At 37.7% G+C, this 72,089-nt stretch overlaps 1 protein-coding gene across 1 annotated transcript; it reads left to right on the top strand.

Moving 5' to 3' along the window:
• The first annotated feature begins 54,766 nt into the window (after positions 1-54,766).
• On the top strand, positions 54,767-56,667 carry LOC149783282 (5-hydroxytryptamine receptor 1A-like). Its single transcript, XM_089931512.1, has one exon. The coding sequence runs from the start codon at positions 55,032-55,034 to the stop codon at positions 56,343-56,345; it is 1,314 nt and encodes a 437-aa protein (XP_089787638.1). The 5' UTR covers positions 54,767-55,031; the 3' UTR covers positions 56,346-56,667.
• Positions 56,668-72,089: the final 15,422 nt, after the last annotated feature.

Here is a 72,089-nt window from a genome sequence, read left to right as displayed (position 1 = left end):
TGGTTATTTAGAGGACGATACTATATAGTCACTGGAAAGATCATCCATTTCTGCTTTAAGATCGGCAGAATCAATTTTTTAATATTGTTGTAGTCATAAAATCAATTGCGCCTAAGTTTTTGCTTCAAATTATTTAATTTCTGAATAATTTCTCTGAAAATACGAAGTGCTCGTAAAATAGGCTTGGACAGAGACATTCACTGTGAATTCCAGAGAAAGAGGTACTTTTTGAATTTTACAAAGCTTCTTTTATATTACTTATTTTAAGAGCATAGAAACAATATATGTCAATATGTTCGAACGTAATCATATCAATAAATCAATCAATAAATAAATTAATCAAATTTTCTGTCTCTGTGTCTAACTATCAAGCTATATATGCATATATCCATGCCTGCATGCATGATTCCATGCGTCCATCAATAAATCCATCCGTCCCTCCGTCTTTTCCATCCATCTATCTATCTTTGTTTTATGATCGATGTCACTGCGTGAATAAAACGGGATTCAGGTAATACTGTTAAACCGATAATATCAAATAGCTGAATTTCCTTGGGTTTTTGCTGGTATTGACTGTACGGTTTACATATTATCTGCTATATTATGCCTAAGATATGGGGGCTATATGCATTTTTCATGGGCTCACGAAGGCAATCTGGCTGGGATTGAACCCCAAATACACAATCGACATTCAAAACACCAACCTGCCTCGACTGCCACATCAGTAATTGAAAAGCCATTTGCTATATTTTCAGCGAATACTTTTGAATATTGACAGTTAATCTTTCGTGATATTCAATACGTATCGAGAGCCCAATGGGTGCCGCCTTCACATAATATGCGTCAGTGTTGTTTTCCATAGGATACAGCAAACATATTTTGATTAATTGGCATCGTCATAGTCTTGATTGAACGAATGTGTTCGATGCTTTGCTGCTAATACTTGCGCTTACGATTATTCTCTTGGACTTTTTAAAAGCACAAAGTAATGCTCATTTAGACCGAATATGCAATGCACGTTACTTTGTTCAAATACATTTTGAGTAAGGTAAAAAAAATAACCACGTAAAACAACCTTGTCACAAGGTTTTGTCCTCCAAGCTAAACGAAGCGTGAATTACAAAGTTCAACAACTATCGGATCGTAATTTCTGGCCATGCAAATATCAAAGTGGTCGTGGTACTGAATATCAGGCAAATGCAGCAACCAGCCTGTTGATTTCCTTCGGTATTAGAAATGTCTGGGAAGATCGTTATAACATTTCAGCCATGCTTAACGTTTTAGAATGTTCAAAACAGTCGAGGCCCTTAGGCAGTCGAAATATTTCCTCCCCCCCCCCCCCCCCGCAAAGTATCTCCTAATACGTTTTATCAATATTATTTGAATCCTTTGTCGCGGGGCCCTTTAAAGGCGTGGGGTCTATATGCCAGTACCTACTCTGCCTATTTGGTAATCCGGCACTGGTGATCAAACTAACACATGAAATCTTCAAACCGTCGTTTGTGAACACGTGTGTTATTTGGATTTGCAATGCAGTTTTAACAATTGGTCAGTAATATTGCTACTATATCTGCAGCATCGCAGTCTATGGTATTGTCCCGCACTGGGGCGTCATGCCGCAGACATGTTGCATGATATTCACCCCAGTCACATTATCCTGACACCACACCGACAAGTCCTAACACCTACCTCCTAATGCTGAGCGTTTAGCCAGGAAGCTGTTAGTACCGTTTTTTTTATAGGTCTTGGTATGGCTCAGTCGGGGTTTGAACCTGCGAATTCCCTCATCCTAGACGGAAACTCTAAACGCCAGGCCACCGGAGCGGTTACGACATTAATAATTTCAGTAGATGATACAAAAAAGCCATTCAGGTTTAGGGAAGATTTTGGGAAAACATTGAAATATAAGGTCATGCTATATCAATCCGGCATCTTTCTATAAACATCAGAGTATGACCAAAATAAATTAGAGAATCACAAAATAAAACAAAAAACTGTTATAGCATTATCCTTTATAGTGACTTTAACTACCTTGCTATTGACTATGCAACTTAAACTGAGCTATGTATATTTAATAGTATTTACTAGTTCTTTCAACATGATGACAGGTTACGTGACCTTGCCCTAAATCAAGTTTATTGTGTAGCTGACCAGTGACTTTTATTTGGAAAACAACATATTACAAAGTTAATGTTTCTCTAGGAGTGTGTGTTAAGCGTTAGGATCATTATGCACCAGTACTTATCATTAATCATATAGCACATTGTGTGATTTAATTCACATTAATATCAGCTATGTTTGAAATTGTTACGTTTGTCTTCTAGGGAAATAAATTAATTGTTAAATTGTACAAAATGTGTTGGTTTTTGTTTAGTTATGCTACCTAGTTAAGTCATTGCAACTGTCAAGTCTTGCTATTTACTTTGAAACTTTATTTTTCAAGTCTTGCTACTGACGATGAAACTTCAACACTCAATATTGCTGTTGATTATGGAATTTTACATATCAGGTCTGACTAACGACTATGTAACTTTAACTGTCAAAGTTTTTTCCCAAGACAGAGAATTTCCACACAAATAAAAGAGCAGATTTCAAAGGATATGGCGTTACAGAGTTTTGTAACCAACCTATTCATTAACATATCTTCGTTACTTTACGTTTGGTAAATACAAATAATGTTTCCTTTACCACCACCACCACCTCTCTCTCTCTCTCTCTCTCTCTCTCTCTCGTAGATTGGCTGTTCTTCCCGGCTTTACCGGGTTCTTTCCTCCAACATTAATACTGGCAGCTATGCATAGTCTATCGTGTCCTGAAAAATGGCGTTAAACCCAACAATAACAATAACTCTCTGTGTCTCTTTATTTCTTTTGACTGAAGTTTCAGTTTATACTCCACCCATTCTGGAAAGTCTAAAGCGTCCCCAAACACAGGGTAACGAACATTTATCGATGTAATATCGACAGCACGAAACTTAAATGTCGCACGACAAGAATGTCATAATGCATCATTGATGTCATTGAATGGTTTCCCTGTTTTACACTCCTCGAAACTATTCTTATAGAAGATTACGTAATCACAATGCGTTAAATTTAACTTTTGTCTTTGAAATAATTGTATGTTTTGATCTTTGCTGGTCTAACTCTAAGGACAGAAAAATACAAAGTTAGGCTTATTCTGTGAGGTACAGTCTAAAGTGATATATTTTCCTCGGCATGAATCAGTAATAGTCTTTATAAATAATGTTCATACTAATAATACCTAAGTATAAGTAAATATAGAATATTTTTGTATTATCCATGTACACAGAATAATTACCAAGCATATACTAGTAGTTGATTATTTGTTGAATATAGATGTGCACGACTATCGTACAGTTATGAAGTGAGCCATTTTAGACGTGATTTGAAACTATCAGACGAAAGAAGTTCCAGGTAACATCGATATATTCTCGAATGTAGCTTTTGTCATTTATAACTGCAATTAGTATATTAAATCGATTGATATAATTTGTCACTAAAAGTAACATAAAATTTGCTTTTAGCATTTCAGAATAGTTCCAAAAGTAAAAAGCACGGAAGTCATTTAATCGAACCCATCGCTGATGTGATTCTATCGGGCTGTATTTTGAACTCTCCAGGGAATATTGAACATCAATCATGTGGGACATTGGACTTTATTTCTTACAAAGTTGCTTGAAGCTATTGTTTCCAGTTTTCAATGCATATGCCGAAATCATTGGTAGATTTAATACCGACGCGAATATTGCATGACAGTTACCACAGGTCATATATATCCTAGGAAAATATATCTCGACAAACTAAAGACTCCATAACAAGGATCAATATTTCCAACGAAATGGAAACACAAGAGACATTCGGAAATGCAATATTCAAATGTAAATATAAAAAATGACATAACTTTGCATTGTATAAAAACGCCAATACGGAATGCCAAGTGTGAGAGATTATCCTAAAAAATTGACTTATCGTTCCTATGATAATCGACATGAGAACACGTTACACATCGTCCCTGTTGGTCAGTAAGACTTCGACGCCCCAAAAATAAATACCAGGTCGAGGTCTTACATAGTAGGATTACGGTTTTATGGGGGAAAATATAAATATGTAATAATGAGACCATGTTAAATCCAAAGAAGTTAACATTACACCTTGAAAATTCGTTTTTCAAAATACCATGCACATATATGTTTTTTTATACTAGTAGCGCCACTTTCGTTTGTGTATTGCTCCACACCTGGATCATGCAACACTTAAAGATGAGTTTGAGGATTATTGAAAGCTGCCTGATGAGTGTGTGCCTGTATTAACATACCATCGCCAGAAAACGAGCTTTTGAAATTACTGACTGGATATTATCAGCCAAACAATTAGTATTGGGGGCATCCGCTTCCCAGTATGTGTCTTTACATGCCTTGTTAACTTGTAGTTACTTGTAAACAATTTACAACACATATAACATGTATATTATTTCTTTCCGGAATGTTCTTCATTTGCCGAGTCAAGGCAGAATTCGTGTTATGCGATACTTAGTTCACACCTGTATGGGTTATCGGAAGTGTGTTTTCTTAAATATGTGGACAAATTAAAGCTCTGGCCAAACAATTCGCCACACACTTCACATATGAATAGTTTGTCACCACTATGTATCTTCATAAGCCATATCGGGGCCCGGAATGGCCGAGTGGTCTAAAGCTCTCTCCGCTACGGATCACTGCCATCTCACCTCACTCTGCGTGGGTTCGAGTCTATGATTCGACCAATGTGGGTATGTGAGAAAGCTTGCCAGTATGTTCTCGTGGGTCGGTGATTCTTCCCGGGGTTTTCCCGTGTTCTTCCTCCACCATTAATACTGGCCGCCATACATATCATATCGTGTGCTGAAAATGGCGTTAAACCCCACAACAACAAAAACAATCATAAGCAATATCAAATTACACTTAACGTTAAAAAGACTATAACATATTCCATATTTGTATGGTTTTCACCAGTGTGTATCGTCATGTGGATGGTACAATAAATTATCTGGCAAAATAATTTCCCAAATACATTACACTTAATGGGCTTGCGAACTATATGTTTACTCATCGGTTTTTCCATTTTTGAGGATCTTAATTAGTGTAATGGTATTCACATCTGTATCGTTTATACATTGGTGTGAATTTCCAAAGTCAAGGTAAAATGCTGCCGGGCATTTCTGTGCACCTACGGTTTCCGTCTTCAATACTGAAGTAAAACGCATACCGAATTCGACCAATCGACAAAAATAAAATAAACCAACAATTACCATTTAAAAAGAGGCAATTGTCACCAGAATATTCTGCTCAAAATAACATTAATTTTGGACACAGGGGATACCCTCCCCGTGTTTTCCTGACTCGTGATATCGACGTCTTGTTGATGGAAGAAAAATTTTTAAAGAAGTTAGAAACAGACTATATGCCTGGAATGTCTTGAGAATTTACTTTCTAGCGGCAAGTTGACACGTTGGGTAGCAAACGATTTTGTACGTGTTGTATAATTTCTTGAAAAAATTAAAACTTTGACTAAAATGCAATATTGGTTTAAGGTACATATTTCCATCTTTCATGTAATATATTTTATGTATTTATTTGTATGATTCTAAAAGATGCATAGTAGATCAGATTTTCTGGGTCACAGGCACAAGAATTTCATGGATTCGGTCTACATGTTACCATTTTTCATGTGCATTTCGAATCTAAATGTTGGATATTTTGTACACATTACAAATACAACTTTCTTAAATAAATTACAAACACTCTTTATTGATACAAAATGGATTTCTGAACCAAAATAATACGTGATCCAATGTTTACGGAAATGACGTAATGTTGCGCAGAGTTACCCGACGGGCAGAATTGGCCGACATCTTGATACAGCTGCCATGAACTTTAATTGCTGACGACTACGAGCATGGACACAGATTACATGATATGTAACGGCCTACTGGTATTAGCATGGCCGCCGTGTATATCATTTACCTATAGTTATATTCATTCGACTGCGGCATAATAGATCTCATTATTATGACTAACATAATCGATCTCATTTTTGTAACTAATTACCATTTATTCTATATTTGCAGGTGAAACTTGCATAGTGTTATAATCCGATAGAAATATAAAACTCCAATATTGTCACCCATTCGATGAACTGTTTCCGTTATTCACTTAAATAAAATGTCACACTGAGGCTAGGAAATTATCATATTCCTTACAGTGGAGCAAATAAAACTAGTAGCAAAGATAAAACAATGACTGTAGTTAAAATCTACAACCAAAGTAGAGATATGCTTTTCATGAAGTTTGGATAATAATAACGTTGTTAAGCCTACATCATGCACGTTATATTGGCATCTTTAACATAACCTTTATTTGTCCACCATGAGACATATCATCAGATCCTCGCGGTTATTGGTTATCCAAATAATGCTAGCTATGCCATATAAGGCTATTCAACAATAGGTTAGTCAGTGTATACCATATTTACCACGATCTGTTAACGTTTCAAAATAAGGGAGTAATGTCATAATATGGCACGCGCAAAAAAAAAGAACAACTTTGGCTGATGATCTAAATGAACATATCGAAAAGAAGGTTAAACACATTTTATACGTATTTATACAATGATAATAAGTGCTCCTGGATTTAACTAAGACGACTTTTTAAATTCTTTTAGTATGTATGAGGAACAGGTTCAAAAGGTTTGATAGCAGGCTGAAAAGGAACCGGATGTGAATCACAGCCGGCTGCTCCGATGATATTTATAGGTTTATGCTAGTACACCGTTCACGAAATGGGAGTACTTATATTAGAAGTAGTATTCACTCTGAACAAGCACATTTTATTTATTCTTGGTGCTGACACGACTTGGCTAGTTAAAGTGTACTCATATTTTAAAGTAGCAGATTTCCATGGTAATGGGAACTGTTTACGGTTAATGTTGTGCGGTGTGCATAGTAAATCTGAGTATGATGATTCGTCCTTATCTCAAGATAACAAAGCATACACTAATACAAAGCATACACTAATACAAAGCATACACTAATATAAAGCATACACTAATACAAAGCATACACTAATACAAAGCATACACTAATACAAAGCATACACTAATAATTGAAACAAACAACAAACTCTGACTTGAATTCGATCCTTGACCTTTTGCCTGACAGGTCAACACATTGCTACTCAACTATAGTGATTGATACGTTGGAAGATGGCATTTCGTTGCATATTATTTACTGTTAAAGTAAAATTTAATTATCAAATACTTTCCTCTTGGCAAAACCACTAATTCAGGAACTAGAACTAAAAGTGTATGCAAAAGATATTATAATTGTTATTTACCTAATTATAGGACAGACATGGGTTGACTATTAACGACAGCCGTGCCAATAGTCAGAAAAAACTTAGTACACATCTGCCGAGCCAACATATACTATGGAAAAGTTTGGTTTTGTTAGGTTTTGTTTTAAGTTAAACCTGTATTGGTATTGATGACTGCATATTATTTTAGCGAAGTTTACATCATTAGAAATATTTCGCCCCGTGGTTAGTATTTTAAGTTGTGTGCATAGTTCGGCCTTGTGGATAGTTTTTCAAACGTTGGTACACGACGGCCATATGAGTATACAATTTCTTTGTAAGTACCCACGTTGCTTCATTGTTACGATGAATTTTACTTAGCTCCAATTACATTTAAAACGGACATCAGATTGACACAGCCAAAACATCAGAATAAACAAAAACGTGTTTGCAACAATTCGCTATAGTATTCGCACGCCCTATGGATTGTTATCACCCACGTCCTGAATTTAGAAACGGAAAAAAGTCAAGGATATTTGCAAACAAATGCACGAAATTTAGTCAATTTATACTTTCTAATCTGATTGCCACCAGTGGGTCCCAAAAACTATCAGCTTATCGGTGGTTCACAATAAACGTAGGTTCTAGTTGTAAAGACACTGACAGGTAGCATACTGTATTTTTCAGGTTTCTAGAGCAGTCAATTTTCATTTAAGCTGTAACATCTGCATCCGGTATTTGAAATGTCATCTTGTAATATTTCCACAAAACCTTTAACAAATGAAAGCACGCACTCATTGTATACATGTTTTTAAATAGATGTAACTCCAATATTTATCGCAAAATCGAGATTATCAAAGACGGTGAACAACGTTGCATATTTAGCTTGAAACAGACTTACTCATGCAAATATGGCGACCATGTTACCAAACAAACTGGTGTGTGATTAGAAACACCAACAACCTGACAGTGCCTGGTACTAACTTTCGACAATCATGTTAGAGATTATAAACTGATGAATGAAATGACTTGATTTGTTCATTTTTTAATTTTGGATGCAATCTGTTTTAAGAACGGTAGCGAGGTACAACAAACAGGAGAGTGTGTATATAATATAGTCTTAAATATGTTCGCCAAAAGTTGGCATGTAGCAAAGGCGATTATTTAGCTTCGATGGTGGGAGGTAAAGGATGGCTCTTTATTTTCATTCACCTGCTAACCTAATACCCACACCCTCTGTAATTATGATATAATGAAGCCATTCACTTTTCGGATTTCATGAGATAGGCAAATATTATGCTGGAAGAAAATTGTTAGTTCTTATTATATACCGGTAGTCCAAATATTTCGGCTGTGAGGTGGCAGCAAACAAGTAGGCAAGAGGTCTGTGTCACAGAAGCGCCTTCGCTGTTTCCAGCTTAGCCAAGCCCCTTAGAAATCTATCGCATTGTAAGCATTCGCAGAGCTATGTTTGTAACTATCTAACTGTAAAGAATTTTTTTTTGTCTAAAAACTGAAGATTACTTTTCCATCCGTCCCAATGAAAAAGTGGCTACCCAAAAATATAGAACAACGGCTTAGACTTACACAGTCTTATTTAAATAAAATTAAGTCTCATGTTCCACCAGATAAAACAGCTATCTTTATTACTGATTTATGGTGATCCATTTTAACGATATTTAAATGATAGTGCCAAGCTAAAGATGAAACTCGTTTGAGAATGTCTATCAATGACGAAATCTCATGCGTGGATTGTGGTTTCTACACCTGCAAAATTAAATTCTTTCAAATCTTGAACAGACGTTAGCACGTCTAAGAATCCAATGATATTTTTGACATAACTGATTGAAATGCCACATCACATCGCCCAGCTTTCACCTAAAAGCGGCAGATACGGAAGCTATGTTTAATCTTTGGATGAATATCGTGGTACCAAGACATGTATATTTCAAAATAAGGAAAGACCGAATCCAAAGGCGTTTAGCCCGTGCCATCGCAATGGCTGGAAATCAGGCAAGGAAGAACGATAAAGCAGAGGGGTGAAGATCATGGAAATACGTTAGAACGAAGAAAAAAAAAAACAGATCGAACAACAACAATGAAGTAAAACTCCTTATTGAAAGGCACGAAAAATAATCAGCATGTGTCATTGTAACTCGATATACGTTAAAGTGTAGTTAATGTCGTTTCTAGAGTTTTTTTTAGTTTCAAGGGTAGGATTTCCGAGACGAAAAATATATACATTTATCATCACCAACTCATGCTGAGACAAATGTATCCAACGATTGAACAATTTGAAGCAAAACAATTATTGTGGAGGGATTGGTATTGGGTGTTTCGCTCTCAAATCTTGCATTCCTGAAAATAAAGAAGTTTTAATTGCTCTGCTTTAAACGAATATTTGCACAAGCAAAATCTCATGAGACAGATCCCAAACCTGAAAAATGTCTGTAAATTAATACGTTTTTTCCACCTGTGGTCAACTTTTCCAAGCGAAAATCCAAAAGGCATGCGTTTCAGAATGATTTCAGTATTAGCTTTAAAGGTACGACACTGGATTCCTGGAAGTGTTAATAGATCAGAACGAGAATAAATAGAAAAGTGAAGATTGTATCCTTTTAATAATCACAAGAGACTGGACATGACATCCCTAATTTTTATGTGGCTCATCACCTTGCGACAAATGCATTCAAATACCTTTAGTTTGTCAATGTCTAATTTGGGGAGTGTTTCTACGAGGTCTAGAAAAATAGTTCCTGGACCCACAGATCTTGGTGATCGCTTATTGTGGACATTATACCTCATAGATGACCCTTTAAGGGAAGAGAACTTCCAGTTTTACCAGAAATGGCATCGATACGCTAGAGGCATCGTTCACACATTCCCAGGTTGCAACGTACAATTTCTTTTGAAATATTATGTAGAACAAGACACCGAGTTTCCAACAGTGACCATGATCGGAACTAGAATCATTTACAAAGAAAGGTGTAATCGAACAGCTTAATGATTATACGAGCTATTTGGCTATGTACTCAAAAAGAATGTCTAAAATGTTTGGAATTACAGAAATGGCCGAAAGCCTTTTTGCTCACTTTTGCATTTCCGAAGCTACTCAATAGGCCGTGTTCCTCCAATCGCCTGATGTTCGCCACTACAAGACCAGCGGTATGTCAATAAAACAAAGAGAAGCTTTCAATGTGTAGTAAGAAAGTTATCATTCAGGTCTGTTTGAATTTAGAGAAGACATGCTGAAAGAACGATCAGACGTGGAAATTTGACCACGGTGCTATGGAAAATTTTGATAATTATTTATGGATCACGAAGATATCTATCCATTGAAGAAAGCTTATACCATTGCGTATGGAGTAGTCTAGCGAGAAAGGTTCGTACCCAAAATAAAACTACCGATCATACCATATTAGTCTCACTCTCTGCAGTCTGTACTCAGCCAAAGAATTTTAGCTGGTATCATGACCTGTACGAAACTGAAGGCACGTGAATGCATCATTCTTGGAAACTAGGAGACAAGAAAAATGGGCCTTTTGCACGAAGAGTTGGAATTTGAAAACAACAACATAGATGGACTTTGAGTTTCAACAATGTTTATTTCATAGCTGCCGAACGTGTTTTTCCTTAACGACACCTGAAACCTATTTTCTCAGAATTTACCATGAAAGATTTGCAAGACCAAGGATATCACCTACCCAAGAGCTACTAATTGATTGAAATGTGATACGTTTGAAAACAGGCTAAAAGTTTAATTAACATCGAAGATTACAACATGGTGGATTAGAACCTATAATTTCTTGCGACAGTTTGTACGGAGAACAAACGAAGGCTACACGTTTATTGAACTATGTGAACAAATCACCGATATTTTGTACCATCCTGATTTATCTCATCATCGCCACGGAATACTGATGTTCTTTAATACGGTAATACCATACGCGTACAGTATAGTAATTGTTCGGTTATTTCTCACGTATAATTTATTAACTTTGAGAGTGGTTTTTACTAAATGAATCTTTATGATGTAAACCATACTGTAATACTGTGAAATCTATCTTATGTAGAACACACCTGAGACATAAGTAAGTCCGGTGTTATGAAATATCAAACTAAATTCCACTGTATCTACATCCAATATGTGAGTAATTACACTGATTATGAAAAATGAATATAAATCAAGAAGGCCATTAATCGATGATAGTACTCTGTACTTGCACAATTAAATCATAACCCCATGAGAAAACGCAAACTCTTAGGCAAACATTTCGCACTGTCTTTGAAAGCACTGGCACTTATTATTAGATGCATAACATGATAAAGTTTAATTTCGTGCTATGAATATTTGGTTTATGTACCTTTTAGAATAAAATATATCATGACATAGTTCAATTTCTGACCGCTATATTAATTAACCAAAATGCATGAGCATTATATTGGATGTATTCCAACAAGTTAATTGTGCCCTAGTTTGTGCTATAGATCTTATAATTAATTTGAGAAAATTGGATATACTACTCCTGAACGAGAAAGAAATTAAATGAGCTACATTTTAATTGAGTTCCTCATATTTCTGGTAAAAGTGCTTAGGTGGTCAGTCTACTTAAATGATTCGGAGTGTTAGACGTTCAATATGGCAGATGATTTGTTTCACGTTTTTCTTTTTTTTTTTTTTGTTAAAAAGAAACCCAATTCTTCTGATTTTCTAATAAAATAAGAACTTTCAGCTCCAGGCAATGAGCCGAAATTGTAAACTGTGGTGGACAACAATATTAGATTTCAAGGGACATAACTTTTCGGTATAATTTGTGCTTTTAGCGGATAAGTTTAATAAATGAAACGCATATACATTAATTGCTTATAATAGCACTGTCTGCACATGACAAACACGGGTATCCACGAAAGCTTTGCTGTTTTGAAGCTACGTCATCTGCAAGAAAGAAGCCAAGATTCACGGTAAAGGCTGACAAATATTATGAAGCAAACATTGCTGATTAATGAATTTGTTAAAAAGCCAAAATGAATTGCTGTTGTTTCTCACTGATAGCAATTAAGCCAATTATTTATTGAATTGTATTTAATGGAATAATCTCTGGGGTTCTGAGCAATCTTTACCCAACTGACTTTCGGATTTCTTCAAACCATATTAGAGATGATGATTTGCCTTCTCTTCGCATTCGCATGTACACACTGTCAATGATCTACAACTATGGGGCGGAGGCCATTTTTTGTACAAATTTAATGCCGCAATCAGCGACCTATTATTTAAAAAAAACATATAATATCAAATACACAGGTGAAGTTAAAAAGGTCCATATTTGTGGATACCTATATTAAAACAAAGCATACTAATACACTTGATCAGAGAAGTCAATGGCAGTTTAAAGCAGAAGAAGTTCATGCACCCTAAATTAAAACTTTATACCTGCAATTTTCATGTCCGAAGGTTATTTTTGACACCATGTGATACCCACAGTGCAAATACAAGCCCTTTTCCTAGAAGCCAATTCTGCACAACAGTGTGTACGAAACAGGTTGATGCAACTGAAAATAGTTGTCATCCAAGTCGTTCTTGAGATATTCTACTTACCCCAAACCAATGTGTTTACTGCTATTGGAGGCTAGCTCTTCTCCCTAGCCGACCATAGGTATTTCACTATCAACATACTGCAGAGTATCTATGGATCCAAAGGTGTACATACCTGACATCAATGTCAAGAAAAACACAGGCCTAAAACAGCTAGTTCACAAACATATCCATATATTTGAATAGTAAACAATAATAGCTGAAACGTCACACCATAGCCTTCAGTTAAGCAATTTGTCAGGGGTCAATTTTCGAAACTGGACCCTGTCAACTATATACTACTTGTGGACATTATAAGATGTATTTCTAGACGCTTACATTCCAGCCTAGATCATTCAGCGTCTTATACACAATCGAGCCGACATGACCCACGGAACTATTGGCCTCTAATAAATGAAAAATACACAACAATTTACTCTAATTCTTGGACGTACACATTGATTTGCTCTAATTTTGGGAAGCGCACGTTGATTGGCTCTAGTTATTGGAAGTACACATTGATTGGCTCTAATTCTTGGAACTACACCTTAATTGGCTCTAATACTTTAAAGGACACATTGATTGACCCAGCTGGCTATTTGAAAGAGCCCGCCACATTCGAGGTTTAACTGGACATTTTGTTCACGGAAATGAAATAACGTTTTTTTCTTACTCAACTGAGATACAAATTTGAGTTAGATAACACATGTATTTTCACCAATGTCCAAAGGAATTTCAGCTAAATCTTTTTCGCTTGAGTGGAAACTGTTCTCACTTGAGAATTAATTTTTTCGCCTAACTGAAATTCCTTTCCAATTAAATTGGAAGTTCATGTCAATTTTCCTTCAATATTATTTCATAGATATTAGTAATAGCTACAGAAACTTTTTAATGAAATTATGAAAACATCACGTTCTTAAAAAATGTATAGCAGAGCCTTGAAACTTAAGCGTATGAAACCTGTGTCCGGTGTAGCCATACTGAAAAGAAATATAAATGACAAGAATTCATCACAGGATCTCTAAATTATCACCCTGTTGATATAGTTACACTACATTGCTATACACTTTACAGTTAAAAATGTTGTTCGAGAGAAACGTTTCAATAAAATCGAACATTTTCAGACATTGCAAACTTAGTCGTGTTGGCTCTTTTTAGATCAGCAGTGACTTTTATGTAAATGGGGATTCAAATTTGTAACCATTTCGGACTCGAACTAAAACAACATGAAGATTATGTGATAACGGAAACATTCATTCGAAAGCAGATCAGTCATGACCTAGACTTATGGTTGATTCAAAAATGGTCCCACTTTATATCCATATGAATCGGTCTGGTGGTGGGGTGTCTTGATAACATATTCGCCGTGAATTATTTATGACATGTCCTTTTCATCCAAAACTAATATGGCTTATTGGCTAGCATTACAATTAGAATCAATCAGCATTGTTGGATACATTGGAGTCATTCAAAATAGATACATATAAAGCACTTATATGTACTATAGAGAAAATAATCTATTTTTAAAAAGAAATAATATATGTGAAATTACATACATACATACATACATACATACATACATACATACATACATACATACATACATACACATCAGTTTATCTGTTCATGATTTTGTTATGATCACTGTATCGGTCAAACTAGAGTTGATAAAGCAAATATATTTTGTCAATCTATATCATACGATCTTTTTGTCACGTGACCTTTAATGTGAAATACGTTATGAGGCTCTTTTTTTTTTACAGCAGCACAGCTGTTTAATTTTGAACAAATCTAAATGCAGAACTGAAATTTAAAGAAAACTATGGACGAAAATTATGTCAGGTAATACGAAAAATGCCCGTAAATGAACTGTCAATATAAACTAGGAGGGGGTAATAACAAACCATATTTCATAGTGAGTTGTTCCCTACCGTTCAACTACTGTGTCCCATATTGGGATAGATTATAATACACTAGATTCGATATGGAATAAACTTAACTGACATGCGCAGAACACTGATAAAAGGATACAGTCAGTAGCGTACTAAAATGAAGGTAGGGGCTTGATTGGGCGGTTGCTTCGGTCGCAGATGGGGTTTTTGTGGGTGGGGGCGCCAAAAATCTCTTTGGGCCACTATACGTGTGCCGGGCGCTATTTACCCTCAGTACGCCACTATACACTACCACCAAATTACTCAACGCAGCCCCTACCCCTAACATTAACTGCTGACTAATCCCCAGATGCACAGACACTTGATTCTGGGGTAAGCTAATGTGTACACTCACCAATTAACACAAGCTAACTAACTCTCGCCGGTCACAATCTGACCCGTCGATGAGTCCGATCTAATTTTCCGCGCATACTATCTGCGCATTCAGTCACTCATAACGTACACCACTGTAAAGAAGACATTCCACACCTTTCATCCATTACTATTTATGTAACCTTGCTGGTTCTGAAGGGCAAATTTTGCGAAAGGTTTATTCTTTGCTCCTTGTATTCCACACACTGATAAAGCAGAATGAAGGACGAACAGACCACTTGGTTGAAATATAATTTACTTAAAACAAAACATCACACAAAAAAGATAAGGTCACGGGGAATTTTGTGTATGTACTTTGTTTACATATATGAGCTCGCGCCATTCCTGCTGCTATTAATTAGAAACATTATTGTTATAATAAAGTGGTACATCCGGAATCTTATACTGCAAGAATAGCTCGAGAACGATTAGGAGCAATTAAGAAATTTCTTCCTGTTAGAGATTCGTTTAGAAAAAACCTACAAGCGCAGCAGGAAGCACAAGTTGAGTACGAAGAAGACACTGAAAAGTTATTGAAACACGAGTAGTGAATGGGGCCACCCTAGGGACAATGGGACTTAGCATTAAAAACACCCCTGGGCCACTCTAGGGACAATGGAAATTTAACATGGAGAAAAACGCTGAGCCACTCTAGGGACAATGGGAATTTAACATAGAGTTTGGGCTTGTCTAGGGACAAGGGGAATTGAACATGGGAATAGAGTTTGGGTTTGTCTAGGGACAAAGGGAATTGAAAATGGGATTTTATTTTTTTAAAAAAGTTTTTTTTTAAATTTAAATTTAAATAGGCAATGGAAAGGCTATCTCTTTTCGAGAAATATGGCTGGCCCTGAAAAGGGCCTTTGGGTTTATGTTAATGTATCCATGAACATAAAGGCCACCTCATTGGTCTTCTTCTTGTCCTTAGGCTGCGTTTCACTGTAGGACCGTAAATCAGGACTCTTTTGAGGCATCCTTGTCTTTCTACGTAGATCCTACGTATCTACAGACTGGTGTTTGTCCTGTGGACAACGGTCCACTTGGACCGGACATACATGGGTATGTCCGTCCGGAACATCATGGAAGACACAAGCGTAGAAGATTGCACATCGGTCCACATCTTGAAGCGACGAGAACAAGTGAATCAATGCACTGAACTGCGCTTATTTATAGGTAGAGGTAGGATTGAAACGGATTGAGTTCATTCACCAATCCAAACACGCGTTACAAAATTCAGTCAGCCCGCATCCAATCCGAAGAGATTAGTCTGTGACGTCAGTTGGTCTATATAGATTCGCTAGCGCTTGTGTGCAGTCAATCTATGCGACAGTGATTCAACATGACGGAAATTCAGAAAACGATCCATTGGGGTGCAACAGCAGGGGAGACCGCCCAAGGGAACCCGGACTTACTTTAGAAGAGGTACATTGGGATTTTGTGGATTTTCTTACCTCGCAAGAATTTGTTCCGGAACCTTCGTCATTACCGCAAGTGGAGAATTTTAGACAGAGACAGAAAGAAGAATTGGAGAAATTTATGCAACGACAAAAGGAAGCGGAACAAGCTTTTCTCCTACAGCAACAGCAACAGCAACAAGAAGAGGTAAGAAAAAAAAACAACAGCAACAACAGCAAGAAGAAGTATCAGCAAAGAAACAAGAGGGTGAAAATCAAACGGCTACGGTACTGTTGGACATTTTAGCGGAGTTAAGAAGTCTGAAACAAATGTATCAGACTTCTTTATCACGACCGAAGAGAATACGACCTTCCCGAGCTAAACACGCCAACCCTGTGACTAAGCCTGTCGTACCACCCTTAGTGATTTCAACCCAATCATCAGAAGTAGGCCTTGGCCGTGGCAAAGGCTTAAGGCAGTTAAAGTTGATTGGTTAAACTCACTCCTACACCATAAAGAAAAAAGACCTTTTTCAGGGCCACCCACATTTCTCGAAAAGAAATACAATTTCAATTTGCCAATAACTCAAAAATCAACCCCACCCATTTTACCCTTATAGTACGTGTCTGTGTATGAGTGCGTGAGTGTAGCTTCTTATTTTAAAATCAAAACACAAAGACACTTACCTTATATCATTCATGTATTCTTTTATCCATTTTTTACAATCCAATTCACAATTCACAACAGAACACTTTAAAAAGTTCGTACACTTCTTCTTTCTCATTATTTAGTCTCTCTGTTTTTTGAATTTCTTCACCGTTTTTTCCTCATTTTCTTCCCTTCTTCTTTTCTTCTCCTGTTTCTTTGCCTCTTTTAAATAGAATTGTCTTCTTTCTTCCTCTTCTTCCTCTGAAGAATCCCTCTCTTCTTTCGAAGAATCCCTCTCTTCTTCCGAAGAATCCCTCTCTTCTTCTGAAGAATCCTTCTTTTCTTCTGACTCCTCTTGTTTCTTTTTTGGGCAATCTGGAGACCAATGTCCTTTTTCTTTACAATAATAACAGGTATCTTGACTTTTGTCTTTTTTAGCCCCTGTTTTTTTTCTTTTTTGACGGTCTGGACACTTTGAAGACCAATGCCCTTTGTTCTGACAGATATAGCAAGTATCCTGACTTTTATCTCGAAAGGAAGGAGATTAGTCCGTCGGCTGGTCTGAAGAGAATTTTCTAATGACTCCTCGCAAAGCTCTGACGAAACGTTCCATCTGGGTAGTCTCTTCCATCGTTGTGCTCGGTTTGAGAGTGAAATGAATAGTGAAAGGACAAGACACACACCCTTTTATATACGTTGGTTTGTCATGACTATAAATTAGTCTATGGTGTTTGAACTTGAGTCATTTGACGTTTTGCACTCAAGATGAAACGATCCTATTCATTCGAGAAGAAAGAAGAAGAAGAAGAAAGTAAGAGGCAGAAACGTGATCTATCGCCTCGTAACAGGGCTGAAATCTTGGCACAAATTCATGCCAGTGATATTGAAGAGGACATGAGTGAACCAGAATCCGAACCCTCTAAACAAAGTTCACCACCCTTAGTCAACCCTGAAAAGTACCATTCCATTCGAGAGACGGAAAAGCGCTCCTCTAGAAAATTTAGAACCACGGCTTACACCTACACGGTGACGTTTAAAGATTTCAAGGCCGACGTACCCTTGGAGAAAGCAGAAGGGTTTATCACCGAGATGTGGGATTCTTTGCTCACCTCACTCAAGCGACAATGTCAACCCAAAGAAGACGATCGCTTGACACTATCCATAGATCACGACGGTTTGAAATCCCCTGTTTGGATCGAGTTTAGCAGACCCGCAGAACTAACCCCTTCCAAAGTCATGGACAAGATTCAACACGTACAACAATCTAATGACCAGTTTGACATCACCGATGGTAAAGCCACACTGAAAATGGCTCACGGCTCTCTTCCTCAAGGGACAGGACGCAAAAAGATGTTATTGGTGGACGACCTTCGCAACACCAAAACAAGTCTCGTCCGAATTAACAACCCTCAAGACCAGATGTGCTTAGCCCGTGCCATCGTGGTGGGACGAACCTATGCCAACAAGAACGACACGGTAGAATGGAAAAGAACCTGGGAGAACATTCGAAAATCGAACCGAACCAAACAACGAAACGAAGCAGAACTCCTGTTGCAACAAGCTGGCCTGTCCAAAGACACACCCTGTGGCATTCCTGAGATGCAAAAATTGCAAGATGCCCTAGCTCCACGCTACACCTTGAAAGTGCACCTTCAAGAAATGCGCGGACCTCTGTTGTTTCGAGGCCAAGACTTTAAGGACGGAAAATACATTCATGTTTATCATCACGATGACCATTTCGATACCATTACCACTATCACCGGATTCCTGGGATACAGATATTACTGTGAGAAATGTGACTATGGTTATAATAATCGAGAGCAACACAAGCATTGTGGATGGAAATGCCCAGGATGTTTGGCCTCTGTCTGAGCGAAGAACCAGTGCCTTGTTCGACTTGTCTGCGCACGTTTGTCAGCCCTACGTGTTACCAACAACATTTGAAAACACAAGGTTCACAGAAGAAATGTGCTTGTCAACTCCTGAGATTGTGCCCTACGTGTAGACAAGGCATACGTACCAACAGTACCAAGGCACACGTATGTCGAGGAAAGAAAAAATGTCACATTTGTCACCACATCGTCGACTTAGAACACCAATGCTACGTGCAAAAATACCAACCCCCACCAGAGAAAGAGGACGGTCACAAGAAGAAAAGCAATTTCATCTTTTTCGATTTCGAATGCATGCAAGAGACCGGCATTCACATTCCTAATTTCTGCGTGGCTCATCGAGCGTGCGAGAAGTGCATTCAAGAACCTATCTTCAGTCATTGCCCTCACTGCAGCAAGATTCCTGGAGGGCGTGAAAAAAATCTTTCGAGGACCGAACACGTTAGCCGATTTTGCCCAATGGGTCTTAGATCCCATCGACAAGACGTGGAGCCAAGAGGACATCGAACGTTACTGAGATTGTCATCGTCATGCCACAGTGATGGCTCACAATTTCTCCGGATACGATGGACCGTTTCTTTTGAGGTACTATACGGAACAAGGCACCGAGCGTCCTAAAGTCACTTTGAACGGAGCTAAAAACATTTTCATGCAAGTGGGACAAGTACAGTTTAAAGATTCGATGAGCTATTTGGCCATGCCCTTGAGTCGAATGCCTAAAACGTTTGGAATGACAGAAATGGCTAAAGGGTACTTTCCACACTTTTTCAATACAGAAGCCAATCAACATGCCGTTCTACCCCATTTGCCTGAGGCTCACTATTACGACCCCGACAACATGCGTACCGAACAACGAGAAGCTTTCTACGCTTGGTACCAGGCTCACGCCTCGGACCCTTTCGACTTTCAGGAACAAATGCTAAAGTATTGTCGTTCCGACGTGGACATTTTACGGCGTTGCTGTGGAAAATTTCGAGAACTGTTCATGGAACACGGAGGGGTCGATCCTTTGAAAGAAGCTTGCACCATTGCCAAAGCGTGTTCCTTAGTGTATCGACAACGATTCATGCCTGAAAACACTGTGACTGTCATCAGTCCTCAAACGACCCACTTTGTCAAACGTCAATACTCGGTCAAAGCCCTACGTTGGTTACATTACTTGTGCGACAAGGAAGACAAGTGGATTCAGCATGCCCGCAACGGAGGGGGGGGGGGAAAGACCATCGGAACGTATTCGGTCGATGGCTGGGACTTAGAAAACCCCAAGATCGTGTACGAGTTTAACAGTTGCTTATTTCACGGATGTCCCGTCTGTTACCCTTACCGTGGCACTAAAAATCAGTTTTTGCAACGAACCATGGAAGACTTGTACCAGGACACTTGTCAGCGGCGCCTAAAGTTAGAACAGGAAGGACACCAAGTGGTGGAAATGTGGGAACACGAGTACGATCACCGTATGAAAACCGATCCCGAGTTTAAACGCCTCGTGGAAGGTACCAGTTCATGGACCCGCTGAACCCGAGGGATAGTTTGTACGGAGGAAGGACCAATGCCACCTGTTTGCTGTACCAAGCCGACGAAGAGAAAGGAGAAGAAATCAAATACTTGGACGTGTGTTCGCTGTATCCCTACGTGTGCAAATATTGTCGCTTTCCGGTAGGGCACCCGCAATTGTTAACGGAACACATCGACCTGAAAAACATTCGACAATACGAAGGCTTGATCAAGTGTAAGGTTTTGCCTCCCACGAACCTATACCATCCCGTCTTACCTCACCATTGTCAAGGCAAACTGATGTTTCCCTTGTGCCGTACTTGTGCCGAAACGTGCAACCAAGATCTGCCTTGCCATCACACCCAGGAAGAACGGGCCTTGACGGGAACCTGGGTCAGCGTGGAATTGTTCAAAGCTCTGGACATGGGATACCAACTGTTAGAAGTGTACGAAATTTGCCACTTTCCCAAGACACAACAGTACCACAAGGGTGACCCTACTCAGAAAGGCATTTTCGCCGACTACGTGGATGCCTTTTTGAAACTGAAACAAGAAGCCAGCGGCTATCCTTCCTGGTGTCACACTCCCGAAGACCAAATAATATTCAAAGAGAAATACTACGAACAAGAAGGCATCTCTTTAGACCACATCGAAAAAAACGAAGACAGGCGATCGTTTGCCAAAGTGATGTTAAATTGCTTGTGGGGTAAAATGGCACAACGACCGTGTTTACCCAAGACGGAATATTTGACAGAACCTTCCCGCTACTTCCAGATGATTCACGACAACACCAAATACATGAAACACGTGGACGTCGTTCGAGAGGATTTGATCTTGGTCAATTACGAAGAAGATCTGGACTTTGTACAAGACGACCCTTTTGGAAATGTCATCATTGCGGCTTACGTGACAGCTCATGCTCGCTTAAAATTGTACCAAGCTTTGGAACTGTTAGAAGAACGCCTCCTGTACTTTGACACGGACAGTTGCATTTACATGCATCACCCGAGTCAACAGCACCCTGGCATCGAAGGAGACCGTTTAGGAGCCTGGACAGACGAGCATCCCGACGACAAGATTCTAAGTTTCGTCAGTGGCGGTCCAAAAAATTACGGCTACGAATACCGGGACAAACAAGGAGAAGTGCACACGACGTGCAAAGTGAAAGGACTGACTCTGAATTATCGTACCAGTCGAGTGGTCAACTTTGGGGTATTGAAAGAAGCCTTGCAATCGGGAGAGGATGGAAACTTTAAAGTGACCACCTATCAACCGAACAAGATTGTACGTTTACCCACTCACCACATCGTCAGTCGACCCTTGGAAAAAGTCTATCAAATTGTATACCAGAAGCGAGTGCGACTTCCCAATCACTTTACGTTTCCGTACGGTCACGTCGGTATTGGTCTGTATATAAAAAGGAACCCTAGGCAAGATCGATAGTTCATTGTTCATTGAAGTAACTTACCATGTCGTTGACGAAGAAGAAACCAGATTGGTTAGGAGTCAAATGTTGGACATCACCGAGACCAGGGTTTTGAGGCTTGGACACAAGAGTTGGCCCAGTATGCACGAGAGTTATTCAAGGAAAAAAGTTACTTTTCAACCCGTGTTAGATGCGGTGCCAGAAGAACCCGTCACCCAGGACAGGACTGTCGTGGACAGGCCTGAAAGACCCTTTCGGGAGGACACTTGTGTGACCTTACCCCCTACTATAGAACTGGTTAGAACTTTACCCAAAACATGTGGTTGTTGTACAGACACTTTTTTTTATTCCACGTTCATGGTTATCATGTGCCTTTTATTCTTGTACTTAAGCCTTTGGCTTTTATGTATTTTTGTCTTTCGTATTCATGTTTGAAAAAAAACATTCAATAAACGTGTTCTGAAAAAGTATATAAACTCTTGTCTTGTTTGTTTTTCGTGTCACAAGTGACATTTCTCACACCATGGCTACCTCTGCTGTCTCTGCTCCCTCTTCCTCTACTGTCAAAGTCATCGACGAACACTTAGATCGTGCCAGTTGGGAGGCTTTGTATCTTCGCCATCCCTTTAACATGCTCATTGCTGGACCTAGCGGTTCAGGCAAAACCGAATTCGTCAAACGTTTGATCGAACATAAACATCATTTGATCGATCGGCCACCTCAACGGATCGTGTGGTGTTGCAAAGAGTGGCAATCGGCGTACAACCTCTTGCGAGAAAGTCAAGGCGATTCCATCGTGTTTGTGGAAGGCATTCCTAAAGAAGACGACGGCATCGTCTCTGACTCCCGTCAAACCCATTTGGTCATTTTCGACGACATGTTAGGAGAAGATGAAGAAGAAATAGAACTGTGGTTCACGCGCAAAGGGCATCACCGTAATGCCAGTGTCGTTTACATCACCCACAATTTGTTTCAACAAAGTAAAGCCCATCGCACCATCAGTCTCAATGCGCATTACGTGGTCTTGTTTAAAAGCCCTCGAGATAAATCGCAAGTGCAAGTCTTAGCCAAACAGTTAGGAACGCCTTGGCTGACTCAGGCGTACGACGATGCCACTCAAACTCCACACGCCTATTTACTCGTCGATTTGAAACCTACGACTCCCGAGGATTTGCGATTTCGTACCCACTTGTTTCACCACTGGTGCCAAGACGGAGGGCCTGTCCTGTACACGTCTCCGTCCTCGACTTCATTTCACTCCCCATAAAAAAATCTATAAAAACCTCAGACCCTTTTTCGTCTGTCTCACACAGTGTGAATATGACGTCCCTTTAGTCGCATCTTCCCGTCAAATTGATTCGTGCCTTGTATGGCATCAGTCGAGAAAAAGATCCACAAACACGAGCTCGTGTCTTAGAAGCTAGTCTCAAAGAAGTCTTACGATGGTTCACGGTGACGGCACGTCAATTACTCCAAGGAATCATTCAGATTCCTCATCAAACCAAACGCTTTTTTGATCGAAACAAAGTCGCTTTGGTCCAACTGGGCGATCCCCGCATCGACACTCAAACCAAAAAACAAATCATTTTGAAACCTGGAGGGAGCGGTACTCTAGGAGGGGTCATCATTCGCTCACTCTTAAGATGGGATCCTAATGCCCCCAAAGTTATACCCAAGACAAAAGTCCAACGAAGCCCCAAGAAGAAAAAGACCAGGTCCCCAAGGAGAACTTCTCCAGTGGAAGGACCCTCCTCTGACCAGACACCACCACCCCGGAAAAAGAAAAGAAGCCCTCAGAAAAAGAAACAGAGAAAAAGTCCCCAGAAAAAGAAAAGTCCACAGAAAACTAGTCGCAAGAGAGGCACTTCGGCCAGGACGCAACCTTACACTCGCAAACCACGATCTACCACGGCAGTGACTGCGTCTCCGGCATCCTCACGTTTGTCCACTTCTCCGTTGATGACACCAGGAACTGAAGAGTACTTGGAGACATTGATTACACCAAGAACTTCTCCGTTGATGACCCCCAAAAGAACTTCCCCAGTGGCAGGACCCTCCAATTTAGTGGCAGTGGCTGCTGCTCACAAAGTACCTTCTCCCAAAATCAAAGTCCATGAAAGATCGGGCATGTTACAAAGTTTACTGGATTTGTCCAAGCAAGAACTGGCTCGATTTAGTCCATTGCGTACCCCTGCTCGACGTGTCATGCCTGTCCTCAAACTGATACGACGTAAAGACAATCAGTGGCGACGCGTTCCAGTATAAAAAAGGCCTGTGACCGAGTCGGGTATCAGTGTTTTCTTGGTGCTCCTGAACACTCAAAGATGTCACCCTCCAGAAAACCCCAAAGAAAGAAAAGGAAAGGACTGCCACCACGTTTAGCCAAACATGGGGACATGTTATCTGTCCTGTCCAAAGCTTCTCCACCCCTACGAAGAAAACTCATTCAAACAGCCTCCAAAGAGGTCATCGATACCATGTGCGAATGTTGTTTGAACGTTTTGAAAGGCACGATCCCTCTGTCCAAACACCAGAAACAATGCTTAAGCAAACATCGTCACGTTCTTCGCCAAATGGTTCGAAAGAAAATTCCCATTCGTCAAAAAAAGAAGATGTTGGTCCAACGTGGAGGCATTTTGCCTCTCTTGTTAGGTCCCATACTGAAAGGAGTCTTGGGAAACCTGTTGGGAGGACTGGTGGGAGCAAGATAAAAAGGCCCTCGGAAGTCCCAAGATCTCAGAAATGACCCCTGACAACCCCATGGAAGGACGAAAACTAGCTTTAGTTCCTTACAAACGATGGATGGAATACCATCGGTGGCAAGAACAACGCACCCCGCATTTACCTCCCAATCCCAATTTTAGCGAGATGCCCCAGTTACAACACGAATTGCAGTCCTTGATGGATCGCCAAGATTTGTCCGAAACAGAAAAATCGCAAAAGTACGGTCAACTCTTGCAACGACTGCAACTCTTTCACCAGAAAGCTTTAGACGAAACAGCTCTACCCACTTTGAAAGATTTTAAGACCTTGATCAAAAGTCCAGTACCAGTACCAGTACCTCCAGTACCAGTGACCAAGACAGAAAAAGGAAAAGAAGAAGAAGGGTTTCAAACTCCACCAGAAAAAGTACGCAAGTTAACAACACCACCTACCTCCAGAATTTGATGGATTAAAAAGATGATGGCCACCCCTTCTTCATCACAAGAGAAAAAGAAAGTGAAGACAGAAGTGAAGACAGAAGTGAAACAAGAACCGATATCCCCCGCTCAGACATCCTCCTCCTCTTCAACACCTATTGCCGGCCGCACACGCAAAGCATTGCAATCCAAGAAAGTACCCCAAGAGAAAAAGAGTAGCATCCTCCAAGAGTGGGTGTCTTATTAACACAAAAAACAAAAATGGAAAAAGTCTTAGCCAACATTTACTACGATCCCTCCCATCCTGCAGGTTACGCAGGAGTTCAAAAATTGTATCGTGCTGCCAAAACGCGACTGAAAAGTCTCCGTTTACGTCAAGTGCAACGATGGTTCCAAGAACAAGCTACCTACACTTTACACAAACCCATTCGACGCAAGTTTGCCAGAAGTCGCACCCGAGTGGAAGGCATCGATCATCAATGGCAAGCCGATTTAGCCGATGTCTCTCATTTGGCCAGCTACAATCGTGGCTACAAATATTTGTTTTGTGTCATCGACGTCTTTTCCAAATTTGCCTGGGTCGTACCCTTCACTTCCAAATCCAGCAGCGAGTTAGTGCGAGCCCTGCAACGAGTGTTGAAACAAAGCGGTCGTCACCCTCTTCAATGGCAAACGGACAAAGGTACCGAATTTCTGAACCAAGCTTTCCAAAAAGAATTAAAGAAACGTGACATTCATTTTTTTACCACCGAGAATCCCGAAACCAAAGCCAGCATCGTAGAACGTTTTCAACGCACTTTGAAAGAAAGCATGTGGAAATATTTTACGCATCACCACACTCTGAAGTACATCGACATCTTACCGCACCTGGTGCAAGCGTACAACCAATCTTACCATCGAAGCATTGGACGTGCCCCGCAAGACGTGACTCCCGAGAACGAAGTGTTGGTGTTTGAGCGCCTGTTTGGTACGTCCCCGACGAGGGCTGTCCCCAAGAAAAGTGGAGAGTTGGCCGTAGGAGATTGGGTGCGCATTGGCAAAACCAAACGCACTTTCGACAAAGGTTACTTACCTAACTGGACGACCGAATTGTTTCGCGTCACTGGACGAGTGCATGGCCGTCATCCTGCCGTCTATAAATTGGAAGACATGAACGGAGAAGTGGTCAAAGGAACGTTTTATTTGCCCTCGTTACAACGTGTCACCAAAAAAGAAGACGACGTGTACGACATCGAAAGCATTCTCGAACGCAGAACCCATAAAGTGGGCAAACGACGTGTCAAAGAAGTCAAAGTACGTTGGAAAGGATATCCACCCAGTTTTGATTCTTGGATCGACGCTTCGCAAGTCATCGACTATAGAAAGAAGTGACCATCATGCCCTTTCACACAGCAGACGCAGCTACGTCGACCACTCCTCCTTCACCTAGTTCTTCTGTGCAAGATTTACAAAAACAACCCTTGTGGGTGTGGTGTGGAGAACGTGTGCCTAAAACGCAAATCGTCTTTTTCTGCCAAATCTTCGTGGTGTATTGTGTCATCGGGGCAGCCATCGCCAATTTGAGTTTGCAACAAGGAGACAAACAATTGTGGACCATTTTATTGAGCAGTTGCATCGGTTACCTGCTTCCTAATCCCTCCCTGAAATTCACCTCGAACTGGAACCCCGGGAACCTTGTGTCAAGTGCCAGTGCCAGTCACCACTTCAATCACAACCAGAACCCCATTTTAGACGGAGACACGCCTCTGACGTCCACTAACCCCTCGGACAGCCACAGAACTCTGGAATTATGAGTCACCAAAACCAATGTTACTTAACTTTACCCAGTGACAGTTCCATGGAGGTGTTTCCCAAGAACACGTTGTGCTGTTACACGGCCAAATTACCTCAGGCCATCCAGTTAGATCACGAAGCCCATTGGGAAGTGGCTTTAGTAGAAATGATTCACCCGACCCAAGTCCTCAATGTCCTTCCCAATCAAAATTTTTTTGATGTGGAAGTTCATGACGAGCAAATGCAACAGTGGATGGATAGCAATGTCAAATATGACAAGAAAACCCGTACACAAAAGTACACCACCTATCACTTGTTCATTCCCCCAGGCTATTATTTTAGTGGTCAACATTTGGTCAGCACCATAACCTCCAGGACTAATGTCGTGTTTCTGAAAGCTTTGGAGCATGTCAACAAAAATGTCGCCATGGAGTACCACAAAGCAGCTCGTCGCTTCTTGATGAAATTTGAACGGAGTAAAATCATGTCCATTTTATTTTGTCCTGAATTGTTTGACATGTTGGGCGGAGGCATAGACATGAGAAAGGCCATGATCAAGAAAAACAAATTACCCATCGTTTACGACAAGGGGTCTTTTAGCAAGTTATTTCGTGCCCCGGTAGAACTGAACCAAGAACTGAATTTGATGTTCGTGTATTCCGATGTGGTGGAGTACAACGTGGTGGGACACACCTCCGTACCGTTACTGCGTGTCATTCCTTTCAAAGTAGATTCTGCCACGGGCGCTGACGAGGAAGGTGGAAACACTTACCACGTCCACCGCGAATTTGTCCATCCTCACTCTTTGCCGGTCAGCAAGTCGTATTTGGACACGGTCAACATTGCTATAAAAGGAGATCTGGGACAAAATATTCCATTCACCAAAGGAAAAGTCACGGTGAAACTCCATTTTCGAAAACGGTTCTCTCACGACTCTTAAGTCATGTATCCAGTGTACCGAGGGGTTGCTCGACAGCGAGGACACGGCTTAGGAGATATGTTAAAATCGGCCTTTCGTTCGGTGGCCCCGGTGTTGAAACCGATGGTGACACGCGGATTGCACGCCTTGAAAGATGCGGCACTGACGCAAGGCAAAGAATTTCTCCAAAATGTCATCATCGACAAACAAAACCCTAAAGAAGCCTTCATGAGGGCAGGCAAAAATGTCTTGCTGCAAACGGGCAAAGACATTTTAGGCCAACGAGAAACACCTATAAATGCCCTGCACGCTACCGAGTCAGGCATTCATCAAGGACAAGGCAGAAAGAGACGACGAAGAAAACACCCTTTCACCAGACTTCAAGCGAGAAAGGCCAAGAAAAGAAGAACCGTTCGAGACTTAGACGTTTTCGATTATTGAGAAAAGAGACAAAAAAAAAAAAAAAAATGATGCACCGAGAATCTTGCGCTTGTTCCAAGACGGAACTAGACCTGTTTGCTATGCCCCCCACGATGATGTCGATGCAAGAATCCCAATGGGTGGAATTTCACCCCGTCTCCTTACTGACCGATTCCGCTCCCATCGAGTTTGAAATCAAAGGACAGCCCGAAGATTACATCGATCTGAATAGCAGTTACTTGTACCTGAAAGTCAAAATTCTAGATAAGACTGGAGGTCCTATAGACGATGAAGCAGTTGCTCCCGTCAACAATTTCATGCATTCCTTGTTCAGTGGAGTGGACTTGTACTTGAATAACAAACTGGTCAGTAGCAGCCTAGATACTTACCCTTATCGTTCCTACCTGGAAAAATCTCTTGACGTACGGAATAGATGCCAAGAACACTCATCTCAATGCCTGTGTGGTATGGGAAGCTGACGAACCTACCAGGTTTGAAATATTAGAAACTGATGAAAAGAAAGACAACAATGATGGATTTGTAGAACGAAGAAAGAGAATCACGGGAGTCGACACAAGTTTAGAACTGATGGATCGTTTGCATTTGGACATGTGGTTGCAAGAAAAGTATTTGCTGAACGGGGTGGATGTCCGCCTGAGACTGAATCGTAGCAGTGCCGCTTTCCATTTGATGGCTGATAGTGACGGTTACAAAACCAAAATCCAAGAAGCCAGACTCTACGTACGCCGTGTGGAAGTGTTACCTAAAGTGGGAAACGACATCAGTCAGACGTTGAGCAGAACGACCGCCAAGTATCCCATACGACGCGTGGAAGTGAAAACCTTCACCATTCCCAAGGGACAGCGATCCATGATCGAAGATCATCTGTTCCAAGGACAGTTACCCAAACGTTTGATCGTTGGTATCGTCGAGAATACAGCCTTCAACAGAGCTGCCGAAAAAAATCCTTTCTACTTTCAACACTTTGGCGTGTCCAAAATCGAAGTCAGTCGCGATGGCAAAACCTTGTGTACCCGACCGTTTGAACCTGACTTTGCCAAGAAGAATTACTTGAGATCGTACTTGTCCTTGTACGAAGCCACTGGACAGTTAGGAACCAATACCAGTCACGGTATTACGTACGAGGATTATGCAGGAGGCTATGCTTTGTGGGCTTTCGATTTCACTCCTGACCAAGGCAGCGACGAGGGACATTTCCACCCTATAAAATCCGGTCAGATTCGTGTGGAAATTCAGTTTAAAGACCGAGACCCTGATGAAACGGTGAACGTCATCCTGTATGCAGAATTCGATAATACGATAGAAATCAACAGTTTGAGAGAAGTTATTCTAGATTACTAGAAACCATGGAAGACTGTTGTCCTTCTTTACCTAGTGGAGAAACTTTGGACATGAAATGTTGGATTATTGTTAAAAAATGTTAGAGTTGTTGTTGTTTAGTTTTAAGTGATTTTTGAATAAAAATGTTGTGTTTTGAAAAAATTGTTTGATGTTATATTGTTGGATTATTGTTAAAAATGTTAGAGTTGTTGTTTAGTGTTAAGTGATAAATTGAAACTCGCTGGGCAGTCTAGCTACCCTTGTTGATTGATCAACACAAGAATAAATAGCAGAATAAGCAAACTTCTTGAACTCCAGATACAACTGGAATATGTCAGGCACCTGTTAAATGAACTGGCCGCGGAGGCTATAGTAGAAGAGGAAATAATGAAGAACGAAGAGGAGGAGAGAAGACAGAGGGAAGAGGAGGAAAAGAAACTAGAAGAGAGGATGTCGTACAATATTCCCGAGACAGAGGATTGGGGTGTTGAAGCGAATCATCCTCCCTCTGCGCTCCCGAGAAGAAAGGTGAAAGGAGACTGTGGAAGAAGATGCGTGTGTTGCGCCAGGCCAGAAAGGTGCAACCATTAGATAGGTGCATCTGGAGTTCAAAAGAAAAACAGCCCTTTTAAGGGCTACCCAATACTCTAGAAAAGAAATAACTATCGATTTGCCAATGTGTGTGTGTGTGTGTGTGTGTGTGTGTGTGTGTAGGTAGAGTAGTGTGATTATAAACACTGACTCCTTTTTCATAGTGCGAGGGTATGTGTTTGTGTGTTTGTGTTTGTAACTGCTCGCGTACGATTGTGTGGATAGTAGATTATGGATTTTGTTTATTGTTTCTTAGCGTATGTGGAGAGTATAGTTTGGGTTTTGTAACCGATCACGTACGATTGTGTGGATAGTAGATTATGGATTTTGTTTATTGTTTCTTAGCGTATGTGGAGAGTATAGTTTTGTTTTATTATATGAAATGAGAAAAGTAAGGGATGTTTTCCTTCACGTCCGCGCGTTGCTGTTTCTTTGGTCATGATCTAGGTAAGATCAATGTTATGTTTTAAGGGGGATGTTTTCCATCACGTCCGCGCTTTCACTATAAGAAACCACAGTATTCGTCGTTCAAACCATTCTACAAAGAAGATGGCTTCGAACCAAATGGACAAGATGCAAACATTGCAAGACGTTTTAGACAATTTAGGAATGATGGAGCAGGTGTTAATAAGACTCGTTGAAGACCACTATTCCTATAGTCCCCATCGTGTAAAGATGGAAATTAATAACTTGAGAAAGGTAAAGGACAAGATAAGTGGTGTGATGAAAGAGATAAAGGAGGAGAAGGAGGATGAAGAGGAAAGGATAAGGATGAGAGCATGGAATGAAAAAATTGAAAAAGAAGAAGAAAATGAAAAGAGGAAGAAAGAAGAGGAGGAAGAGAAGAAGAAAGAAGAGGAGGAGAAAAAAAAGAAAGAAAAGAAGAGAAAGAGTGTTGGAGATAAAATAAGAAGTTGGTGGAGAAAAAGAAGAAATTAGAAGCAGAAGAAGAAGAAAACCCAAAGGCCCTTTTCAGGGCCAGCCATATTTCTCGAAAAGAGATAGCCTTTCCATTGCCTACCCTTTTTTAAATTTAAATTTAAATTTAAATTTAAAAAAAAACTTTTTAAAAAAAATAATCCCATATTCAATTCCCCTTGTCCCTAGACAAACCCAAACTCTATTCCCGTGTTCAATTCCCCTTGTCCCTAGACAAGCCCAAACTCTATGTTAAATTCCCATTGTCCCTAGAGTGGCCCAGCGTTTTTCTCCATGTTAAATTTCCATTGTCCCTAGAGTGGCCCAGGGGTGTTTTTAATGCTAAGTCCCATTGTCCCTAGGGTGGCCCCATTCACTACTAACACGTAACTGCAGCTACTGAGAAAGTTACAACCGTCATCAAGGAAGATATTCTTCCAGTATCAAAACAAACCGCAAAACAAACTTTAAAAATAGCAGGGAGAACTAAGAAAATAAAAAGGATTTTACGAGATCTTCCTACTGATATAGCTGCATCTCAACCTTCGCCTGTTAGTGAAAATATACTTGAGGGGGAAAAAGAACAAGAAAGGAATTTACCTATTACGGAAACATTTACTGATGAAGTTATACAGGCAATAGGAGATATTGAATTAAAAAGTAAAGACGATATTATGAAGTTTGGTGCGTTTACTGCTTCAATTTTCCACGTATACATAGATTTTTAAAACCCGAACACATTAAAAATATTGATCGTAATAGATGGGTTAATTGGGTGTATAGAACAAAATATGGTATTGACTGGGTATTCCGAAATGATAATAATGAAATTTATTTGGATGGAGTACTTTTGCAAAAAGAAATCGAACGAAATGAAAAGGAGGAAAGTAAACGAGGAAAGCAGGAGAAAAGAAAACCAGTAACAGAAAGAAAAGGAACAGAAGTAGAAAAGCAGGAACACCAACAACCGGAACCGTCATATCAACTTCCAACACCTCTGCAACAGTCTTCTTCACCACATCAAAAACCTGCAGCAATTAAACACCGGAGGACTTACTAAAATAAAGAAACAAATTGAGGAGTTTAAAAAAAGAAATGAACAGATGTTAGCAGGAAAGGATGATGCTGATCCTCTGAGCGCTGTAGGAAGGGTTTTCCTGACTACATCAGGGGAAAATAATCGTGTTTGTCCTGATAATATCCTCAATGATATGTCACGGCTGGAAGTTCTCATAAGGGGACAAAGTTCCGGAAAGAATTCACCAGAAATAATTATTGAAGCAGCTGATATTTGTTGGCGATAATTTCAAGATGTCGGTGTTTACCGAGAACTTATCGATGAACTTTTTAATGATTACAGTGACAATAATCATCGTAAATCTGAACTTGTCAGAGTAGTGAACTCACGATTACCAGTCTACGAGGTATTTTACTGAGATGGACTTGGTGATGTTGTACGGGGATTACTTACAAGGATGGCCCCAAAAACAGCGCCTAATGCAAAACAATTATCGATGAAGGCTATTGATATTGTTCGTGAAAGAGCTCATGGTGCAATTTTCAGTGTTGCTGGTAAGGCTTTCTCAGCGATCAAGGATAGACTAGCACGATTATCAAGACGAAAATCACACCCAGGAAAACTACATAGTACTGAAATTATGCCCGCAGATGTCAGTAAAATAATAAATCAAGCTGCAACTCGGAGACTAGCAGCACTAGCAGATCAAGAGCTCGGTGAACCAAGGAATAATATTTCAATTTTAATATCAGTAGGCGGAATTTCCCGAACACGATGTTTCTTGTGTTAGACGAAAATAATTATAATCAAATGTTCAAGCGCGTATCCGACGAAGCATTTGATATGGAAGCACCTGTCCGTTAAGGATGAATCGATACGTGATGATCAGTTTTATTCTTATGATGCACGATTACCAGATCGGCGTGCACTAATTGACTTACAAGTTCATGCCACAAGTATATATTTTCTACCCGCTGTGCTTTTATTGAGGTAGAAGGAGAAAATATAAAAACGGTTGATACTAATTACGGAGGTGCAGTAAAAGTTGGTTTTGTCAACAATGGTTATATGGCATTATTTGATAGCGTCACTTTTATATCTGATGAAAAAATATCGAATCAATTCAGAAAGATGTCGACGTTGGTTGCTACACCAATAATAGGGTTAGCAAGATACTCTGATGATTATGCAAGATCAGCAGGTCCCAAGATGATGTTTGTAAAAGATAATAATGATCACCCTGAAAGCGATCTGTATAATATAAGACGACCAAGAAACAATGCCAATAACGCTGATGCTGATATATTACCAGTGGTTCATGGTGCTAACCCAAATTTCAACTTGGGATTTGCAACACGCCGATCAATGTTGAATGCAGGGAGGAGAAATTTTTAGTGTGCTATTCCGCTATGACACATCTTCGGAATTAGTAGAAATGTTAGAAAAAAGTTATCTTTGCAGCTAAACACACGGTTACTCTTGTGATAAAGGGTGATGATAACGATGCTCTCTGGAGACCTGTTGGGGATGCTGGTAAAGTAATACTAAAAAACTATCGTTGTGGAAGCCGGTAATGTCTCCAGTGATCGCAGAAGAACAAAAATTGATTTCTTTCATGGATTCAGGTGGTACGTTTCTGTTGTCGTGGTTAACAACAGCCACAGATGGTATACAAAGTAATACTTACGGTCAATTTGCATGGCAGATTGCATTACAGCAAGGTGTTTATGCACCGCGACATATTTTTATTGCGCTGCAAAATTATAATCGATTAAACCCACAAACGCACTCTCATATGATATTTGGCCAATTAGATGTTAGAGAGGTTTCTTTGCGGATAAACGGACAACAAGAACCAACGGAAAATATACTACTAAATTATGAACAAAAATCTTATAGCACGTGTATATCATTGTTTAATGACATTCATGGGACCTGATCAAAATGTGGATACCGGTTTGCAAATATCACAACATGATTTTAGAACTTTGTATCCGATTTATTATTTTTCGCTGGAGGATCTTGACTTTTCGAAGCAATCTGTCGTTTATATACAATTAAAACCAGCGTGAATACAGGTGGTGGTGTTGATTACAGAGTAATCGCGGTCATAATCAGCGATAAAGCAATGTTACTTGAAGATGGTAGTGGTCGAATGAGAGTCGTTGATGCACCAGTGGAAAATCTATAATAATTATTTGGAACATGGCAAGTATTTATCATAAAATGTCATACAATCACGTTAATGTCACTCTGACTCCTAGTCCGGTCAAGAAAATTCAATCAATTTCAATAAAAATCTGGGGAGCAAAAATTACGTTAAAACAAGATCAGATTTCTAGTGGTGGTCCAAATAAACTGTCACTAACTAAGAATCAAATTAAACACTTCAATAAAGCACTGAAATCAAAATCTCGAGTTCACCTTGTTTTCTCCCAGTGCCATGAAGGACATGGTTAAAACAGGTGCTATTTTTCCACTTCTTGCAACAATACAAGCGTTAATAGCTGCTGCCGCTCTAATCGTAGCAAAAGCAGCCGCGTTGGGTGCTGTGAGAACAGCTTCTGCAATGGCTCTAAAGAAAGCAACAGGAAAAGGATATAAAAAAGGGAAGGGGTTATAAGATTACCAGGAACTTACCTGGGGAGAGGCTTAAGATTACCAGGAACCTATCTAGGAAACGGTCTGAGGATTCCAGGAACCTACACTTGACAACGATGTAAAATTTTGATTTGCTTGATGCTGATAAACAACTAACAATAAAATAATTCAGAGGTGTTTTTATGCGGAATCAATTACCGAAACAACCGAATGTACTCGAAACAGGTATTATTAATCTCGACTCTAATTCAGGACCCGTTACTCATTGGGTATCATGCGTGGTTGATCCACGTGGAATCGTTTATTTCGATTCATACGGGTTAGCTCCACCGCGTGAGTTTATCAAGTATGTAGCGCCACTTCACGCACAAGTTTGGTATTCGACGCAACCCATAAAAACAATGACAGATCCGCAAGTATGGGGCCTTGAAGTAATTAATGTACTTTACGCTATATCAGAATCTTCCAAACCACCACATAAAGTCGTGCATGATTATACAAGTAACTGATTCGTTTTAAACAAATCTTAGATCTTATATAATGGTTGATATTTACGGAAGATCTTCTTTAAAGGTGTTACAAAAATGAAAGATGATACTGATCTGTCGAAGTACGCGACTAAAGATGAACTCGCTGATATTATGAATCTTGCTGAAGTTGTCCTAGATGAGGTTGTTATTTTTTAGGATCGATATGATTAACAAACAATCAGCAATATAAAATGGAATGATATAGTTCGACGTGAACTCGGCGCTGTCACGGATAATATTCCTGTGTTTACTGACAGCGGGAAAATCAGAGATTCAAGTGTATCGTTTACAACTATTAGAGATGAAATTGCAAGAAGCGTCGCTAATCGCGTGAAAAATACCTGTGACACAATGACGGGAGAACGCAGCCTGAACGGGAATAAGATAGTAGTTTTAAGAGATCCAATATCTGTCGAAGATGCAGCAACAAACAAATATGTAGACGTTAACTACAACACCGTAGATGGTAAATTATCCACGTTGCGCGCCGAGTATACGTTCACGTAAACGCGTTCACAAATCTCCGTAGAAATTTTAGAAAACTTAACGAAACAGCAGATGAATTTTTTGTAATCCGTTGATCTTTGACGTAAAACTATCTGATATAAAAAAACATTAGATACAATTAAACAAAAACAAGAAGACATCGTAGCGAGGATTCCTGAAATCGTTAATAAAATTAGTCTAATTAAAATTTCGGCGGGAATAACTCCCGGGCATATTACCAGCATCGTGTGCACGGTATCATCTGGATTCGCAACATGGTCAACGCACAATAATACTTTCAAACATACCGCAACAGTCAATGGCGTGTACAGGTTGTCTGTGTTCAGTGCTGCAAAATTTGAGATATTCACAACATATCCCTGACGCCATTCTACCAATAGGATTTCCGAGAAAGTGACTGTTGCATTAAATAAAGGAGCCGAAGAAATAATTACACTGGAAGCAGCTGATAAGACATTAACCTCAACATCTTACTGATGGTGTTTGAAATTTGTAGCAGAAACACCTAAATTGTATACTGCATAAAATAATAATGAGTACTCCAATCGGCGTTCAAAATGATGTGTACAGTCAAGCGCGTGAATGGCAAGTAAATTTAAAGATATCGTCGAACAATATACAGTAAAACAAATATCGACGACGACTAGTTATCGTCGACGTAATTGTTTATTCAGTATCCGCTGTCGCTGCTGGAACCGGTGTGATATTATCATCAATGACAATGATGGCACCAGTAGCCGTGACAATCTGTATTTCAGCTACAACAACGATCGCAGTGAAAAATTATCCGATTACTTGATAAAATTACACACAGCGACGGTCGCATACTAGAAGTTTTCTTCGCTTTTATCAGCGAATCTCAGTGATGGAATAATATCTGATTACGAGTTTTCAGAGATGATTAAATCATACAACTGCTCTGGTATTAAAGGTACGAGTATTAATAATGACATCAGTAGAGCTACTCCAGCAGATCGTGACAAACACAACCCCTCACAAAATGACCTCAGTAAATTCGACTAATCCTGAATTCAGTATTAATTTTCCAACTGCAATTCCAGTAAAAGAAATAGACTAGCATGATCACGAGTATATAATAGTTGGCCAAATATCATATCGAAATCATTTAATGGTACACCAGCAAATAATTCGCTTGTATTTGCTAATAAAGACAAACCGGATGGAACACCTGACTGGAACGTTGTTGAAATACCAACTGGTAGTTATCAGATTGAACAAATCAACGATGAATTTCAGCGCAGAACAAAAAATATCACCGGGAAAGAATCAAAAATATCAATAACAGTCCATGAATCGACGCTGTCTTCTACAATCGAAACAAACTCTCCTGATTATGTCGTAGATATTTATCAGAGTTCGATCAGAACTGTTTTAGGTTGGCCTGAAACCTCACCACCGATACCACCACCGTTAACAGAACCAAAAAAGTCTGATTATGTCACGGACATGCAATCGTATCACGATTTTGAACCAACATGCAAAGAACAATTACTTAGGATAAAGAATGTAACGTTGGGCAGTGATTCTTTCATTATCATCAAGGACGTTATTGGGGAGTGGATTTTTATTATGTCTCTACCTCCCGATGGAAAAATATATATCTATTAAACTAAGTGTAATTATTGAATATTTTAAAGAAATTAATCAAGAACATAAAATACAACTACAGCGACAACGATTCAGTTTCCAAGAACATATTTTTGATTTGTCATCACCACACAGAGAAATCATTAAACATATAGAAATACCAAATCAGCTAGTATCCGACATGGAATATATTAAAAAGCTAGCAATTCAAGTAATAATTAATACCTAAATGTCAAACATAGACGGCAAACAACGTTTTTAACTGAATACCGGTTGACATAAACTACGCTGATAAATTATAAATTTCGCGGGTATAACGCACCCGAACTAAAAACATCAGTCAATGGTGTAATCAACCAAAAATTTCCTGAAATACTAGCTGCGTGGAGAAAAACACTACCACAACTGTTCTTTGATAGAATAATGATCCATCTGGAAGCGGTAGACATGTATCTCCGGGAATAGTAAATATAACATCGACAATCGCGGTTAATCTAGTTTGTGATGTGATCGATGGCACTTATCAAATAGACCTTGGAAAATCAAATCAGGCTCAACAAGGAAATATGTGATATACGTTCACACCACAAGTCCCCAATGAAAGTTTGATCATGCAAGAACCAACTAATCCTGTTGATCTACGGTGTCATGCTAATATGTAAACACGAATAAATCGTAAGTTCACTGACCACCTCGGACGCTTAATTTGACATAGGGAGAGAGGAATTAATTTTGAAAATGTATGCAAAGTCGTAACACTTTTATCTTAATAATCTTTGATCAGAACTATTTTATTTTTATTATGAAATATTTTATTTATTCATAAATATTTTTTAAAATCAGAAATATGGTATTCATTCTGAAATATTTTATTATTATTATTAAATTGATGGGTTGGTTGATACTTAATATCATGTAAATCGATCTGATTGTTAATTCTGATGGGGTGGTTGATACTTAAAATCATGTAAATCGATCGGTTTTGAAAAAAAATACTACAAAAAAATCTTATTGTTATTCTTAATTTTTATTTTATTTTATCTGAAATATTTTATTTTATCAGAAATATTTCTTTTATTCTGAAATTGAAGGTGTGGTTGATACTCAAGATCATGTAAATCGATCAGTTTTGCAAAAAGTACTACAAAAAATATCTTATTATTATTCTGAAATATTTTTTTGTTTTATCGCAAATACTTTATTTCATCAGAAATATTTTATTTTTGTTCTGAAATTGATGGAGGGTTGGTACTCCAAATTATAAAAATCTACCAGTCTGTTATTTCTGATGGTGTGGTTGGTACACAAAATTATACAAAACAATCAGATTTTATTCAGACAAAAAATTTCAGAATAATAAAATATAAAATATTTCAGAATAATAATAAAATATTACACATGCTCATGTTCAGTAACGCAGTTACTTTGGATAGTTTTACGATCTAACAGAATATTTCTTAATTGTCTTAGACGACCATTAAACGTTTCCTTTGCCTCGTATTCGCGAGATAACTCTAATCTAATTTTTTTCTACTGCTGCAAAGAGAGGGGCGAATTCTTAGACGTGATCATGTTTTACTGCAGCTAGTGACTGGAACATTGCCACCTGAATTCGTTTTATAAATCTGTATTCAGACGATAGTGTAAAGCCACTATCGATTTTACGTTGTTCTAAAAGTTCAAAATCTGAAATAATCTTTTCATTATTCAGTTCATCAGATATATTAATACCGTCTTTTTCTATTTTTTTAATAGCAGCAATTACATCATTGATATTTTCATGGTTCATCATTTAGTATATAACAATCTGAATATTGTTTCCTCAGCAATACAAAAAATAATACCCATTAACTCCTATCAAATTTAGATGATAACACAACATATAAATCTTAACTAGTGTTTAACTTATTTCTAAGGACAATACAACATCAATGCCCATAATCTCCTAGATTGCCACCGCATTCTAGCAGGTTTAGAGAATGATAAAACATATAATCTTAACTAGTTTTTAACTTATTTCTAAGGACAATACAACATATAAATCTTAATTAAGGACAGCACGACATTAAGGACTATACAAGAAATACTGGGTTATTTTCTACGCTCAATATAATTTTTCACACACCCTTCCCCAATAATAGATTGTAAATTATACATATTTCTGCATTAAAACTGCGGTTTCTGAATAACTCGTAAATATGTATGCATTAATACAGCTGTTTTTGAATATATTGTAACATATTTATGTATTAAAACGGCGGTTTCAGAAGAGATCGTAAAATATCTGTATTAAAACAGCCATTTTTTAAATAGATCTTAAATATTTCATCGCTTAAACAGCGGTTTCTGATCAAATCGTAAAATATTTCTTCATTAAAACAGCGGTTTCTGATTAGATTGTAAAATATATGCACTAAGACAACGGGTTCTGAATAGATCGTAAAATATCTGAATTAAAACAGTGTGCTCTGAACAGATCTAAAAATAACTTGCTATATTGTACGATGTAACCACGTTTATTTTTCTATTTTGTAAGTTAGATATCATTAAAATCCTTCTACGAGTATCATTATTTATATTAATCACGCCATAGCTGATTAATTAACTAATTACGACCATGAAAATCACAATCGACTGAGAAATATATGTTTACAGAATTATCTCCCTTGGCTCAAGTCGAAAAAATAAGTACTATGTCATTTGGAATTTCTGACCAAAAAAATAAGTAATTAAATAAATGATTAATAAAAATAATTTGAGGTAATTACTTGCTAAAGATGATAGTTTATTTCTATAATGATATTAGAAACAAATAGTTATTTATATTTTTTGGATAGAGTGGACTCGGTTATATTTTCTGCGACGTATTTTACCACACGCGAGTTAATATCAAGGTATTTCGCAGCAGAATACATTGAATGAAACGTTTTCTCTTCACCAATATCCACATTTGTAGATTTCACCACCCTCCTTGCAACCGTTTTTTTTCTTCAAAATTACCAGTCCTTCCCCGTGCAGAGTTATCACTCTGTGTAACAGCTTGAAGGTTGGATAAATTATTATCAAGTTTATTTTCGTCAATATATATGATCGAACACAAAGCCATCTTTGATCACCCCAGAGAAACCCTCGTAGGTAAAACGATGACATAAATATTTTTTCTTCCCAATAGTAAACATTATATAACCAGTATTAATATTAAAATTAACTAGTCTCTTCAACATGCAATATCAAATCACACCATCACGACCTGCTTCGTAATTCGTTATTATACGGTGCTTTATAAACTCTTGGTTCATATTTTGCTCCATTATATAATGATAGTATTTTTAAAATCATAATTCGTCTGAAACTTAGTTAGATAATCCTCCACGGAATTTATAGCGTTATTACTGTTATTATTATTATTTTTTTGGTCATAGCATGTTTTTAGTTTGCGATATATTTTTTGCACCATGATTGGCACACAATTGTGTTTTTTTTAGTACTCCAACACCACATCGCAGACACGGTACTGGTCCTAAACAACCTCTACGAAATCTCTGCAAATGTTGTCCGCAGAATTCTGTTTTACATGATTTATTACAAGGAGTCAATGAACCGATCATCAACCATTTGTATCGAAACATTGTATATATAATATTTTAATTTAAATACTTGTTTGAAATATAATATGAACGAATTCGATAGATTATGCCGAATTAAGTCTTGGAAAGACAAGTTTGATCTCGACAGAATATCTCCTGACCTACCGATGCAAGATCTGGTTGATCCGAAAAATAAAAGTTTAATTAATAACATTCACGACGCGAAGAAATAATGTCATGCAGATGGTGCATCTCACGTCTGATCAACAAAGATATTATCGACGCTGCGATGAACTACAAACGAGCGATAACTATCATTAAATATCTTGATGATCGAAAATATCTTTTCAGAATAAAATTTCTCGTGCTAACAGAAACAGATGATTGGATTATCCTTGACAAATATGATCCTGTTCATGCTAGTAAAAAACTGTCATACTAAGTAAGGATTCCAAACTTGGTCTATTGACTACTATTGACAAACCATATTATGAGCGAGCGTATCCTGTAACAGCAGTTAATTATGGGGTCTATCCGATGAATGCTAAAGCTAGCGTTGATAATCTGAAGCCAATGAAATTTTCAATAATAAACTGCGTAGCTGAACAAGTAACATAACAGTTTACCGTTTCGTCTCGTGGAAACGGTCTAACGGATACGAGACGTAAAATAATAAACGAGTGGGAATAAATGGTTAAATATATAGGAGCGTCTATCAAAGATGTCGCTGAGTTAGAAAAAAAAAATTATCAATAACGGTAGCAATGATACAGGAGAAATATTATATGAATCAAAATATAAATCAAAAGGAACTTCGATTAAAATTATTGATAATTACCCACACGCGTGGACTAACGTAGTAATATTATTTCCACGAGATCGAACTATTAAATTTTATCCCCCATATAATTCTGGGGGAGGTATGTTTGACTGTATTAACGAAATAAGTAAAAAACCATCCTGTCTCAGTATGGTTGTTTCAAAGTTCTGGAAACAACGAATCAGATATGGAAGGAAAAAGTAAAATTGATCAATTTGTAAGACCGAATGGTGTTATTTATCTAACAGATCTTCTGCACGAGCAAATGAAAAATCTTGCACTGCAATATACTGATGATACTGACGAACTATTAAGCAACTGTTTTACTCTTCCATCATTTGCGGCTCATTTTGCTAGAATGAAATCTTCGTGGAAACCAACTAGATTTGATTTTCTCAATGATATAATATCAAGTTGTGTCGAATACGGGTACCGTGGACTATGAAATTACTAAATACGATCATAAAGATATTATTTCGGTTGATATGGTTGTATGTTATCCGGAAACTTTTCTTCGATACGGAGATTGTTCTTTATATTTTAAAAGATTCGGTCATCCGACACACGAAATGACGCGAGTATGGATAAATGGACCATTACAGGATTTTGACTTGACTGGATTTGCTTGTGTGGAATCAATCGAGTTTGCTAAAGATCTTCATACGTTTTGTTATGTTTGGTTCGGTAGGCATTTTTCTGAAAAGCGCTGGGTACCAATAGTTTTATTAAGATATATGCTCGATTGTGCGATATTAATATCGCTGACGATCAGTGAAGCAATTATCTCAAATCGAAAGCAATCCGAAGTTTGGTTACCACAGCAAAAGTAATATTCCGATGATGAAAACCCCAACAAAACTGATTACGAGAATAAAATCGCAAAAGATTTTGACAGAAAAATAATTGGCAAGTTCACCCAAGGAGGATCATATGATAATAAACAACATTGTACAAGATTGATCATGGACATGCTGAGTTAGATTTTATAATCGCTAATACAACGAATAGAAACACGTGTTTAAGTCGAGATATAGCTTTCTTGCCACATGTAACTAAATTAGGTACAATTGTGAGTTACATGGACGGTGACTCACCTCCATATACTCATTTAAAATCATCAGTGTTAGCCTACGTTCCAATAAATTTAGTATTGATGATAAATAAGGTTTCTGGGTTTGCTGTCAGAGTCGCTACAGATTCGATTTATGTCAATACAAAATATTCAGGATTACTGGAAAAAATAAATATAGACACTTCTGCATGGTCGGGATCGTGGAGAAAAAAAAAACGAAAATATACTTAATTATTCTGAATCAGCTGATGTTGCGATTAAAGATATTTACCTGCTAAAATCAGGCAAAAATAATCAAAAGTTTAAGCTATCATCTACACCAGCAGTATACGATCCAATTAACTAGACACAAGACAGTTTATCAAAACGGACCTGGAAGTTCTGGTAAAACCACTCGAGCAATCGAACTATTTCAAAATTCAGATATGATCTTGCTAACACCTACACACAGACTCGCGTTAGAAATAAAACACCGAGGAGTTAATTCGTGTACTTATCACTGCTTCTTCCGATTGAAGAGTGATTGATGGACTCCTGATCGAATGGGAGAAAAATATATTCCAAGGATTATCCTTTGGGATGAGAAATGTACAGTATCATCAGGAACATTAAAAACATATCTTGATTGGTTATTGACAAGAAATAATGCTGTGATAATGTGCGGCGATCACGGCCAACCAACATTTATAGTTGGACCATCACCACATGATTCGCTGAAACATTTTGTTGATTACTATGAAGAAATAACTGATGATCACATAGCACTTGATGCAGAATTAAGAGAATTAAAAAAATGAATCAGACTACAACCGAATAAAATTCAATGTGAAGTAATGCGCGAGATAATTTCAGAAACACACATGAAAGACCTTTTACAGACCTGGAGACCAATTGGAGACCAAACGATTTGATAGTTGCAAGTAGGAAGATAGTTCGTGATACACGTCAAGGAGAGTTGTTTCAGTTACAACGAGAAAAGTTTCCAACATTGCCAGTTCCGTTATGTTATCGACCAGCAGATACGCGACGACAAAACATTCACGTTGATATACCAGGACAGGGGAAACAGAATCTTGTGTTGAATGATATTGTCGCAGTTGATGTTGATGTTGTTGAAGATGCTCTACGTGCTGATAAATCCCCGTTGACGCTTGGATACTCGATGACGATTCATTGATCTCAGGGATTAACTATTACTTATCCAGTTGTTTGGATCGTTGATGATCGAATCGAATGGTCGAACTTAGTTTATCTTGCAATATCTCGAGTTAGAAAAAATATCTCAACTGCGAAGAATCGTCATGGACTCGTCAGTGATCAATGATGACCTCGATAATAATATAATAAGAAATAAATGGCTGGTTATAAACAAAGTGACAGAAAAATAAACGCGATTTTGATCTTGACGTTGAATCTATTAACACACTGAAACAACATCAGAATAATCATTGTGAAGTTTTAATTGTATAATGATATGGTGGTATCTGAGAAATGATCCAAGACAATTTACCGTAGATAGAAGAAAAAAAAACAATCCTGGTCATACACGAGAAAATACTATGTTGACCGGTCTTGAGTGTAATCGACGTAGAGGTGCTAGTTAAGTGATTTGGGTGGTAATTGTGTGTAATTGTAATTGTTCACGTACAAATCCACGTTGAGGAGCAGTTAAATCCACTCTGTAGATTGCTGGTCTACAGTGGATCTTGTTACGCTAGATATCTTGTGTGTCGTGATGCTCCAAATAGGATCAGTCGCCCTTTTTGTTACCACTTTCAAGTTCACCTGGTTCATATAAATATCTCACAGTGGTATTACATAATAATGGCTGTGTTGAAAAATCACGAGGTTGTATTGGTATATTTTTTTTGTAAATGCATTAATAGGTTTCACGTTGGTTGTTAGAGTAATCTCATTATTTAATGCAGTTATCACATTTGGTAATCTTGCAACCCATTCGCGAGATCTCGTATCCTGATTAAATTCCTTCGCATATTGATATTCAAATAACCGCTCAGCAAGTGTTCGATTAAATCGTTCAACAATTGCCTCATCACGATGAATTGCAGTATGTCCTCGTCGTATTTTGATATTATGTTGTTTCATCAACTATGATACTGGACCAAAAAATTCCTTGCCAGGATCAGCCTGTAATAGTTCTAGCCATCGTAAATGACCTTTTTGATAAATTGGTTGAAACGCATCGGCTACTTCAAATGCTGTTTTAGTTGATAGCGGTTCTGCATCTTTGTATCTACTTGCAACAACAGTTAGCGCGTATTTATATGTTATTTGACGTCGACCAATTTTAACCGTATCATGTGGTAGAAATAATATATCAGCCTGATGAACTTCATTAGGAACACTAACATCAACATGTACAAAGTGAATTTACTTAGGTGGCTGTATATATTTTTTTATTTGTTTTGCTTGTTTGGATAACCACGCTTTAGCAGTAGAATGTTTAACCGCTGCTGCATTAGCGAGTTTACTAATTGCTGCTTTACCCCTCCAGTATCCTCTTGGAGAATAATAAATCGATTCCATTTAATATATTACCAGCACCTAGCGCTAATTGACCTTTCATCGCGGATCTTACTAACCAATGATTCTCTTATATTTTTATCTTTTATAGAATTGAATGAATGAATCATTTCCACATCTGCATTATGTCTATCTTGTAGGTTTTTGCTTTTATAAGCTACATCATTAACATGACACGCTTTAACAACAGCGTTTAGTGGTTCCTCGCCTGATTTTGGTTGATCCTGATTATCAAGCCAGATATCAAGTCGTGTTCCAGGGCCACATTAATTATATCCTGGCAGATGTTTATCTTCAGAGTATTTAGCCCAGGGAGAGGCTTGGAACTTTCACATTAGTTTAGCAATATCACCACCTTCATTTTTAGGTAAAAAAGAAAAAGTAATTATGTTACATACTGCACATTTTCCACCATATGTTATTCTGGCATTTTTTGTCGTAACCGTGGATAGATCATTAGTTTGGGTTTAGTTCTACAGCGTAAAAAATATAGATTCATGTATTTATATAATATGGATATAAATGATTTCTCAGCGACTCGAAATCGAGAACCTGTCAAACATCATCCTGTGTTACCGAAATCGATGAGGATGATAATAATAGGACCATCTGGAAGTGGAAAGACACAGTTATTACTTAATATTATAATGAGATGGCTAAAATGGGATAAGTTGTATTTGGTATCCCGGTCTGTAGATGGTCAGAGATTACTGGATAACGATGTTATCGAATTTATAACCGATATTGATGAAGCACCGTCTGTAGATTCCACTAATGGATTTATTAATAATTTGGTTGTATATGATGATGTGATGTTGGATAAACAATCAAATCCTGCTAGAATATTTTCTAGAGGTAGGCATAAAAAGACTGATGTGATTATGTTACTGAAATATATGTACAAATGCCAAAGGTGTTCAGAGAGAATAGTAATATTTTAGTTGTGTTTAATGGAGTTGGTACTCATACGTTGCGTTATATTCATCAAACTTGATGTGGCGGTGACATGGATATAAATAAATTTAGAAACTTATTTCACGAGCGCAACCTACTCCGCATGGATTTATAACAATAAATTTACATGATCCCAGAACGAGATATCGAATCGGACTTGATGCAACTTTTGGATAAATTAATAGGAGCAGGAAGGCCGCGACCTCATATATGTAAACAAAGTACACACAAAAAATAACCCGTGACCTTATTTTTTTTCGTATGATGTTTTGTTTTAAGCAAAATTATATTTCAACCGAGTGGTCTGTTCGCCATACGTGCTGCTGATAATAATTTCATGGCTCAACTTCTGGTCTACTTCGGAGTGAATGCGACTATTGGGCATTACGTATACAAACAATGAATACTATACAAACAACGAATACCGAAAAACAGAACCATCCGTATTACAATAAAACATTTATTATTTCTTTCACACTCATTTGGAAAATAAATTTACGTACATTATCTCAGCAATTCTTCTCGTTTACTATATTGTACGCGTATCATAGCGGTCATGACCCTTATAGAACAAATTCGTCCTTTAAGAAAGCTACCCATACCAATCTCTTTCCCTCTCTCTCTCTATCTCTTCTGTCTGTCTTTCTCTCTGTTTGTTTGTCTGTCTGGTTCTCTCTCTCTGTCTCCCTCTCTCTCTCTTTCTCTCTTGTGACACTGTTTTATATGGTTAAGGCGATCGTGTGCTCTTCGGTCAAAATTCCGTCAAAATCGAGGAACAGGAAAAGTGATGAGAAGGGAATTTTTAACCGCTGGTATTGAACGTTAATGTTATTGATGCACGTGTTCATTCCAATATAGTTCGATCTCGATCGTTCTCTTCATTCACCTAAGAATTGTAAAGACTGCCAATTGTTCCTGTTCTTTAGTCCCTGAACTATACATTTGTTTGAAACCCTAAACATAAAGTCCAACAGTCTAAAACCATTATTTTATCATTATAAGTACGACTCTTGGATCAATGAGTCAATACTGCTTTATTAGCGTGAAATCCAGAATTTTGAAAAAATAACGATACCTACTTTGAATCGAACAATTAGGTTTTTGTGTTTATATGACACACGCAAATTGCATAAAACATATTGCATGAATAAATTGGAGTTCCGTACTCTTCATAACCGTTGACGAACATGGGTTCATCGCTTGAAAAAAACTGTATCGCACCCATATATATCACGTGCCTGTGTCATCAGGAAGCGAAAATTGATGATATATCTTAATAACTTCCTTGTCAGTAACACACTATTGGCGGAGACAAAATATACTTGTGTGAACGGAAATAAGAAGGTTCATGCGACTTCTTACCAAGACGCTGAAGAACTCTTATGCGGTTAATTATTTATTACATATTATGCATTTATTCATACGATCTTTTCGAATTTTATTTAATATGTACTTTAATCAATTTTGATAAAGTCGTTTTGGCGTTCTATTAAAGATAAAGTACAAACCCAACGAAAATTCCTTATGATACATACGTACGTATATATTTTACAGTTTCATCATCTGTCTGTAGGCATTGCCGATGTTGCATGGGCTATACGATTGGATTCAAGCTGCTGTCACAGACAAGTTGATGCTTCCTTGCTTTGAAAATGGAACATAGTTACAGGACCAGTAGTGAGAACAGGAGTTCTTCGTTCACCTTGCTGAATACACGCATTTAAGTTCCAAGCAGATTTCGGGGTAGAATTTACAGACTGGGAGTAATTAAATTCATTCAGTTTAATACATCAAACCTAATAATTTAAGGAACTTTGAAACTTACCTGTTTAATTTGCCATTTCAACAATTTACTGATGCATCAACATTTAAGTTCATACTTTAAACATTTATTTTCAATAAATTGAAGACTCGGTTGTATTACAGCACGTGGACTAGATTTTGAATATTCATTGCGGTAATTTTAAAATGAAAACACTAATCGATTTCGCTGTTTTTTACACTGTCGTCTACACAAGGGGGTGCAAGGATTTAAAATATAAACAACAAAAATTGCATTTTACTGCTTGTGACCCTGTCAGGTAAAGGTCTAAGAAAAACATTGTAGCTAGAGGTATTTTAAAATTTATGTCAAAGTCTAAAGAGTTGTTGCTTTCTGTTATATGTTTACCTTTATGCTGCAACTGTTTATTAGTTTTAACCTCATATTCACCAAGTAAATTTGAATCCTCAGCACACACATATATAAAATGACACATTAGGAGTACCCACTTAAACTTGCTGCATAACTTTATAAGTAGACCATTTTTGAGTATTTAAAGTTGTAAAAGTAGTTTCAGCTGTGCGTACGATACGGATATGTTAGGTGTGCAATTCGGAAATATGAAATGAACAACTGTGCATCGAACGCTAGATCAACCTTGTAGGAGAAAACGGGTATGCAAAAAACAGGATGTATGCAACACTATTTAAACAGACATTATATATAAGACAGCAAACTCGTAAAAAACTAAGCAAATTGCTATTCGCCAAACAGGCATAATTGTATTCTTTATTTTTTATTTTTGTACTAAGAGGAAGAATCAGTAAGATGAGTCAATGACGTGCATGGATGACGTAATATTTATCATGTAACAAACTTCTATTTTTTCCAGAAAGATGAACTCTTGACTTCCATCCGGGAATCTGTTTTGCATTTTAGTTAGTCTTATAACTGATGTTCTGTTAAGAATTCTATCAAACGTGCCTTAGAACTTGAAACGTTGTTTTATATAGTGTCCAGTTTGAATTGATTTCTATGTTCTTCAAATTATTGAATTCAGCTGACTGTTTTCCCTGAAGAACAAAAGTATTCTGATAATTGTTGGAAAGTGTCATTACCTGGAAATAACGCAGAATTCAAAACTGGGAAAATATTTTCTGTGACTCAACAAGAGACTGTTGAAACATCAGTATAACTCTGGCTATTACAGACGTCATCGTCTTACATTGTATTTCTTATGATTTGAGCTGTGCTTCACTTGGAATAATGCATTAATAGGATTTCTGTTTTTTAATTCTTTAACTTTTTTCTTACTTCATTCACAATAACTTTACCTTTTTTATCATTTAACATTGTAGGGAAATAAATTATTTGTTAAATTTTACAAAGCTTGTTTTTTCATTCTTTTCTGGCACTTTTTATAAGAGTATAGACTCGTAACAATATAAAACTAGATTAGAAATTTTCACACTATTTTTATAATTTTAAATCTTCCAGGGATTGCTAATTAAACGTTAGGAAGTAGACTACCATGTACTCTGTAACAAAATCATTTTCCCATCATTTCCATGTTACGATGAATTTACCTAATAACATGCCCTATACAGTGCGCGTTATATGCGTACAACTTGGTTTTGAATAGGTCCTGGCTTCAGTTGTTAGCTTCAGGTCATATCCGCGTAATCTGTGCAGATATGTTCAAAACTATGTTCATTTTGTGTTAGCCAATTTTCAACATTATAGAAAAGTAATGCCAGCTGAAGTTCTTTGCCTTAAAATGTAGTACTGAAAGCTATATATGTCATTAGAAAACAAATTTGGTAATTTACGTACCTAGAACGTGGTATGAGAGTTGGTTAATTACTCAAAATTACTTTTGTAACGATTGTGATGTGCACGTCAGCAGCACGCATATTGAGGAATAGACCAAGATTAAAGAGATCCTCAGAGGTTCCACACACTTAAAACAAAAGTCTTTTTCTGTGATTTCAAGATATTATTTCTGATTTTCATTCTTTGGAAAATGATTAATGTTTTATACAAAGTACATTGTTGTCAAACTAGTAACAAGAAAGAAAATCGTTTAGTAAATCCAAGTACAAGAACAGAAAAGAACCCTCAGCTGCTCTATGCTTATTGATGATGCTGAATTGAAACAGGGATAAATTCAGAACATTTTCATTAAATGTCTATTAATTGTAATCTCTTCAATAAACCTGACATCATTCATCCAACAGCTCATAATCATTCTGGGAAACCTAATCCACAATTTTTTGAAGGGAATATATAGAGTTAAAAATACTTCAAACTATCTGACGTCAATCAGTATCCACTATACACCTTTACCCATCATGAGCATACAAATGTTCGAATCAGATGTTTATATTACAGCCAAGGGACTTATGAAAACTGTTTAAAAATATACAGGTGCAACAAACGGAGACAAATCAAAGACCCTTGATGTAAGCACTTTTTATGCACACTACAAAATCTACTACAGAAAAAATCCTCGTTCTGGATGCATACCACCTCATCCACAAGATTTAAACTGAAAAATTTATACACAACTCCATTATTATTTATCTTTTAAAAATCTAACTAATATTTGCAAATAAAGTTTGATACTTAAAACCACTGATTTAATAACGTGAAAGATCACCTATCCACAGGCTAGAGGAACATCTAATCAATCCAGGGAGCCCGGCACATGAACAGCACAAATGATACATACCCTGTCTGAGTCAAACGTTTTCCGATGTTCATCCCGATCTATGAGCTTTAACACCTGCCCAGATATCTATTTCAACAGAAGCAATGTCATTATCTCCCGACTTGCAAATATTGTGTTGATGAACACGTTGTCTAAAAAGTATTGTTCTAAAGCAAACAAATACCATAAGAGCGACATAAGGCAATGAAGACGACACTACACCCATTAAACTATTACAATTCATTCACACACTCTGTATGTGGAGTCCAGCCAAGAATGGACCCACTCTTAGTACTCACTGAAGGAAAGTACCAATCGTGTAGCTCAATCCAGGATCAAAGGTTGTCGTAAATAACAAAACCTAATCTGCCCATTGTAATCCAGGTAATCAGACAAAAGCTACAATATTGATCTTTCTATATCGATTTGTTCTACTGCAGGAGAAAATTCCGTGTACACGCTGATTGGAATAGATCAGTACGTTTCTGAGGCATGTGAAAGCCTCCGGGTCTGTAAACGTCTGATGGTGGACTCTCAGGCAATTATACAATTATACATCAGGAAAACAATGATTCAGCCATCCTCCACTTGTACAAGCGTAAAGACAACATACAATCATGTGACAACCATACGGAAATCTCCTTGCAGTCAATAGGAGGCAAAATCCTTGCCTTAATTATGCCGAATCTTCTTGTGCATAACTGTGATGCTCCTGCTAGAGAGTCACTTTGGCTTTGGGAAAGGAGGAGGGACCACAAAAATGTTGTTTACAGCTTGTCCACTCCAGGAGAAATATCAGGAACGAAACTTCAACCTGTACTCGACATTACACGACCTGACAAGCGCCTTTTACACAGTCTCCCTTGGTGGCATTTGGAAGATCATGGCAACATGTTATTTCCAGAGATATTAATTGCGATGAGTCGACAATTCCGTGATCGCATGATCGCTCGTATTCTGGATGACGATGAGTCACCTGAACCATTCCCAGTCACCAATGGAGTCAAGCAAAGCTCTTTGTTGTCGCAAACTCTCTTCAGTATGATATTCTATGCCTGCAATGTGATAGTTTTCATGAATATGACACTGGAATTGACATACCGGTCAGATGGCAAAGACGAAGTTACAGGAAGTGACTCTTTGTGATTCCATATATTTACTGATGACACGCAACACATTAAGGACCATTTCTCTTCAGCTTGTGATATCTTCGATTTCATAAATAGTACCAAGAAAACAGAGGTGGTGCACCAACCTACATCAGGAAATCAGTATGCACACCCTACGATCACAGTAAATGGTGGAACCTTAAAGGTAGTGGACAATTTCACCTCGTTCGGCAATACACTGACACGATGATGATGAAACTAACGTCATCATTGCTTATGTAAGCGTGTCAATGTGTGGGATTGCAGGAGCATCAGTCTATAAACTAAGCTTAAAGTCTTATATGCCCTTGTTTTGCTGACCCTGCTGCATTCTTGCGAGGCCTTAACGAAGCAGACAGCATGCTAAGAAGCTGATCCATTTTCACATAGGCTGTCGGCGGAAACTGATGAGAATATGCCGATAAGGTTACAGGCACTGAGGGTCTCATACGAGCAGGCATTCCAAGCATCCAGACTCTGCTGAGAGGGAACGTCACGTTAACCGAATGGCAGAAAATCGTTCACCATAGATCGTCGACGGCGAACTGAAAGAGAGAAAACTATCTCAGGCTGGTCAGGAGAAACGCTTCAAAGATTCCCTCGTGTCATCCGTAAAAGACGTCAACACTGATCCTCAGTCTTGGGAAGATCTCACACAGAATCACTCATTGTGGCGCAGTGTCATCGATACTGGATTTTCAGACTTGAACTTGGAGCACGACATCATACCCTCCAATGGTCAAGGAGACCAAAGAGGCATCTCCAGTCAAATGTAACACAGACAGTTCAGGGCACAAATCGGCCTGATCAACCATTTTAGTACTCACATAAACCAAACCAGTACGTTGTGTCATTGTCACCTTAGAACTCGAGGGACGACAAAACAAAATCAATATTTCCTGACCTACTTATGCACTATTATTATTATCATTATTATTGTTAGTATTATTATTGTTATTATTTCCACAATATTTCATATTTTTTGCAGGTACCCCTACGTCAGCTAATGTTAACTATGCTTGACCTCGATTTCTTTTTTAATGGATGCATATTTCAATTCAGTATCAAACATATAGTTTTATCAGTGATGCTATTTTCCTTTCTCAGACATCAACAATTCGGTAACTAGGTCAAAAATGGGCACTATTATTTGTTTACAACTTTAGTCTTATATTGTACACAGTAAGTATGTTAATTGCTTTTAATTTTATTTGGGGTTTGATTCGATGTTATTTATAGTAGGAATATGTTGTCGGAAAGGGATGTAGATGACATTTGTATCGACTTCGACGGTAATTTAATATTTTTTTATTCAGTTTGCAAGGTACAAATTAATCATAATATAAATACGTTCTATTTAAAGTCTTTAGTTAAAGTGTCTGTGTTGTCTTTGTAAGTGTATTTCGCCCTGACGATTAACTTACCTAGCTTTAAACGTTGATCTAAAAATCATAATGGAGCTATTGCCAACCTTTTAGCATTACTTTCGCGATTATGGATCTAGAAAGGTTATAGTAAATTTATGTCTTACATATTTCGTATTTGCATCCTCACTCTCAGGTCATGTAACCAATCAAATTAGTACAGCGCTGCAAAGTGTCGTTCGAATACACCAAAATAAAAGCCTAGATTCGTTTAATCTTGTTATAATTCCGCTGTACAATTTATTATATGTCTAAAATTAGCGGATAAATATATCATCCCTTGCTATTTTCTTTGCTTCACTCTTTATAATATTTGCTTACATCTTTATTATCTTTCTTTCTTTTGTTTGATTATTTGAAAAAAAATATGATAACTAAACATTGGAAAAACCCAACTATTTCTGCTTAAGGATTAGTATTTCGTGGTAGCCGTTCAACATATATTCCAGAAACAATTAACAATGCAGGAAGAAGAAAAAATGACGCTTTCTTCTTCATATCTTTCTTGTCATCAGTGGCGTACGCCATTTAATTAAATACAAGTGTTTTTAAACGTTGTGGCACACCCCTTTTGTTCCAGAGGGTGGAACTTTTTTAGTTCGTTCATAGTTATTACAAATTCATGTGGCGGAACGTCGTCGGTAATAACACAGGTTGCGTTTGTATTTATTGCATTGTAGAAAATATGTTTTTAAAAGTGCTTGAATAGTTCATTTTTTTCTTTCTCTGATTAGATTCCTTTTCAAGAACACACAGTAATGGCTACGAGACAACCAGACCAATACATTTATTTAGTATGTAGTGTATACTACCAGTCAAATATTATTACCCACCAAATTAGTGCATTCTCCAATATATAAAATTATTCTCTCTATCCCAGATCTGAAACTGACATTTTTTACGTGTATTGCAACACTAGCTGACAGAATAATGATATATTTGATATAATAACTGGATATGTTCAATATATGTTCGGCATAAATCCCCTTAAATCCTCGTTGCCCAAGATAAGGATTATTACTATTTGCTTTAAAGTCTGAAATTAACTAAACTACATACATCCAAGTTTATGTGTGTGTGTCTTGTAACTGATTGAATACAGACATAAGAGAGAATGTCTCATCATTGTATACTGTGTTTCCTATATAATGATTTGCACGAGACATTGTATTAGTCATTGTACTAAATAGTCTAATTTTTAATTACTTCTGTAGACCTGAAAAAGCCTCCGTCTTTACTTTACCATCAACTCTAATTTCGGGTCAAACGATCATACATAATAAGAAAGTGATGTGTATTTGTGCGTCATCGGGTTATATAAAACAGACTTATTAAGCTCTTCACTCATATGACCTTGCAACTGCGTGCAACAGGCTACTAAGAACCCTAACACATTGGATCAAGATTTTTTGGTGTTGATAATTGCAGACATATTTTGAGTCTAACTGAGATTATATTCACTTCGCATTAAGAAAAGACACATCCAACATATTACATTACAATTGAGGCGGATATAGAAAAAGAGTGAAGTTGTTAACTGTTCTTTGATTTCTACATTGAGGACAAATGGCTTCAGTAAATCGAGACAGTTATGCAACCTTCGAAGAAAACGTAACATCCAGGGTACAACATGATGCGACATCCATGAATTACAGTGGGGAAGATCAAACACTGGAAGAAATCAATGATGCGGTAGCCAAAACACACACTGGTGGGTCAATATTTGTTGGCATTCTTATGTTGATTGGATTTGTAGGCAACTTGCACGTGATTTTGATCTACTCGTTCAGGAAAAAGCAATCAAGTTACAGGGTATTCATTTTATGTCTTGGAGCACTTGACATGGTTGCATGTTCAGTTGGGATGCCCTTTACCTTGGTCAATCTTCGATATCCATTAATGTCTTATGACGCAGCAGCATGCAAGATCCTGTGTTTTCTGAATTATTTCATGTGCGCAAGCTCGGCTCTTGTCCTGCTTGTAATTGCCACAGACAGATATCGGAAGATATGTATTCCTCAAGGAAAGCAAATGACGGAGACCGTGGCAAAAGTGTCATGCGGAGTAGCGATGACCATTGGATTAGCGATATCATGGCCGGCCCCTGTTTTGTACGGCTATAGCACACACAATACTAATGTAATTAACATAACTGGTGTCCGATGTTGGACTGATGATAGGTTTAGGAACACCCATTATCAATTTTACTTCAACCTTCTCCTAATGTTTCTTGTACTTGGAGCTTTCACCGTCCTCTGTGTTCTCTATGCCATGATTGGAACCCAAATTGTAAGATATAGGACCGTTAGAAGTGCAGTGCATTATTCAAAGTCCCCACTAATAGCGACCACAAGTTCAAGTCAGGAATCATCCTTAGGTGTAGAAAATCCAACAGAGTCAACAGATGGTTCGCAGGAGGGCTCAGAAAGGGATGCGATCGTTTGCGTTAATTCAAACCGTGAGATGAAGGATGGGTTCGGTGATTTTCCTTTGAAAAGCACAGAGAATCGTTTAAGAATCGGGAGCGAAAAGAAAGATAACTTAATCAAAATCGACAAAACTACAGAACAAGAGGAAAAAACGAATTTGCGCAAAAACGAAAAGAAAACAAAAAGGATAACATTTATTCTGTTTATGATTACGTTGGTTTTCTTCTGTAGCTTCATACCACATTTAATTTTACAGATTGCGGATTTCATGAAGAAAGACTTTTTGGCATCTCTGTCACCTGCGGGTCTGTATCTATACAATACATTTATCTGGTCTTTTTTCATAAACAACATGGCTAACCCAGTTATATATGGATTCTGCGACAAAACATTTAGGCGTGAATTACTGTCTTTTTACGGGAGATTCCGTTGTTGCCATGTACGGAATTGATATTGTTTGCCAAGGGACACTTAAGGTCTGTCTCTTAGAGGAAAACGTTTGAGATATGTACATGGAAATCACATATAGGTAATTGAGAAATGTATTTGTGGACGACCTGATTTGGCTGACTCGTGATAAACCGATTTGTAAACACAAAACTAAATGACAGTATGCTAATTTAAATTTGTGAAAAATGGATATTGGTAATGAAAGAAATCGTTATGAAAGTATGACAATGCAGAATTGACCATATAAGACGTAATGATGTTTTCTTAGTGCTTACACGTTAGGAATGACTAACTTGAACAAAATAAACTTCTTTCTATCTTTACTCTGATTGAAAAACACACGTTTCTTCCTCGTTCGGTGGTTATCTGTGCATAGATTATCTATCAGAATTGGTTCCCGTCTAGCTTCAGACTGGTTTATCATTGTATATTCGTGTTCGTTTTCCTTTTGCTTCTTATGCTTTTTGTTTGTATATACTATACAGGACTTAGGGACACCAGTTTTTGAACTCGCAAGCACGTGTAATCGTATCGTAGAGTTCCCTGAGGTGGTATTAAATATGTTCAACTATTCTTTAATTCTGATTAGTTATATTGCTAGCAGCTGACTTGGTGATGAAATTGATAAATGTAAGCCATCTGCTTGAAACTAATTTATTCGTCAGCAAAATGTGTTTCCAAATCATTTAATATCATATTGCACTCTTCAAGGTCTTTGAATTTCCTGTGAAATTGAAAATGACATCTTAAGATATCCATACATAAGGACTGTTCTTTTTCTGAAGAAGATATTATATTTATAAACCAGGACACGGGCATTTACTCTGCATTCGCACTATAAAGTTGAAAACGATATTGTATTTGAATTTTGCTTTTGCACGTGTCTCTGAAATAATAAAAATAAGCATGTCAGTCTGGAGCAATGGCTTCGTTCCCTGTGATGTAGATCATAACTAACTAGCCATCAGGTCAGTAATCAACCAGCAGTTGTAGATCATAACTAACTAGCCATCAGGTCAGTAATCAACCAGCAGTTGTAGATCATAACTAACTAGCCATCAGGTCAGTAATCATCCAGCAGTTGTAGATCATAACTAACTAGCAATCAGGTCAGTAATCAACCAGCAATGTAGATCATAACTAACTAGCCATCAGGTCAGTAATCAACCAGCAGTTGTAGATCATAACTAACTAGCAATCAGGTCAGTAATCAACCAGCAGTTGTAGATCATAACTAACTAGTCAACAGGTCAGTAATCAAACAGCAATGTAGATCATAACTAACTAGCCATCAGGTCAGTAATCAACCAGCAGTTTAGATCATAACTAACTAGCAATCAGGTCAGTAATCATCCAGCAGTTGTAGATCATAACTAACTATCCATCAGGTCAGTAATCAACCAGCAATGTAGATCATAACTAACTAGCCATCAGGTCAGTAATCAACCAGCAGTTGTAGATCATAACTAACTAGCAATCAGGTCAGTAATCAACCAGCAGTTGTAGATCATAACTAACTAGTCAACAGGTCAGTAATCAACCAGCAATGTAGATCATAACTAACTAGCCATCAGGTCAGTAATCAACCAGCAGTTGTAGCTCATAACTAACTAGCCATCAGGTCAGTAATCATCCAGCAGTTTTAGATCATAACTAACTAGTCATCAGGTCAGTAATCAACCAGCAATGTAGATCATAACTAACTAGCCATCAGGTCAGTAATCAACCAGCAGTTGTAGATCATAACTAACTAGCCATCCGGTCAGTAATCATCCAGCAGTTTTAGATCATTAGTAACTAGTCATGCACTCTTCAAGGTCTTTGAATTTCCTGTGAAATTGAAAATGACATCTTAAGATATCCATACATAAGGACTGTTCTTTTTCTGAAGAAGATATTATATTTATAAACCAGGACACGGGCATTTACTCCGTATTCGCACTATGAAGTTGAAAATGATATTGTATTTGAATTTTGCTCTTGCACGTGTCGCTGAAATAATAAAAATCAAGCATGTCAGTCTAATTTACTTAAAACAAAACATCATACAAAAAAAGTATGTACTTTGTTTACATATATGAGGTAGCGCCTTCCCTGCTGCTATCATTTTTCCAAATATTTTATCAAGTCCGATTCGATATATTGTTCTGGGATCATGTAAGTTTATTGTTACAAATGCGCTTGTGAAAAAAGGTTTCTAAATTTATGTATATCCTTGTCACCGCCACACCAAGTTTGATGAATATTTCGCAACGTATGTGTATCAACTCCATTAAACACAACTAAAATATTACAGTTGTCTCTGATTACTTTTTGTATTTGTACATATCGTTGAGTAACATAAATCATATCTGTGTTTTTATGTCTACCTCGAGAAAAAATTCTAGCAGGATTTGATTGTTTATCCATCATCACATCATCCTATACAACCAAATTATTAATAAATCCATAAATAGAATCATCAGACGGTGCTTCATCAATATCGGTTATAAACTCGATAACATCGTTATCTTTATCCTGTAATCTTGCGTTTTCATTAAAATCTTTACGCACATCATAGCATCTCTGATCATCTACAGACGTGGCTACCAAATACAACTTATCCCATTTTAGCCATCTCATTATAAGATTAAGTAACAACTGTGTCTTTGGACTTCCAGATGGTCCTATTATTATCCTCCTAATCGATTTCGGTAACTCAGGATGGTGTTTGACAGGTTATCGTTTTCGAGTCGCTGAGAAATCAATTATATCCATATTTTATAAATTCATGAATCTATATTGTTTACGCTGTAGAACTAAACCCCCCAAGAATGATCTATCCACGGTTACAACAAAAATGCGAGAATAGCATATGGTGGGAAATGTGCAGCATGTAACAGAAAAAAGTTTTCTTTTTTACATAAGAAAGATGGTGGTGATATTGCTAAATTCATGTCAAAGTTTCAAGGCACTCCTTGGGCTAAATACTCTGGAGAAAAACATCTACCAGGATATAATTATTGCGGTCCTGGTACTCGACTTGATATCAGATTGATAATCAGGGTCAACCAATACCAGGCGAGGAACCAACAAACGCTGTTGATAAAGCGTGTCATGTCATGATGCGGCTTATAAAAGCAAAACCCTACAAGACAGACAAATTGCAGATGTGATATTGACTCATTCATTAAATTCTATAAAAAATAAAAATATAATAGAATCATTGGCTAATTGGTTTGCAAGATCCGCAATGAAAAGTAAATTAACGCTTGGTGCTGGTAATATATAAAATAGAATCGATTTATTATTCTCCAAGAGGATACTGGAGGGTAAAGCAGCAATTAGTAAAAACTCGCTAATGCAGCAGCGGTTAAACATTCTACTGCTAAAGCGTGGTTATCCTAACAAGCAATATGGCAAATTTATCCACTGCCACCTAAGGAAATTCATTTTGCACCTTTTTACTGTAAGTGTTCCTAATGAAGTTCATCAGGCTGATATATTATTTCTACCACATGATACCGTTAAAATTAGTCGACGTCAGATAACATATAAATACGCGCAAACTGTTGTTGATGTTGCAAGTAGATACAAAAATGCAGAACCGCTATCAACTAAAACAGCATCTGAAGTCGCCGATGCGTTTGAACGAATTTATCAACGAGGTGGTTTACGATGGCAAAAGCTATTACAAGTTGACCCTGGCAAGGAATTTCTTGGTCCAGTAACATCGTTGATTAAACAACATAATGTCAAAATACGACGAAGACATACTGAAATTCATCGTGATCAGGCAATTGTTGAACGATTTAATCGAACACTTGCTGAGCGGTTCTTTGGATATCAATATGCGAAGGAATTTAATCAAGATAAAAGATCTCGTGAATGGGTGGCAAGTTTACCAAATGTGATAGCTGCATTAAATAATGAAATTACCCAGAGAATCAACATGAAACCCATTAATGTAAGCACAAGAAAGCATATACCAAAACAAGAAAGTGATTTTTCAACACAACCAGTAATAGGTAATAACACTGTCAGGTATTTATATGAACCCGGTGAACTGGAAGGTGGCGAAATAAGAGCGACTGATCCTATTTGGAGTATTACAACGCACAAGATCCACTGGTAGACCAGCAATCTACAGACTGGATTCAACTGCTTCTCAGCGTGGATTTGTACGTGAACAATTACAAATAATTCCCAAGGACACACAATTACCACCCAAATCACTTAACTAACACAAAGGGTGCCAATACTCTGACATCGATTACATTCAACAGGTCAACATAGTATTTTCTCGTGTATGACCAAGATTGTTATTTTTTCTGTCTACGGTAGATTGTCTTGGATCATTTTTCAAATACCGCCATAACATTATACAATTACAACTTGCACGATGATGATTCTGTTGTTGTTTCAGCGCATTAATAAATTCAAGGTCAAGATGAAATTCTCAATTATTTTTTTTCTTATTATATCATTATCGAGGTCATCATTGATCACTGACGAGTCCATGACGACTCTCCGCTGTTGAGATATTTTTTTTAACTCGAGATACTGCAAGATAAACTAAGTTCGGCCATTCGATACGATCATCTACGATCCAAACAACTGTATAAGTTATAGATAATCCCTGAGATGAATGAATCGTCATCGCGTATCCAAGCGTCCACGGGGATTTATCAGCACGTAGAGCATCCTCAACAACATCAACATCAACTTCGAAAATATCATTCAACACAAGATTCTGTTTCCCCTGTCCTGGTATATCAACGTCAATATTTTGCCGTCGGGTATCTGCTGGTCGATAACATAACGGAACTAGCAACGTTGGAAACTTCTCTCTTTGTAACTGAAACAAATCCCGTTGAAGTTTATCACGAACTATCTTTCTACATGCAACTATCAAATCGTTTGGTCTCCACGTTTGTAGAAAGTCTTTCATGGGTGTTTCTGAAATTATCTCGCGCATTACTTCACACTGAAATTATTCGGTGTAGTTTGATTAATTTTTTTAATTCCTTTAATTCTGCATCAAGTGCTCTATGATCATCAGTTATTTCTTCATAGTAAGCAACGACATTTTTCAGCCAATCATGTGGAGATGGCCTAAGTACGGGTGGTGGTTGACCATGAACGCCGCACATTCTCACAGCAGTATTTCTTGTTAATAACCAAACAAGAAATGTTTTTAATGTTTCTGATGATACTGTACATATTTCACCCCATATTATGGTTCTTGGAATATATTTTTCTGCCATTCGATCAGGAGTCCATGCGTCACCTTTGTACCTAAAAAAGCTTTGATTAGTACATGACTGTACTCCTCGTTGTTTCATTTCTCGCGCGAGAATGTGTAGGTGTTAGCACGATCATATCTGAATTCTGAAATAGTTCGATCGCTCGAATGGTTTTACCAGAACTTCCAGATCTATTTAGATAAACTGTCTTGTGTCTAGTTATTGGATCGTATACCGATGGTTCAGACGATAGCTTTACTGTTTGATGTTTTGTACAATAAATATCTTTAACCGCAACATCAGCGGATTCGGAATAATTAAGCATATTTTCCTTTCTTATTCTCCACGAACCACACGATGCACAAGTGTCTATATTTAATTTTTCTAACAGTCCTGAATATCTTTTATTGATATAAAACGAATCCGTGGCAACTCTGACAGCAAACTCAGAAACCTTATTTCTCATCGATAATAGATTTATCGAAACGTACGCTAACATTGATGATCTTAAATGAGTATATTCAGGTGACTCACCGTCCATATAGCTCACAATTGTACCTAATTTAGTTCCATTTGGTAAGAAAGCTATTTCTATTTATAAACGTGTTTCTATTTGTTGTATCAGGGATTATGAAATCTAACTCAGCATCATCCATGATCAATCTTGTACAATATCGTTTATGATCATATGATCCGCCTTGGGTGAACTTGCCAATTAATCTTTTGCCAAGATCTTTTGCGATTTTATTCATGTGATCAACTTTGTTGGGGTTTTCATCATCAGAATATCCCATTTGTTGTGGTAATCAAACTTCGGTTTGTTTGCCGTATGATATAATTGTTTCACTGATCGTCAACGATATTAATATCGCACAATCAAGCATATACCGTAATAGTAGTATTGGTGCCCACATTTTTTTTGAAAAATGCCTACCGAACCAGACATAAGAAATCGTATGAAGATCTTTAGCAAACTCGAATGATTCAACACAAGCAAATCTAGGCTGGTCAAAATCCGGTAATGGTCCATTTATCCATACTCGTATCATTTCATGTGTCGGATGACCGAATCTTTTAAAATATACAGAACAATCTCCGTATCCGAGAAAACTTGCCAGATAACATGCAACCATATCAACTGAAATAACATCTTTATGATCGTATTTATTAGTATTCCATAGTCCACCGTGTCCGTATTCGACACAACTTGATATTATATCATTGAGGAAATCAAATCTAGTTGGTTTCCACGAATTTTTCTTTCTAGGAAATTGAGCCGCAACTGACGGAAAAGTAAAAAATTTGCTCAATAGTTCGTCGGTATCATCAGTATATCGCAGTGCAAGATTTTTCATTTTCTCGTGAAGAAGATTTGTTCGATAAATAACGTCATTCGGTCTTACAAATTCATCAAATTTACTTTTTCTTCCATATTTGATTCGTCGTTTTCAGAAATTTTGAAACAACCACACTGACACAGGATCTTTTTTACTTATTTCGTTAATAAATCAAACATGCCTCCCCCAGAATTATCTGGGGGGTAAAATTTAACAGTTTGATTTCATGGAAATATTGTTACTGCGTTAGTTCACGTGTGTGCTTTTTGATCAATAATTTTAATCGAAGCTCCTTTCGATTTATATTTTGATTCATATAATACTTCTCCTGTTATCGTCGCTACGTGATAGTATGACATTTTATGATAAATACTTGCCACGGTCCAAATAATGATTATAGATTTTCCACTGGTGCATCAATGATTCTCATTCGACCGATTCCACCCTCAAGTAGCATTGCTTTGTCGCTGAGTACGACCGCGATTGCTCTGTAATTAACACTACCACCTGTTTTCACGCTGGCTTTAAAGTGTATATCAACGACAGATTGCTTGGATAAATCAAGATGCTCCAGCTAAAAGTAATAAATCGGATAGAGAGTTCAAAAATCTAACTGTGATACTTGCAAACCTGTATCCGCATTTTGATCACGTCCCATGAATGTCATCAAAGGATGATATACACGTGCTATATGATTTTGTTCATAATTTAGTAGTATATTTTCCGTTGGTTCTTGTTGTCCGTTTATCCGCAAAGAAACCTCTTTAACATCTAGTTGGTCAAATATCTTATGAGTGCGAGTTTGTGAGTTAAATCAATCAGAATTTTGAGGGCAAAAAAAATATGTCGCGGTGCAGAAACAACTTGCTGTGATACTATATTCCATGCAAACTGACCGTTAATATCACTTTGTATGCTATCTGTGTTTGTTGTTAACCACGACAACAGAGACTTACCACCTGTATCTATGAAAGAAAGCAATTTTTCTTCTTCTGTGATCGTTGGAGTCATTACTGGCATCCACAATGATAGTTTTTTTTTAGTATTACTTTGCCAGCATCACCAACAGGTCTACAGAGAGCATCGTTATCATTACCTTTTCTCACAAAAACAACCGTCTGTCTAGCTCCAAAGATAATTTTTCTAACATTTCTACAAAATTCGAAGATGTGTGATAATGGAATAGCACACGAAAAATTTATCCTCCCCCTATTTAACACTGATCGACCTGTTGCAAATCCCAAGTTGAAACTTAGATTAGCATCATGAACCACTGGCCACACATCAGCATCAGCGTTATCGGCATTGTTTCTTGGTCGTCTTTTATTATACTAATCGCTTTCAGGGTAATTGGAATTATCTTTTATAAAAATCATCGTGGGACCTGCTGATCTTGTATAATCATCAGAGTATCTTGCCAACCCTATTATTGTTGTAGCAACATCAACATCTTTATCAATCGATTCAATATTTTTTTCATCAATCATATATATGGCGCTATCAAATAGTGCCATAATACCATTGTTGGCAAAACCAACTTTTACTGCATGTGCGTATTCAGTATCATCCGTTTGTATAATTTCACCTTCTACCTCAATAAAAGCCTCAGCACGTAGAAAATATATACTTGTATCATGAACCTGCAGTTTGATACTCCACTGTTGATTTGGTTGTTTTGCATCATAGGAATAAAACTGATAATCACGTACTGACTTATCTTCACGGATAGGTGCTTCCATATCAAATGCTTCGTCGGATACGCGCTTGAACATTTTACTATAATTATTTTCGTCTAACACGAGAATCATCGTGCTGGGGAAATTCCGCTTCCTGATATTAAACTTGAAATATTATTCCTTGGTTCACCGAGCTCTTGATCTGCTAGTGCTGCTAGTCTCTGATTTGCAGCTTGATTTATTATTTTACTGACGTCTGCGGGCATAATTTCAGTACTTGGTAATTTTACTGGTTGTGATTCTCGTCTTTTTAATCGTGCTAGTCTATCCTTGATTGCCGAGAACGCCTTACCAGCAACATTGACAATTGCACCAGGAGTTTTTTCACGAAAAATATCAATAGCCTTCATCGATAATTGTTTTGCAATAGGTACTGCTGTTGGGGCTATCCTTGTAAATAATCCCAAGTCCATCTCCGTAAAATACCTCGTAGACTGGTAATCGTGAGTTCACTACTCTGACAGGTACAGATTTACGATGATTATTGTGTACAATCATCTTCTATTATTTATCATTTATCTAACAACTGGTCACTGTAATCATCAACAAGTTCATTGATAAGTTCTCGGTAAACACCGATATCCATAATACCACCTTGAAATAAATATCAGCTGCTTCATTAATTATTTCTGGGGAGTTATTTCCGGCATGTTTTCCCCCGATGAGAACTTCTAATCGTGACACGTCATTGATGATATTATCAGGACAAACAAGATCATTTCCTCCTGATGTAGCCAGGTAACCACTTCCTACAGCACTCGGAGGATCATCTTCATCCTTACTTGCCAACATCTCTTTCCTTTCTCTTTTAAACTCCTCATTTATTTTTCTTCATTTTAGTACGTTGTCGGGCATATAATCGCTGCAGAGGTGAAGGTTTTTGCTGCTGTGAAGACGATTATTGTTGTTCTATCTGTTGCAGAGGTGGAGGAAGTTGGTATGAAGGTTCCGGCTGTTGTTCTGTTTGTTCCAGTCTATCTCCATCAAGTCTTTTTGATTTCTTTAACAAGTGCGTCGTATCTATAATCATTATTTTTTACTTGCTTCATGTTGTAATATATACGACATACCCATTTAATAAAATTTTCATCGTTTTTTTCATAATCGGGTTTTAAAAATCAGATTTATTAAATATATTAATTAATATTTTTTCGAATAAATCACCTTCTTTATTATTTTTAATATCGCCGATAAACCCTTCGTTAAATTTTGCAATCAATTTAACATTTCCTCTTGCTGTTTTAGGTTTAAGTGCAAGTTCTTTTTTCACGTCAGCGACTTCAGTATGAAGTTTTCCAATACTTTCAAGTATTTCTTCATCGACAGGTGGAGGTTTAGCTGCAGCTATATTAGTTGGAAGATCTTTTAAAATCTTTTTTTTTCTTTTGGTTTCTTTTTTTTTTTTGGTTCTTCTTGATATTTTTTCAGTTTGTTCTGCGGTTTGTTTCAATAATGGAAAAATACCCTTTTTCCTCTTCTCATCCTCCTCCTTAATATCTCCCCATATAGTTTTTTCAGCAGCCGCTGCAGCTTTTTCAGTAGCCGCTGAAACTTTCTCAGTAGCTGTAGTGACGGGTTTAAATAGTTTTTTAGTGTCTTCTTCGTACTCAACTTGCGCTTCCTGCTGCACTTGTAGTTTTTTTCTAAATGAGTCTCTATAAGGAAGAAAGTTTTTGATTCCTTCTAATCGTTCTCGGGCTATCTTTGCAGTATAAGATTCCGGATGTACCATTTTATTATAACAATATTTTTTTTAATTGATAGCAGCTGTAAACAAAGTACATACCTTTTGTATGATGTTTTGTTTTAAGCAAATTATATTTTAACCAAGTGGTCTGTTCGCATTCCCTGCTGCTACCCCTAAATATGTATGTCACTACGTCTGCTAATGAATCTAAACAAGCGTTTACAGTCGGAACAGGACATCCTTGAAACTGACTTATGCCCACTCACCAGACCCTTTTGATGTCAACAAAGTGTTATCACGAGGATGCAAAGTGCTTCAATAGTTCTTGAGTTGCTGAATCAGCCAGACACTCAAACCACGTGACAAGGTCATGATTGATGTTTGAATATTACGCATATTCCTGCACATCCTGATGAATGTCAGTGATATAAATTTCATTATATCATTTATTTATTCCTTCCTTTATTCCTCCTAAATATGCTTCTAGCGATCAGACATACAATTAAATACCATTAAATTGATATCCACTGCAAAGTGAATACTATCAACACTTTGTATTTACGACTGTTGTAAGAGTACATCTTCAGACTGAATGGTGTATGTGCTGGATTCCAGAACAACACGTTCATGGGTATTTATTTAAGAACAATTAAAGGAGAAAGTAATTTAGTAAGTACTGAATTCTTTCTTTAAAAAATTCTAGACAATATAAAATGATGATGATGATGATGATGATGATGATGATGATGATGACAGTTGTCACGATGATAAATCTCCCTCTCTTTCCCAAACTGGCCCTTCTAGCAAGCTAACTAAATAACGTACCTAACCATCAAAATTTTGGGTTTCCACACTTATTTACAATCTTTAGCATTGAGTAACCATTGAGTCTACTTCATCGAAATACAAGTTCGTATGGAAACCCGTTATAATTTCTAAGAGTGAGGGCAAAAATGTAACCCGCCTTGGCTGAGTGGCTGGCGTGCTGGACCAGAGTCTTGAGTTCGAAACCTAACTTACACTTAACCTAGACTGGCAACCATGGTGTGTCCTTTGGCAGAGAACTTATTCTTTTTCTCGGGAATAAATAAAATGCTTGTGTTGCTTTGCCGTAAATCACAAAGGACTAATAAATAATAATAAAAAACTAGTAATTCATGATTTTAAATACAATACATGAATATTGTCATGCAGTGATTTGTTGATGCATATTCTTGCTTTAGTTCTACTTTCGATGTCAAATAGCCTAACTCGGAACTGATCTGAATGGTGTTCGGTTGATTTTTAGGAGTTAAATCATAAGTACGTATTACGTGACATTGACGACCCCGAATCAGACTGTATCTAGAGTGAAGCTGTATCGTTTTATGTGGAGAACCCGTGATTTATCGTTACATACCCGTTTGCGTTTAATTGTCTGGTATTTCGTAGTGATTATATTGCCGTCATATCAATAAATTTTATTGCCTACGGTTTGTATTACCTGCGAGTTACAGCCAGGTATTATTTGTAAGATAAATAATAATAATAATAATAATAATAATAATAATAATAAGAAGAAGAAGAAGAAGAAGAAGAAGAAGAAGAAGAAGAAGAAAAATTAATAATAATAATAATAATAATAATAATAAAGACTTTATTTTCAGAAAGGTTACTCAGTTAGCTACAGAACTAATTTACCTTGAGGAATATTACTGTTATGTATAATATATATAGTATATAGAAGATGATGTGAAAAATCTGGCCTTACACTAAATAATTAAGTGATTTTGAAAAAGTATCAAACCTGGAACATATGCACAGGCCTCTGTGAACACATAAACACATATAAAATATAAAATATCATCCTACGTTGAAAAATTCAAGCCCTCGGTGACTTAGAAGCTTACCGATTCTTGCATGCAAAGCCAGCTTCGAACAGACTGGGCGGAAGAGATCAAATGAGTGATCCAACGGCCACGAAGGCGAATCTGCAAACCCTTTGTGGAGAGCGCAGGGCATGACAAGGCACTGAAGACGTGATAACCATCAAATGCAACAGATGTGGTCCCCACCCGTGACGAATATTCGTGCCACTGAGTTCCAACTACCAAGGCCGAGAGAATGAGGCTGTCTTTGTGCAAAGGAACTTTCATTTTAATCTCCTTCACGCACAGGTAATATTGTGCAACTATCATTTATCCCCATCATCACACTCATCGTTCCTTACGTGCACCTACCAAAGTCCTACGGCGATGGCCTACTGGCGAAGCATAGCAGGAGATGACCACTGGGAGTTGTAGTCAGAGACCTGCACGTAGGAGGCTCTTGGACAAGTAGTCGCTCTACTCTATGTCCGCAGCAGCGGAACAGTTCGGCAGCATCCAGGTGACTGAGCAGACCATTTCAAGACGGCGCTGCTCACCCTTCATAGGGAGGGGTCTCGAAAAGGTGGCCTAAAAAGTAACCTACCCTTACAAATCTGGACAGCTTTCAGCGGCTGGCAAGAACATCCATATGTACGGTCGAAACTATAAAAGTAAAAACTTATTCTTGGAGCATGGTATATCCGTATTTTCATGGACAAAGAGAACATAGCAAGAACTCACAGGAGAACAGCCCTAGTTGCTAAGGAGCTTTTACGCTACAATATCGACATTGCTGCCTTGAGTGAAACCCGGTTCGCAGAGGATGGTTCTCAAAAGAAGACAGAATCCATGGAGTGGGCCAGGCTATCAAATCAAGTCTTCTGAATCAGCTTCCAGACCTGCCTGTTAGTATCAACGAGAGGCTGATGAATTTGCGACTACCTATCAGCCACAAACACCACGCAACAATCATTAGCTCCTACGTCCCTATGTCCTCGTGCCCAGCGGAAACCATTGTGCAGTTCTATACGCACCTCAGCTCTATACTCAGCTCGATGGATGACTTCAACGTCCGTGTTGGCTGCGATTATGGTCCATGGAAGGCTGTACTTGGCAAGCACGCTGTCGGCAAGATGAACAACAACGACCTGCTCCTACTCAGCAAATGCGCAGAATCTGACCTCCTAATCACAAACTCAATGTTCACAATGGCGAACAAACACGATAACCCTGGATGCATCCTAGATCACGCAAATGGAACTTAACTGACTATGTAATAGTCCGCCAGCGCGATGTCTAGGATGTCCTCATCACCAAGGCCATGCGAGGAGCTGATTGCTAGAGATATCACAGACTTGTCCGAACTATCCTGAGTATGTTAAGAGCAAAAAAATTACATAGGATCTATACATAGATGCTTAGGTATATGTTGATGACGACTTTGACTTAATATCTCATTGGCTGATGGGGTTCGAACGATTCCAAAATAATTCAGTAACTTCCCATTGGTTGGGTCAGGTCACAGAAATAGGCAGATTTCGTTAATGGATTATTACGATAGGAGTATGTTGTGTATATAGTCATAATTGAAGGTGTATGTAGTTTTAGACCTGAGCAGTCACATTCATCCGAATTTCGATTCGTTCTTATTTCTTGTGTTCTTGTTGAAAGTCTGCAGACATGTTATATGTTGTATTTGCATTGATCGAGAAGAAATACATATGTTTTGGACTATTCTGTGGAAAAAGAAAGTGCTCATTATTTGGATTTTAATATTATCCTGGAACTAGTGTGAAGTATTTGACGGAGTTCTGGACAACGCCATCTTGACAGCGTCACGATTCTTGACGGACTAGTGCATTTCCGGAAATGAAATTTGAAGTGAACTTTTCATTTATTTAGGATTCTTATTGTACTTTATATATAATTACTTTTGACTCATCACATAATACTTTGATAATATATATTTTTATCACGTTTAAAAAACTTGTTGGTATTGATGATTTATTTCACTTAGTTTATGTTCATAGATTCGTAACACAGATCCTTAATCATCCCAGATAGGGAGACTCTGGATAGTGTAGCCAAGGGAGTTCCGCTACAGTATATTAGATTCTTGGCAATACTCTCCTTCCAAATTATTATCATAACGTTTTAAAAGTATCTTAAAAAGGACAAAGTGACAAATACTCTCATATGGACTATGCATTTCTTCAATAAAACATAGTTCAGATTCGTGTTGAAGGAAGGATGAAAAAGGTGGTTATGAACTCACCATGGTCGTTCTTACAGAACTCAGCGCTTTTTGCGTATAATCTGAAATCGAATTGGCTGTTATCATCAAGAGATGCACCTGTCTCCATGAGTGTTACACCAGGAAATGTCTGCACATTCTTGTATCGGAAAACACTTTGCGCAGGTAATAGCTCATTAAGAGTCACATTTTACTATACAGTAAAACCTGTCTTGAAAGACCACTGCTATGCGATACCACCTATCTTGAGTCACCATATTCTCAGCGCACAAATGTTTTCATTATATAGGATTGTGACCTGTTATGGGTGACCACATGTCTTGAGAGACCATACTTTTTTGGCAAAAGAGGTCTTTACTGTCTTAAAAGACCACCTCTTTTGCCTAGAATGCATTCAAGAGAGGTAACTTGTGTCACCATAAAATATATGCAAGGAATGGAAGTAGATCTTGTTATTATAAAATATCACGCAAACAAAGACTTGGTCATTTCATTTGGTAAAAATGTTATTGTCGCCTTTTGACCTTGGAAGCTTTAAGAAGAAATATGGTTGATAATTTGATAGCACGAGATCAGATCATTGTATTCCCCACCCACAGGAAAACAGGAGACCTAATTTCTGATTGGTTAGCTACTAAAGACCTTACCTTTTTAGCAGTTAGAATGATCTATAAATGATTATTTGAACCTCGTTCTGATTGTGAAACTGTGTCTTAGATTTCCATATAAAGTATGCTTGCCTGGGACTTTAGTTATTCCTAGCATAAACATCAGTCTTAGTGGAGTTCAATAGTTGTATTCAATTCGGTTGAGGGATTTAACGTATTTCATTTATTCACAGACTCTGACTTTAGAATTTAGTAGCTTTGCTATGTTTTTATCATTTGAATTACCCCATACTGTTTTACATTAGTCTAAATAGGGTTGTATGTAACTGTTATATAATAGTGTTTTGTGCCTTTCAGGGAGAAAATGTCTTATCCTAATGAGAAGTTTTAAACTTGAATTGACCTTTTTTTTGACTGATATGTTTGATATGTTCAGTCCATGATAGGTTATTATCTACAAGAACACCAAGAAGTCTATCATGACAGACCATTAGCAAATTTGTATCCTTCCATGTCAGACATAGTTCATCACTATCAAGATTTGTCCTTCTTTGTCGTCTTGAGATAAGTAATATTTTAGTTTCAACAGTATTTACCCCCATACCATTGCATGTGCACCCGTTTTCCAGTTTGTTTAGAGCATTCTGTAAAAAAACTGTACTAATGTTGTTAATGTAGTTGTATACTCAATTTTAATTATATTAGCTATTTCTCTGAAGTTTCTTTCATTTAGTTTAATATTAGTTTCAGCCAAAGGAAACGTTAGCTGTTATCTTTTACCAGGACCAAAATAAGCAAAATAATTTATCCCACCCCAAGGATACAAATTTCGATATCCTGGAGTTGTTATAAACTTGGTTTCGTCCGTGATAAAATCATTTAACTCTGATAAATATCCACGATGTAGTCGGGAGAGATAATTTCGATTGCAGAAGACAGTGTTGGTTCATGAACGTTAATTGATATTTTTGAAACTTTTCGGGTGATATTTTTTATTCTGCGCTGAAATTCATGGTTGATTTGCTCAATATCATAACTACCAGTGGGTATC

The sequence above is a fragment of the Sinohyriopsis cumingii genome, chromosome 14 (assembly GCF_028554795.1).
Source record: "Sinohyriopsis cumingii isolate HCF-2022 chromosome 14, ASM2855479v2, whole genome shotgun sequence".
Lineage (NCBI taxonomy): Eukaryota > Metazoa > Mollusca > Bivalvia > Unionida > Unionidae > Sinohyriopsis > Sinohyriopsis cumingii.
The sequence above is the reverse complement of the archived record's forward strand: the minus strand, read 5'-3'. Positions and strand labels throughout refer to the sequence as shown.

Coding starts and splice junctions, on each gene's coding strand:
- LOC149783282 (XM_089931512.1), top strand. CDS start 55,032: ATGGCTTCAGTAAATCGAGACAGTTATGCAACCTTCGAAGAAAACGTA.